Source organism: Coptis chinensis, chromosome 4, assembly GCF_015680905.1.
Source record: "Coptis chinensis isolate HL-2020 chromosome 4, ASM1568090v1, whole genome shotgun sequence".
Classification (NCBI taxonomy): Eukaryota; Viridiplantae; Streptophyta; class Magnoliopsida; order Ranunculales; family Ranunculaceae; genus Coptis; species Coptis chinensis.
In genome coordinates, this window is record NC_141459.1 from 54,257,260 (window position 1) to 54,329,348 (window position 72,089).

Genomic DNA, 72,089 nt, shown 5'->3' on the forward strand with positions numbered 1-72,089 from the left:
GGGGGCTCATTATTAACTTCTATTTGTTTTTCCTCACAAAGTATGGTTTGTGGGCCTAAAACAACATTTACATTACTACTATTTCATGTACATGGCTCCACCACTGCTCGCCGGTAGTTATGATCCTATGTTCTTTAGAACCCCATTCAAACCCCTACCTCGTAGTTACTTCATACATAGTGCGTGATATCACTCGTAAAATCTTCATTTGCTGAGTTACATTAGCAATAGTTAAGTTGAGATCAAATGTGTTTTGGGGTGTTTCCTTTGCACGCTCTTTTGATATTTGAAGAAATCATTTCTCATTCATATGACTTAGAAGTGCTTCACTATGTGTAGTAGCCATATGTATGACTAGTGACATCACATATATAAGAGCCCCAAAGCATAACACTTGCATGAGATAGAAGCATAAGAGCTTAACTCAAAAGGGGTAGAGAGAGACAAGTGGGTAATTTTGGACCATGAGATGGGAAAGAAAGATCAAGGACTAAGAGAAGACTTAAAGAAAAGTATAAAACCTATAAGAAATAGGGTTTTAGTGAGAAAAAATGAGGTTTCTCTAGAAAGAGGCAGCTCATAAGAGAGCGAGGAAAAGGGAGAGGGGTGAGGAGAAAATAGTGAACTACGGCGGCTTGATCCCGAAATGGGTACGCAGGCAACCTAAAATATTAGTACAACCGATAAAAAAAATAGCTCTAATGTAGATTAGGTTGTTTGATGGATAAAATATGAGAGGGGCAAACTTGTACATCTCTACACATATATAAGTATAGAGATGCCCACGAAATAAGGGGTATAGTTAATTAATAGCTAGACTCTAGTAGGAGTAGGAGATCATAATTAGTTAATTGTTTTCATTTAGTTTTATTATTATTGTTTTCCATTTTCATTGTTTTAAAGCTTCAAACTTTATTAAATCAAGTTAGTTTTCTTATATTCAAAGTGTTTAATCTTGTTTTTCATCAAAATAATTCTTCAAAACATCTTCTTATTCATTCATTCAACACACCAGAGTTAGTTATACTTATTTTAATCAATCAAATAAGTATAACTTAGATTCAAATAAATATAACTTACTAGCCAAGCTATCTTACATATCAAGATCTACATGTTTTGCTCTTAACCAAACAAAGTCTTCATGTTTTAATCCTCAAAACCCTTAATAGGTAGTTGTTGTCTACATCTTCATACACCAAAAGTTCACTAAGAACAAATGAAAAGTTAAGAAAATGTGAAGTTTTTTTCCATCATACTTCATCTCTTCAAAGATCTAAGATGAAAAACTTCAAAACCCAATACACAACCACTATAAACACTTCAAATGGCGCCGCCGTCATGGATCTGATGATATGAGAAGAAAGGTGAATCAAAAGGGTAGTACCTTCCTCTTTTCTTAATACTTTTCAACTTGTTTTTCTTATTTTCAAGTTTATTTCTATTTGAATCTTACTGATCCAGTTTCGTGATGATTTTAGGTATCACTCTGGGTTAAAGACAACTTCGTGAAACCACATAAGGAAGCTGGTCAAAAGCTGCTGGAACCAGGAGGGCGATCGCCCCTTGCTCGACCCGCTCGAGTTGCGCCACCTGGAAAACCCTTGGCTCAGATTGAAGCTCTTGTTCAATAGATCACTTTCTTTAGCCCCTTTTTATTAAATTGTTAGTGTTTTGAAACTAGTTAGCTTTTCAATTTTTAGTGTTCTTCAAAATTTTGAAAAAAGATATATATATATATATATATATATATATATCAGTTTGTCTAGGGTGCCACTCTTATAGTGACACCCTTATCTCACTCTTCTCTAGAGCCGTCAGATCCGCCCTCAAGATCTAAAGATCTCAATGAGGGTAAAAGTGTATTTTCCTCATCATCTTCTCAAAAAAAGAAAAAAAAAAAACCGATCTAACAAAAAAAAAAAAACCGAAATTGGGTTCTCTCTCTCTACGGCTCTCTCGGCTTCTTCTTCTCATCATTTGGCAATTCGGTTTCTTCATTTGGTTTCTTCTTCTCTGACAGGTATCATTTGGCACTTCAACTATAGTGCACTTTTGGTTATGGTGCTTGCCTATTGGAACGTTTTAATTGACACTTGGATTGTCATTATACCATAAAAACTTGAATTTTGATTTAATTTAGGTTGTTATGATTATAGTTATGATTAATACCCTCGTTTAAAGACGGCGACAATTTCGGTGAACTCTGTCGTATTCTTCATGCCGTATTCTGTCAGAGTTTTGAACTCTGTCAGAGTTCGGTGAACTAGCATATTCGGTGAACTCTGTCGTATTCTTCATGCCGTATTCTGTCAGAGTTCGGTGAACTCTGTCGTATATTGTACAAACAAATGACAAAATTACTGAGATATGCAATGTACTTTTCCACATCTAAACTTTAGTACATTGTACTTTTTTAGTGACAAGAACATGCAACTTACTTTTACAAATTGTATAATGACTACAACAAGTACTATTCCATCCAAAATTTTTCACCGGATTCAGGCGAAGTGTGACATGGCATACGATGTGGACTGCAACTAATTGCAACGTGTGAAATAATAACTAATTAAAACAAAAACTCGTACACATCAGCTAATTAAAAACACGCAACTCTCTTTCCCTCTCTTTTTTCCTCACGTGACCTATTTTCCCTCCCCCCAAATTGTTTATCAAATTGTTTATCTCCAATTAGTTTACCCTAGTTTTTTTTCCCGCTAACCTATCAAAAATTTGAAAATTGAAGTGGAATTTAGTGTTAATTTGAAGATCTAACTGGAATTTGGTGTTTGCTTCGTGACTCAAGTATGTTTACAATTAAAATATCATTTTGTTTTTCTTGTCTTCTTTCAAAATTTAAAGTTGTTTATTGACATGTCTTGTTTAATTATTAACAATGGTAGATGAAAACATTTCTTTTGAGGTGCATCATGGGGAGAGTTTAAGAATACGCCTTTATTACATTACAATGGGAAGTTTGATTATGTTTATGATGTGGATCGTGACAAAATATCTTACTTTGAAATAGTTGGTATTGTTAAGTCATTTGGATATGAGAGTTTCAATAAATTGTATTACTGCTACCCTTGGAAGTCATTAAACTCGGGGCTTACATTACTTTCAAATGATGAAGCAAGACACTAATAAAACGGTGACTGAACTGGAAAGATTGAGAAGAGGTTATACACAAATAGCAATTTATGTTGATTGGTGTGTTGAGGAAAATGCAGTTGACAGTGGTCATGATAGTAGAGAAGGTAGATAAGGTGGTGATGATTCTTCTAGTGAATTGTCTGAGTCTGAAGATGATGATGTGTCTGAATGTGCTAGCTTGGACCATGTTACTGATGAGGATGAAGAGTTGATTGAAGCTAAGACCCAAACACATAGGCATGATTCACGAGTTGATGATTTTATAGTAATAAATGATCCTAGGGTTGTAGAAGAAAGGATCCCAGTACCAAAGGGTCCTCCACTCAATCCTTTAAATATGTTTGTGGAAGTAGAGGGGGATAATAGTGATAATGAGAGTGAAATGCCCCGTCTGATGGGTATGACAGTCCTGAGGAGAGTAGTCAGGAAGAGGAAGAGGATTTTGTGGTTAGAAAGCCTAAGTTTCCCTTTTAACCCTAACACTGATACTTCTAAGGTTCAACCTATCCTTGGCATGAGGTTTGCAGATTGTCATCAGCTCAAGGATTTTCTGGTAGATTATGTTGTTGCTGGTGGATTCAATCTAAAATTTGAAAGGAATGCAAGTACCTATTTAGAAGCTATATGTGTGGAAGGATGCGAATGGATGTTATGGGCCACTTATATGCAAAATGAGAGAAGCTTCCAAATCAAGACTTAAAGGGCTGAGCGCCAATGTAATAGATCTTATGTGATTAAACTTGCAAATTCTAAATAGTTATGTAGGAAGTATATGAACAGGATATGATACTAGGAAATCCTTGTTGGAAAAACATTGACTTTAAAGAAGAGGTGATGAATACTTTCAAATTTTATGTTACTGAAGAGCAATGTAGAAGGACAAAATAGAGAGCATTTAATCAGGTTGAAAATTCTTTGGTTGCACACTATAATAAATTGAAGGATTATGCACACTTCTTAACAAGAGTCCTTGAAGCACAGTGGTAATTGACACAGAAAGGCTAGGAGGTAGCAATGACCCAACACAACCATTATTTTTTAAAAGAATGTATGTGTGCTTGGATGCTTTGAAAAAGGGTTGGAAAGAATCATGCAGGCCTGTCATTGGGTTAGATGGGGCTTTCTTGAAAGGTTTTTGCAAGGGTCAGTTGTTATCTACAATTGGGAGAGATGCAAACAACCATATGTACCCAATAGCCTGGGCTGTTATTACAGTGGAAGACACAAAGAATTGGGTGTGGTTCTTAGAGTTTTTAGTAAAAGACATTGGGATGAATAACACCACTGTCTTCACTATGATATCTGATATGCAAAAGGGATTGTTGGCAACAGTTTGTGATTTGTTTCCTAATTATGAGAAAAGGTATTGTGCTAGGCATATATATATGCAAACTTTAGGAAGAAGTTTACTGGTACACAGCTGAAGAATCTGTTTTGGGAAGCTAGTAGAAGTTCTACTCTAGCTAGCACAGTTTGAAGAGGTGATGAATCAAGTTAAAGTTGTGTGTTCTGAAGCTGCTGAGGAAATGAATAGGCATCATCCAAGCTTATGGTGTAAGGCTTTCTTCTCTTTGGAAACCTGTTGTGATAATGTGGAGAATAATATGTCTGAGGGCATCAATAGGACAATCAGATCAGCTAGAGCAAAGCCAATTTTTTTTTTTTTTTTTTTTTTGACTGGGAAAAAAAAATAAAAACAATTATTTACATGTTATAGGAAATAAATAAGAAAGAAGTGCATTAAAAGAAACAACAAGAAAGTATATGAAATGAAGAAATGGAATGACATGATTTGTCCTATAGTTAGACAGAAGCTAGAAAAGAATAGAGAATCACACAGATACTGGGAAGCAGAATACTGTGGTCAAGACAAGTATGAAGTCTCACATGGGAAATAACAATATGCAGTTTATTTGAAAGATGGTTTTTGTGCATGTAGGTAGTGGTCTTTAAGTGGGATACCATGTTGTCATGCAATTGCTGTAATGTTCTATGCCAAAGTGAACCCTGATGATTATGTTACACATTGGTTGAAGAAAGATATGAACATGAAAGCTTACTCATATTTCCTACAACCAATTAATGGAGATAAGGAGTGGCCTAAGACAAAGAATGAAAAGTTTTTAGTTCCCCCTAATAGAAGAATGCCTGGGAAGCCAAAGAAGAACTGAATACAAGAGGTGAATGAGGAACCAAAGACAAGTACAACTGAAATTAGAAAGAGAGGAAGGGTGATGACATGTTTAATATGCAAGCAACTGAACTCTAAAGTAACTGAACTTGCTCCAGTCTCTCAAGTTGAACTTACTGAAGTCTCTCGCCTTAAACCTGGTGATCCAGCTAAAATACATGAGCCAGAAAGGAAGGCCTGGCATTAGTCAGTCACACTGGAACCGATTTTGGTCTTATTTTGTGGTACATTGTTCATTTTTGGCTTTATGTTGTGTGGTCAGACACATTGTGCATTGTTCATTTTTGGGGTATAGTGTGTCAGTTTGTGGCCACTTACATTGTTCATTTTTTGGTGTCTTCTGGTATGTAATCTTTAGGTCAGACATTGTAATCTTTACTTCATGATTAGACAATGGTTTAATGTATTGGTGGGAATGGTTCAATGTACTGGAATGAATTATGTTTGTCTTATATGAATTTATCTATGAATTATGAATGTATTAGAACAAGACAATTCAATGAATTTGAATGAATGTAGTGGTGGGAATGGTTGCTCACATTGTAAATTGGTGTAAACCGGTTCCAAAACATATTACAGATTCCAACAATTAACCACTAACCCAGTCTAACCCCAAGCAGCTATATAAACACCCAAGATGTAGCTTATTTCTTCATACTTCAACAATTATCTTCTTCCATTACAATCCTCATTGATCACCATGTCCTCAATCTTCAACAATACCGATGTCAAGGCCTTACTAAGGCATGGGAATAGCAATTTCAACAACTATGAGAAGCATATCCTCAAGCAGTATTTGGACAACAAGGATGGAGAACATGTGATAATTGGAATGGCATTACACCATCTCAAGGAAACAAAAAAAGCATATAATAGCAAGGAAAATGCAGATAATAACAAAAGGGGAGGTTCTAAGACTAAAGAGTAGTAACACTATCTTGTTTAGGACTATGTTCTTGTCTTCTGTTTATTTTCTGCAAGCTGTGCTCTATGTTTTTTCTTCTTTTCTGCAAGTTGTGTCCTCTTGTGTTTTGTGTCAGTGTTTAATATAATATATAATCAATTAGACATTATCTAAAAAATGCATCAATCAAAACAACTTCATTCATTCAGACAAACAACTTCATTCATTCATGAAGGACAATATCCAACTTCTACATAACTACATAGAAACGTAACCAAGTCGATACATCAAGTAACAAAAAATAAAAAACAAAAGCCATTTCTTTTGCTTTAGAACACTGTCTAACTTCATCTTCATAACTAACACCTTCTCTTCTTCTATTTTAAGCTTATTCTACAACTTATCGTTGTCTTTAATAGCTTTTCAACCATTTGCACGAGTTGGGTGTTCTCCTCAACCAACTCATTTGAAGGTGGATCGATCCAACGGAAAAAATGACAATAACAACTATTTCTATAATTAACACACCCAAAAAACCTTCTACCTTGATTTTTTTATGTTCCAGACACTACGATAGGTGTTAGAACACGACAACCACCCAAAGGTTTCGCATTGATAGACAAAAGTTGTGAATTGTTTGAGTTTCGTGACATATTGACCGAGTTTGATGACATATTTCTTTGGGGGTCGTTGTTTCACTCAAAAACGCTAACCCATAGGCGAGTTATCACGTGAGGAAAAAAGAGGGGGAAAATAGGTCACGTGAGGAAAAAAAGAGAGGGAAAAAAAGTTGCATGCTTTTAATTAGCTGATGTGTATGAGTTTTTTGTTTTAATTGGTTATTATTTCACACGTTGCAATTAGTTGCAATCCACATCGTATGCCATGTCACCCTTCGCCTAAATCCGGTGAAAAACATTGGACATAATAGTACTCAGTGTACAAATTGTAAAAGTATGTTGCATGTTATTGTCACTAAAAAGGTACAATGTACTCAAGTTTAGATGTAGAAAAGTACATTGCATAATCCCGATAATTTTACAAAAAAAACAAAATAAAAAGAAAAACAACTTAGTTTATTATCATTATTAAATAAATGTTAGTTTTTTTTTATATATAATATCATATTTTGCTTTTATCATTATTAATTATGGTTAATTCGAAAAGTTAGGATAATAGGCCAACTTGCTTAAAGATAAGGTTTAGGATAATATCAAGCTTATGCTTAAAATATGAAACAATTGTCTTTTGGTTAAAGTTTGACAAACTTACCAAGTGTTGCATATTTGATCACCTTGGGACATTTGAATGCGCGAGGTGAGTAGTATAACAAAATGCTCGCGCATTACAAATCAACTTGAGGATTAAAGATTCAATCTTTGACAATTCTTGTTATCCTTTCATAATCACATAGTTAATAGTTTCATCATCATTAGTTAAGAAGTTTAACTTAGTTACTTTTTACTTTACATTTTTGTTAATTGAGCTCTCGAAGACAAATTTATAAACCTATTGGTTTTGCCACCATTCCAACCCAAAATGTGGGTTTAGTTTAGAAATTTTGTAACCGAAAAAACGTAAAACTCGAATGGTGGGTTTGATGTATGAAGACACCAATAAACACTTGGTCAAACCCCACCACGCCATCTCCATCCCCATGTACGCACACTTGGGAGGTAAGCTTTTAACCTCCTCGCAATTCCCATTCAGAGGATACTTGGTTGTTTACAAACGCATGCTTGCGTGACTCCGTGTTAAACTTTCATATTATATTTACTTTATGCGCTTATAAGGCTAAACCCGAGCCATAACAAAACAACAAGTGGGATTAAACCCCACTTTAGTTAACGGACGTTGCGTGATTCAAATGCTATATTGACTAAACAAAAAACTATAAATCAACTAAGCAGAGCTAATCTAGTCACGTCCACATGACAAACACTTAGCACGAAGATTGAGAGTGGAAAACTACCAAATTCCAGTGGACCAACTACCTTCCTTACTCTCCTTCCTCATTTTATTGCAAGTGAGATTCTTGGTAGCACCCCACGCGGTGAAGTAGTGATCTTCCCTTTTGAAGCGTGTAGAGCCCCAAAACCTAGTTTTCCAAAATTCCAAAGCGCACGAACGTATTTTGATTGATTGAATATCCAACTCATTGATTGCGCATATAGTTAGATTTTACTAGTCTTGCAAACGTGCATGAGACTACGCTTAGGCAATCAAAAACTTAGCGCAACTAAAACAAATTCACGTAGGAGAGCACGTCGGTCTCGACAAACTCCTATCTCTCGTCCCCCACTTTCTAAGATGGCGAACGAAGTTGAAGAGCCTCTCTCTAACTTCTACACACTGTTACAAGATGGTCCTCCATCTTGTATATGACTCACACTGCTCACAAGCGATTTCCGTATCCCACCAAACGTGTTCAATCTCTTACCCGTCTTCCACAGTTTTGAACACGAGTTACCATACGAACACCTACGTCAGATATATGAGGTATGCAATACTTTCAATCATCCGGGCGTTTCTAATGATCAAGTTAAACTATGAGTGTTTCCTTTCACTCTAGCTGGCAAGAGCCACGCATGACTTCTGACTCAGAAGCCCGATTCTTTCGATATACATGGGAAAATGTAGTGTTTTCCTTCATGGTGAAGAAGTACTTTCCACTAAAGAAAACATAAGAGATAGTAAGCAAGATACAATTCTTCAGATATAGTCCGAGTGAGACATTCCACGAAGCATGGGATAGATTCTCTGACCTGCTCCATTCATGTCCTCAGCATAAACTATAAAAATCCACTATCGTCCAATGTTTTTTCAAAGGTCTTATCCAAGAACATAAGATAACACTCAATATTATGAGTAATGACAATTTTTTGGATAGAGGTGCAACTGAAGCTTTAACATTTCTTGAAAACCAAGCATAAAAGAGTACTCATTGGGTGACAATAACAACTCTAGAACATCCTAGCCCAGTACATCTAAAGTCAATAGTATTTTTGAAGTAAAATCCAATTCGGAGATCAAGACATTAATTGAATCCCTCACAAGAAAGAAAGATGTCCTCAAAACCAAACATAATAACAATTCTCCTAATCCGATCATGAACGTAAATACCTCACCATGCAATTTTTGTCTCAACTTAAATCTACATAGATACCAATTGTCCCTTGCTCAACAACATCTCATCACTTCAACCAGAAGAAGTCTGTGCTTTCAATGTACCAAATGCACCATGGAGGCAACACCCAAATTATACATGGAGTACTAATCCACAAACCCAACCACCTCCAGGGTTCACTGATCATGTCAAACCACCAAATACATTCAATCAGTTCAGACAAGGATAAGGTACCTACAACAATCAGAACAGAGCAATGGTTCCATCCCATTTTAATCAGAACTACCAAAATCTACCAATCAACAACCAAATAGACCTAGTTCCAGTTACACTACTTACTAGTCACCTAAAGGAATAGGGAAAATCTATAAATGTAAAAGTAGGGGTATATAAACAAAAAATGTAGAGAGAAATCATTATACAGTGCTTGGCTTGACAAACTAAGGATTGAGATCATTTACTCATGCTTTTTTAGATAGATTTATTTTATTTCAAGTATTTTTATTTCTTGTTTTGTTATTTTTCATTGTTCAAACTCATTGATTTCTTTACTTTAAAGTCTTTCCTTGCATTTAAATACTTGTCTTTCAATTTTGTTATCAATCAACTTGTTTTCTACATTTTCATCTTGTCATTTCAATCAATAGAAGCAAGTTACACACATTTGAATCAATCAAATGTGTGTGGCTTGTTAACCAATTTTCTTCTATTTTCATTTCAAGTTTTTTAATCCAAAACAACAAACTTTCAATGTTTTCATCTACCTAGCATTTTAGACAACTTGTTTTCAACCATTTTAGAATAATAAACATGAATAGGAAAAGTTAGAGAAGTTCTTGTTTGTAGCCATCAAACCATCCATTCCAACATAAGATTTAGAACGAACTTCAACCCACTATTTATTCAAACCACAAACTATCAAACTTCAGCCATTAATTGACTTTGACAAACCAAAAACACCACCAAGTTTGAGTCACACATTTGGACCTGAGGCACATGAGTACATGGTCAACTTGCGTGACCAAATTGCAAAACAATTGTGTGGAGTGGAAACATTTGATCAGGTTTAAAATAATTGCATTTTGAAGTTATTTGTAATGTAATTTAAATTGGAATTGAAATGGGATATGGATATGATGAACTTTTGGTTGTAAAACTATTTATGTTTGTCAGTACCCTCCACTCTCAACCACTCGTGGCAGACCACGTGTCCAGACTACGAATAAGTCGTGCATACGACCTAAGGTCAAGTCGTCCAAATGACCTAGGAAACGTAACCACTGCAAGTTGGTTAACAACATTATTAATGACAGATCATTACTTCGTAACGGAAGGAGTAAAACCAATCATCAAGACAGCACAAAAGGGGGATATACGCCTATAAAAGGAAGCGTCTTCTCCATTCTCAGAGGGAGGCTGACATTGTCTCCATCTCCCACTCAATTACTCAACATGAACTACGTCTGACTTGATTCCAGTTCATCAAAGAACTGGATACGTAGGCAACTCAGAGCACCGACCTGAGTTCAGTCAAACATCTTATACAAACCCTATTCTCCGAGATTGTAAGGTCATGCCTAAACTGTACCTCCACAATGTTTGTCATTTTAGTCATCTTTTTATCCTATATTATTATATGCAATGTTTGAGGTGTCATACAAATGCCTCAAAATGTTGATCAATAAACAAATGAAATATGTCAAAATTTTCAAGAGATCCTTCGTTTTAATAAACAATCAACTACTATTTATATATTTTTTATTGAGTAAAGCTAGTGTGCGTAGGAGAGAGAGTGATGTATTGAATCTAAGCCACTCATCAGGCAGGAGTGAGGGTGTATTGCACCAACAAGTATTGTAATCCATGTCTCTCATGCCTGCGTACAAGTGCACCCTGCGCATACTAGACGTCTGCTTTTTTATTATGTTGTAATGTGATATTGAATTAGTTTATGCAATGCATTATGAAATGTATGCAATGATTATGAATGTTTTTGTTATATCACTACAAGAAAATGGACTTTTTCCCACAGTTACCCGGTATTTTTTCCCACGGCCATAAACCTTTGCATATTCTCCCACAAATTTTGACCATAGCATACTTTTACCCACGGTTTAAATGTTTACTAGGACCGTGGTGCAGCCACGAAGAGAAACCGTTGGTACCCTTTTTAAGATCATGGATGGACGTTCGATGCATTTTGACCGTAGGGATAGGGGCTACAAAATAATTCCAGTAGTACACAGAAATTAAGTTCCCCCACTTAGCTTCTCCCCACCACCACTTACCTTTTCGCCTTACTTTGATGGCTTTCTTTTCTTCTTTGTTCTTTTTCTCTAATTGTGTTGTTGACGTGCAGATTTGAAAAGGATATTTGGGCTGATTTGAAATTCGTTTTGCAAGCCTTAACAGGTAACTGTATACCTATTAAACTAATCCACTTGCACTTTTTTTTTTCTTCTCTTTCTCCTTTTCTCATCTCAATAGATTTTACATGAATCTTATGAACTTAAAATGGTTTTCAGAAATTTGTGAAGGCATATATTTCAAATGGTGTTCAGAACATCAAATTTTTATTTCAAGCACCGATTTTTATTTATATATTTTTTCTATGGGTTTATTTTAAAATTTGTAGAACTAATTTTAATCTAACATTTGATGTTGTCCTCATGGGTAGTCATCAAAACCTAATTTCTCTCTCGACTTAGTGTAAAAGAAATGGTGGGTTTTCATGTTATTGTTTTTTTTTTAGGAAGACAACAAAATATTATCACGGAAATTTTCTTTCGCTTAAACTTAGTTTGAGAACGAACAAAAGAGATGCGCTGCAGAACCAACTAAAATTAGGCAGTGACCGCCCCAAGTCTACGACAACATCCATCAAAATCTAACGACAAACTAAAAATTCAGTGCTCACGTCAAGCCACCTGAAGAGGACACGTCTCAATTGGAAACCATATACAAACAACTTTTTCCAAAAGATTTGCAGATCCCCAAACAAAAAACACAGACAACATTTACACCAATCCCCAACAACATTGAACTGCTAACGTTCTCATGAAGTTTGGGGAGTTCAAACACAAGAATAGTCCCCGCAGATGTCAAGCCACCACGACCTGAAGATGTTTCAGACATCTCATCAAACTTCATAAACTGTGAAACCTGAGCAGCAGCCAGATGAGCGTAGCAAACTGGGGCAACAATTGAAATAGCAGTAGTGCTCCGTTGGTAAACATAGGGCAGAGAATGCACAAGTTCCTGAAGATCATCAGGTGAAAAGCCAATTTCATCATACAAGACATGATAGTGTGTGGGTCTAGTTGTCCCAATCATCCCAGCGTGCGAGCACATATAGAAATCATTATTTCGAGGATGATAGATTTTGTTATCTATAACAGTTCCAGGTGGAACATTATCCGGCAATCCTGTCTAATTTTTTTTTTATGATGATTTTTTTGGGCAACAATCAACGTGAACTTGGGACACCACTTCTCATCAAGGAACTTACAGGCCTCATTGATTCATGTTATTGTGGTTTTTTGTAGAACTTTATAAAAATGGGGTGTTTTGTTTTTCTATTATATACATGGGTTTCTAATGTTGTTATGTATGATTGTTTGATAGGTGTGCATGTTTGTGGAAGAAGAAGAACTATTTGATTCTGGTGTGAAAACTCAAATTATTCAGCTGTTCTAAAAGTGCAACCTTTATTCAAGGTAAAAAATTGTTAACACTGTTCATTGTTCTCTATTCCAAGCTGTTATAAATTATTCTTTGTGCTTTATTGTTGACCATAGGGAAACACTAATTTAGAAGACTCACAATGATTTACAATGGGAAACTCTTACTAGGGTACTGAACTAGTGATGCACTACATCTTAAGGGTTGTGCATATTTCTCATTGTAATCGAAAAATGTTGCTTTAGTAAATAAGTTCTCACTTGGATAAATGCGCCAATGTACAAATTTGTGTATTTGTCTTCCTTATAAATTGGTTTGCAAATTTGCATATTAATGTTGTGTAAAGACTCAAATTCGTGTTAAGGGTATTTTCATAAATTTCATATTTAACCTAGGGACATTTAGGTAATTAGTCAGTCGGTTTTACATTTCAAACTTACGTAACTTAATGAAACTTAACTCAAACTCATAAGCCACGTTAGGTAAGCAACTCATATGCGAAAATTAGACAAAATGTCGGTTAATGACTTTTCTGCGTTAGATGCTGGCACGAGTTAACAGCTTACATGCATGAGTGGGTTATCGTTATAGCCTGCGGTGGGATAGAATGTAAGAGATTAAATTAAGCTAGATGGACCAAAAAATAATTTTGACGCTAAGTCAAATTAGTTAGTGGTTAGGAGTGAATTATGCTTTAGGCCTAATTTAGACAATTGGGCTTGGGCCTTAATAACTAAAACATGTGAAGACAAAAAACAAAACAAAATCGCACCAATTTCTCCTTCTCCATTTCGCAACTACTGAAAACCTAGGAGAGAGAAAACTCCATTCGTCCATTTTCATCGATTCAATCCAAATATTTTCGCAACCCATCTCTTGTAAACACTAAAGTCAAGTATGGAGTTTAGAAATTGTGAACGTGCTGGAGTGGCTATCGGGTTTTCTTCTCGCGACAACGCGAGATTCGAATTTCCTCGAATTCCGTCGTACCAAAGTGAAAGGTGAGTTAGTTTTATTCTCAATTAGATAGTTTAAACCCAATTTCGATGGAATTGGATATATTGATGAAAATAATTGATTGGGGGTTTTAAATTTCGGCAGTAGCAGTTTGGAGACGCTAGAGTGGAGCGATATTGGTGGAGCAGAAAGCTAAGGAGCTATTCTTACTGACTTGGTAAGGATTTTGATATATTTAATCTATTTAGAGAAGTTATGTTAGTTATATACTTGTTTAGGATTAGGTCGATTAATGAATGATTAGGAAAGAGCACAACCGTAATTGTTGCTAGATTTAATAGGGATCGAAGGGTGTGGAATTTGTTATAGTTGAGAATTTGGAATGGATATGATTGGTGTTGGCATAAGGTCCTACAGTGGCTGTAAATGGACTACCGAGCCCTGTCAGAGTAGCAGTGCTAGAAATGGCCTGTAGCGCTATTGACATTAGTTATAGAGGAAAGTTACTAGAAACTAAATTCATAGCGTCGAGATTTCTTCTCGGCTTGCGTTAGATAAAAATTTCTCGTTAGTTATAAATTCTAATAACCTACGTGTATATGCTGTTATAGGAGTTAAATAAGAGTGGATTCGGTTAAGCGGGCTTGATTCGGTTAAGTGGGCTTGAGGGGAACGGAGCTTGCTAAGGTAGGAATCTACATACCAATATATAGTCCGTTTATTTTCATGCATGATTTGAGTTGTTTAAAATGATAAGAGATAGTTTGCATATCAACCATGCATGTATATGTGATATTCATGTTTTACATTGTATTTCCTCGATATAAACTAAATATATGAATAGCTTTCGTGTGAAATGGTTTTGCAAAATCTGGGTAGCGGGGATTTATTTTCTTTGTTAAAAGAGCAAAACTGGTTTTGGGAAGGGTTCTCATCTCTTGTTTCAGTAAGGAGACAGAGAGATGGATTTTGTAATGTGGGTAAGGATTACCCGGTTGTTTGTAACTATGTGTGAGGTTCTAGATTGTTCCACCGATGGTTCGTTGTTATTTACGATGATTCGCCGTTTGGGAATCATTGGTTGTCATTTACTATGACTTGCCCGTTTGGGAGTCATAGGCTGCATTACTCGATTGTTGGAAATCCAGGAACTCACTCATACAAAACCAACATTTTTAAAAGAAAAACTAAATATGTATCTATAGTATTTGGAAATAACCGTAATATCTGAATATATATATATATATATATATATATATATATATATATATATATATATATATATATATATATATATATATATTACTATGTTTATCAATTTAGGGGATTTAGAAAAGGAATTGTGAATTCCTATAAAAAGAACTGTTGTCGCGATTTCCGAGACGCGTGGTTAATTCTAGATTCTAACTATGGTGTACACCTTTCGAGGTGGTGGGCCACCTTTAAAGGGATGCATCACTAAATGTAGTCCGGGAATTCCTTTTCTACTTTTCTAGATAACCATGTTTGTATGTGTCACGCTGTATGGTGCTTAGCTTGTGTGAGGTTACATGTTATCTCGATGAGGTTTAGACACGAGGAGTGAGAGTTTAGTCCACTCCTGGATGTGTGTCAGGATCCTGAGCAGTCTGCAGTCATCGAACGGTTGACCACCGTAAGTTAGATGACATCCCGTATGGGGGTCATGGTTACAGGGCCCATCTGAGCCCTAAAAGTTTTGGGGATTTTGTGTGTACGAACACAACAACGGCATTTCAGCTCCCTGCCGGTAAAATCAGGAAAACAACGGTGCATGGTTCACACTGGAAAGTACTGAACCGAGATTGCCTGTGACTGGGGCTGAGTACCAGTCGTACCCTCACCATTCTAATAGGATGCATCGGCCACAATAGTTGTATGATGTTTGTGAAAACTATATTTTGAATATTAACGAAGCATGTCGAAATGATTTCTGCTAGTTAGTGATGTACTATATAGTCACGATATTTGGATATTATTATGGAAACCTGCATGTTTTAAATGTTTTACTATAAGTAGTCTATTTATTGGTTATGTGCGTTTCTACTGGGCATAGTTGTTTTGCTCATCCTACATTAACCTTTCAGTCGAGTCCGTTGCGGAGGAGACTTTCCCTACCACTGGGGATGATGGTTATGGAGATTTGAGGGGTTTCCCTTATCCTTGACGAGGGACAGAGTCGAGTGATTTTGGTTGTATAGAGAGAGACTAGTTTCTTTTGTTGTATATATAGAGAGCTAAGTCATTTTGATGTACTAAACGATGTATTGGAGTAATAGTTACACTCAATCATTTTGTGGATATGTATATATATCTTTCTGTTGTTTAGAAAGTAGGTTTTATATGGAAATGGTTGTTGGAAGATTTTTTTTATGCGATGTCCAAGTTATGACAGGTTTTTCGTATACGAAATGTCGATTAAACAACGGAGGTTCTGCTGAAATTTCGATAGAATCATGATAGCGACCGCCTCAAGATTCATCTTCACGTCCTCGGGATGTGTGTTGGGTCTCGGGGCGTGATAGAACGTGGTATCAAAGCGTCCACTATTAGATCCGTCTGGGAGCTGTAGTGGGGGACTCGGTCGCGATGCGTTTCGGAAATTTTAGTCGGAACCCGATAAAACCCTAAGTAGTGTTTACGCTACGTTAAGCGTTAATACTAGCTTAGCAATGTCGAGACGTCGCACGGGTAGTTGTCTTGTCACAGCGGAGAGCGCGGACACGTGTCGGAAATTTTTTGACGAATCGGACACTATAAGGTCGGAGTGAATTTTCATTTTGAGGTGGAGGGCGCGACCTGCCTTCTGCAGGAACGCACTTGCGCTCGTCTCCTGGAATTGGAGCGCGACTTGCCCTCTGCAGGAACGCACCTGCGCTCATCTCCCAAATCTTAGCGCAACCTCGCACTACTACCAGGGCGCGACCTGCACTCTCCCAAGCCTTACCTGAGCGCGACCTGCGCCTCATGTATAATTTTGAAGTTTTTCTTTCTCATTTATCAAACACTGAGTTGGCTCTTTGTATATGTGCATAATAGTTATCATGGATCCGGAAAGCACTAGTGGTGAGAATACCTCAGATCGCGGTCGGGAGGACCGAATGGATAGGCTTCTCGCTATGATGAACCAAATGGCTCAAGCACAAAATGAGATGAGAGCTGAGATCGAAAGTTTAAGGGCTAGTCGTAATGAGCCCCTACCTCTTCAAACATCCGTTGTTATTCTGTCTAGTGTAACACCCGAAGTAGCATCCCCAACCGTAGTGAGAGTTGAGGAGTTCAGGCCACCAGTGCAAAGTCAATCAGGGTTTCTGCTTGCTAGACATGTCGAGTATGCTAGACTCTATGATGTGTACTGATGTGGAACGGGTTACTTTGGCTACCTTTATGCTTAGAGGTGAAGCCAAACACTGGTGGATCAGTGTTAAGGATATGGAGACGTTTCCGATGAGTTGGGCTAAATTTGAGGAACTCTTCCTTTTGAGGTATGTTACCGAGGCGGTGAGAGCTAAGAAGCGAATGGAATTCCTCAAATTGGAACAAGGAAACATGACCGTGGGACAGTACAAAGAGAAATTCACTGTTCTTTCATGATACGGGAAGGAGTTGATTTCCACAGGAAAAGCTAAGGCTAGGAAATTCATTGACGGGCTGAAATCGTATATGCAGAGCAAGATGTCGGTCCTTCAGATCGATTCTTATGCTGAGGCTGTGAGAAGGGCTCAAGGCATTGAAAGAGTTGATGAGCAATTATTGCTCAATAAGCAAGAGGCGGGAAGAGTGAGGCAGCCGACATTTTAGGGTAGGCAGGATACGGGAAAGAGGCAGGTTTATCAAGGCAGTGGTTCCGGGTCGCAACAGATGTATAGGCCGGTCATCCAACAGGCACAACAGTGGAGGGCACCAGCTGTACATCGGGGTTTGAATGTGGTTAGGCCAGCACAGAGTCTACCAGTTGTGAGACCGACGAGTGGATCACAGATGGCACCGAGGGTACCTGCTCCTTCTCAGAACAGATCACCAGCACCGAATGTTAGGCCTCCGGGTCAGAGAGCTAGATTGCAAGCGGTAATACCGCAAGGTACACGGTCAGGACGAGAGGGTGTGGTTTGTTATAACTGCGGTGAAGCTGGGCATATCAGGCGGTTTTGTCCCAAGTCCAATTCGGGGGTGGAACAGAGACCACATGGCAAGGTGTATTATCTAGTGCCGAGGAAGAAGTTGTGGATCTTGATCCACCCAAGAGAAAATCCACGGTGTATAATGCGATGGGGCCGATATCGCTTATCGATCAAGTGGTTGAAGGTATGATATGTTTGTTTACACATAAGGTGCATGTCTTGTTTGATACGGGTGCTACTCATTCCTTCATTTCTAAAAATATGGTGGAGATTCTTGGTTTGGATGTATTTAATACCGGGAGGAAGCTTATTTTATCTACTCCTCTAGGAAAGAAAACTATGTTCTTTGAAGTTTGTCACCATTGTGTGATAAAGATAGGTGATAAGGAGATGATAGTTGATCTAACGGTGATGGACCTAAAAGATTTCGATATCATAGTAGGGATGGATTTGTTAGGAAAGTATCATGCCCATGTAGATTGTTTTGCAAAAACGGTGACTTTTAGAATACTAGGGTAGCCTGAGGTTGTGTTTAAGGGGATTAGAAATACGGTATCTCGGGTTGTGAAGGCCAAGTCTGACTTCAAGTATGATAGATACGGATTGTTAGCTGGTCTTATTCTCCAAGGGCCGAAGTTGAATCTTCCGAAGCTTGTTCCCTGGTTCGTGAGTTTTGTGCGTTGTTCCCGTGATGCATTCTTTGGGATTGCCTCCCTGGCGTGAGATAGATTTTGTAATAGATCTAATGCCGGGAACATCGCCTATTTCGATGATTCCTCATCGAATGGCTCCTTTTGAAATGAGAGAGCTAAAGTCCCAATTAGTTGAATTGAAAAGATTGGGGTTTATAAGGGAAAGTCAGTCACCTTGGGGAGTACCGGTGCTATTTGTGAAGAAGAAAGATGGGTCATTTAGGCTATGTGTGGATTATCGGAAGTTGAATAATGTGACTATCAAGAACAAATATCCGTTGCCTAGGATCAATGACCTATTCGATCAGTTAAGGGGTGTCAAGTATTTCTCGAAGATAGATCTCATAACAGGCTACCATTAGATGAGAATTCGAGAAGAAGATATAAAGAAGACAGTTTTCCGAACACGGCTAGGGCATTTTGAGTTTTTGGTGTTACCATTTGGATTAACCAATGCTCCAGCTGCATTTATGGATCTCATGAACCGAGTGATGTGGAAATACTTAGATCAATTTGTTATCGTATTCATAGATGACATATTGATTTATTCCAAGACTAGAAATCGAACACAAGGAACACTTGAGGATTGTCTTCCAAACATTAGTTGATCATTAGCTTTATGCCAAGTTTAGTAAATGTGAGTTCTGGTTGAATGAAATGAAGTTCTTAGGGCATGTTGTATCGGAGAATGGAATAAAAGTTGATCGTTCAAAGATAGAGGCAGTGAATAATTGGCCGAAACCGATGCCAGCGACGGAAATCAGAAGCTTCTTGGGATTGGCAGGTTATTACCGTCGTTTTGTAGAAGGATTCTCTAGCATAGCGTCGTCCTTAACTAAATTGACGCAAAAGGATGCGAAGTTTGAATGGTTGGAGGCATGCGAAAAAGCCTTCCAAGAACTGAAAACTCGATTGATAACGGTGCCAGTTTTGACCATTCCAGATCTGGAGAAGAGCTATGTGATTTATACTGATGCCTCTAACACCGGGTTAGGATGTGTCTTAATGCAAGAAAGTCAAGTGATAGCGTATGCGTCAAGACAATTGAATGCCCATGAGAAGAATTATCCTACTCATGACTTGTAGTTAGCTGCGATTATTCATGCTCTAAAGATATGGAGGCATTATGTGTATGGTGAGAAGTTTGAAATATTCTCTGATCACAAGAGTCTCAAATACTTGTTTTCGCAGAAAGAATTGAATATGAGGCAGAGGAGATGGGTCGAGTATATGGAGGACTATACGTTCTCATTGCAATACCATCCGGGTAAAGCAAATGTAGTTGTCGATGCATTGAGTAGAAAGCGATAACATGTTTGTGCTCAGATGATGATGAAGGAGTGGCAATTGCTGGAGTCTGCTGCTTCTTATGGTTTTGAAATCATGGGAAATGGAAGTAGAGATCCTCAGAAGTGCTGTTATTTAGCAAAGATGACCGTGACGGCAGAAAACACCTTAGTTCAGGAGATTGTGAATGGCCAGAATACATCGAAGGATGGACCTAGGTACTGAGGTTATGTGGATAATGCCGAGGATGTCGATTGGGAAAAATACAGAGACGAAAGTATCAGATTCAGAAGAATTTGGGTATCGTTTGATCACTCTTTGAGGAATGATATCTTGAGTGAAGCACATAAATCGAAGTATACAATTCATCCTGGCGGTACCAAAATGTACAGAGATCTACGTCGTCAGTTTTGGTGGCCGGGTATGAAGCGACACATTGCGGAATATGTGAATAAGTGTGCCACATGCCAACAGGTGAAAGTTGAACACCATAGACCACCTGGTCTTCTTAAACCTCTTGAGATTCTGGAATGGAAGTGAGAGCATATAACCATGGATTTTGTATCCGGGTTACCGAGGACCAGTGAAGGGATGGATTCTATATGGGTCATTGTTGATAGGCTGACCAAGTCTCCCCATTTCATACCTGTTAAGACTACTTACTCTGCTGAAAAGCTAAGTAGAATCTACATGTCAGAGATACTGAGGTTGCATGGGGCACCATTATCGATAATTTCAGATAGAGGTACTCAATTTACCGGTTCATTTTGGAGAAGTCTTCAAAGGGAATTGGGGACCAAACTGAAATTCAGCACAACATTTCATCCGCAAACCGATGGGCAATCGGAAAGAGTCATTCAAATCATAGAAGATATGCTTCGTGCTTGCGTGCTTGATTTTGGGGGTAGTTGGAAGACTCAGTTGGCGTTGGCTGAGTTTGCTTACAATAACAGTTATCAATCTAGTATTGGTATGGCACCGTTTGAAGCGTTGTATGGCGGACCTTGCGTAACACACCTCTGGCCGGACTGAAACCGGAGATAGTATTATGTTGGGGCGAGAGATGGTTAGTGACACCACCGAAGATTAGAGTGATATGGAATCGGTTGCTCACAGCCCGCCAGTCGTCGGAAAAGCTATATGCGGATAGGCGTAGACGCCCCTTGGAATTTTATGAAGGTGACCGAGGGGTATTTTTGAAAGTATCTCCGAAGAAGGGAATTCAGAGGTTCGGGATGAAAGGGAAACTTGCACCTAGATATGTGGGACCTTTTCCGATTATTCAGAAGATCTCGGAGTTAGCGTATAGGCTTGAGTTACCGGAAAGGCTATCACGTGTCCATAACGTGTTCCATATTTCGATGCTACGTAAGTATGAGCCTGATCCCCTACATGTGGTCGATTTGGAATCGTTGGAATTAGAAGAAGACATTACCTATCCGGAAGGGCCAGTTCAAATTCTAGATACGAGAGAGAAAAGAGATTGCGGTCAAAGGTCATTCCGTTGGTAAAGGTCTTGTGGAGAAATCACAATGTAGAGGAAGCAACATGGGAGAAGGAATCGGATATACGGCAACAATATCCAGAATTGTTCGAGAACTAAGGTATGATTTAATTTCGAGGACAAAATTTTCTTTTAAGGAGGGTAGGATGTAAAGACTCAAATTCGTGTTAAGGGTATTTTTGTAAATTTCATATTTAACCTAGGGACATTTAGGTAATTAGTCGGTCGGGTTTACATTTCAAACTTACGTAACTTAATGAAACTTAACTCAAACTCATAAGCCACGTTAGGTAAGCAACTCATATGCGAAAATTAGACAAAATGTCGGTTAACAGCTTTTCTACGTTAGATGCTGGCACGAGTTAACAACTTACATGCATAAGTGGGTTATCGTTATAGCCTGCGGTGGGATAGAATGTAGGAGATTAAATTAAGCTGGATGGGCTGAAAAATAATTTCGACGCTAAGTCAAATTAGTTAGTGGTTAGGAGTGAATTATGCTTTAGGCCTAATTTGGACAATTGGGCTTGGGCCTTAATAACTAAAACATGTGAAGACAAAAAACAAAACAAAATCGCACCAATTTCTCCTTCTTCTCCATTTTGCAACTACTGAAAACCTAGGAGAGAGAAAACTCCATTCGTCCATTTTCATCGATTCAATCCAAAGATTTTCGCAACCCATCTCTTGTGAACACTAAAGTCAAGTGTGGAGTTTAGAAATTGTGAACGTGCCGGAGTGGCTATCGGGTTTTCTTCTCGCGACAACATGAGATTCGAATTTCCTCGAATTCCGTCGTACCAAAGTGAAAGGTGAGTTAGTTTTATTCTCAATTAGATAGTTTAAACCCAATTTCGATGGAATTGGATATATTGATGAAAATAATTGATTGGGGGTTTTAAATTTTGGCAATAGCAGTTTGGAGACGCTAGAGTGGAGCGATATTGGTGGAGCAGAAAGCTAAGGAGCTATTCTTACTGACTTGGTAAGGATTTTGATATTTTTAATCTATTTAGAGAAGTTATGTTAGTTATATACTTGTTTAGGATTAGGTCGATTAATGAATGATTAGGAAAGAGCACAACCGTAATTGTTGCTAGATTTAATAGGAATCGAAGGGTGTGGAATTTGTTGTAGTTGAGAATTTGGAATGGATAGGATTGGTGTTGGCATAAGGTCCTACAGTGGCTGTAAATAGACTATCGAGCCTTGTCAGAGTAGCAGTGCTAGAAATGGCATGTAGCACTGTTGACATTAGTTATAGAGGAAAGTTACCGGAAACCAAATTCGTAGCGTCAAGATTTCTTCTCGGCTTGCGTTAGATAAAAATTTCTCGTTAGTTATAAATTCTAATAACCTACGTGTATATGTTGTTATAGGAGTTAAATAAGAGTGGATTCGGTTAAGCGGGCTTGATTCGGTTAAGTGGGCTTGAGGGGAACGGAGCTTGCTAAGGTAGGAATCTACATACCAATATATAGTCCGCTTATTTTCATGCATGATTTGAGTTGTTTAAAATGATAAGAGATAGTTTGCGTATCAACCATGCATGTATATGTGATATTCATGTTTTACATTGTATTTCCTCGATATAAACTAAATATATGAATAGCTTTCGTGTGAAATGGTTTTGCGAAATCTGGGTAGCAGGGATTTATTTTCTTTGTTAAAAGAGCAAAATTGGTTTTGGGAAGGGTTCTCGTCTCTTGTCTCAGTAAGGAGACAAAGAGATAGATTTTGTAATACGGGTAAGGATTACCCGGTTGTTTGTAACTATGTGTGAGGTTCTGGATTGTTCCACGGATGGTTCGTTGTTATTTACGATAATTCGCCGTTTAGGAATCATCGGTTGTCATTTACTATGACTTGCCCGTTTGGGAGTCATAGGTTGCATTACTCGATTGTTGGAAATCCAAGAACTCACACATACAGAACCAACAGTTTTAAAAGAAAAACTAAATATATATCTATAGTATTTGGAAATAACCGGTAATACGAGTATATATATATATATATATATACTTATCACGAGGGATTTAGAAAATGAATTGTGAATTTCTATAAAAAAAAGGAACTGTTGTCGCATTTTCGGAGGGGGCAGTTCGCTCTAGGATTCTAACTGTGGTGTACACCTTTCGAGGTGGTGGGCCACCTTTAAAAGGATGCATCACTAGATGTAGTCTGGGAATTCCTTTTCTACTTTTCTAGATAACCATGTTTTGTGTCACGTATTTGTATGGTGCATCGCTTGTGAGGTTACATGTTACCTCGATGAGGTTTAAACGCGAGGGGTGAGAGAGTTTAGTCCACTTGTGAATGTGTGTCAGGATCCTGAGCAGTCTGCAGTCGTCAAACTGTTAACCACCGTAAGTTAGGTGACAGCCCGTATAGGGGTCGTGGTTACAGGGCCCACCTGAGCCCTAAAAGTTTTGGAGATTTTGTGTGTACGAACACAACAACGGCATTTCAGCTCCCTGCCGGTAAAATCAGGAAAACAACGGTGCATGGTTCACACTGGAAAATACTGAACCGAGATTGCATGTGACTGAGGCTGAGTATCAGTCGTACCCTCACCATCCTAATAGGATGCAGCGACCACAATAGTTGTATGATGTTTGTGAAAACTATATTTTGAATATTAACGAAGCATGTCGAAATAATTTCTGCTAGTTAGTGATGTACTATATAGTCACGATATTTGGATATTATAATGGAAACCTGCATGTTTTAAATATTTTACTATAAGTAGTCTATTTATTGGTTATGTGCGTTTCTACTGGGCATAGTTGTTTTGCTCATCCTACATTAACCTTTCAGCCGAGTCCGTTACGGAGGAGACTTTCCCTACCACTCGGGATGATGGTTATGGAGATTTGGGGGGTTTCCCTTATGCTTGACGAGGGACAGAGTCGAGTGATTTTGGTTTTATAGAGAGAGACTAGTTTCTTTTGTTGTATATATAGAGAGCTAGGTCATTTTGATGTACTAAACGATGTATTGGAGTAATAGTTACACTCAATCATTTTGTGGATATGTATATATATCTTTCTGTTGTTTAGAAAGTAGGTTTTATATGGAAATGGTTGTTGGAAGATTTTTTTTATGCGATGTCCAGGTTATGACAGGTTTTTCGTTTACGAAATGTCGATTAAACAAAGAAGATTTTGCCGAAATTTCGATAAAATCAGGATAGCGACCGCCACGAGATTCATCTTCGCGTCCTCGGGATGTGTGTTGGGTCTCGAGGCGTGACATGTTGGTGGACAACTTTACCAAACAACCAAACAAACTCTAATCTTAGCTAGTTCAAATTCACTTCTATACACAATTTCATCATCATCCTCGAATATTATTCCTTTTATTGATAGAGACCCAAAAATATTTTCAATTCTATTATATTTATTAAGAACTAGTAATCTCCCATCTAAAGCTAAAACTATTGATCTTCAAGATTTAATCTATGAAGCTGAGTTTTATGGTTTAGGTGAATTATTCGTGTTGTTGTTATCAAACCCGTCGCAATTCGAAGTGTTTAATCTAGAAAGATCATTGGTTTTGCCATTAAATGGTGGAGATTCACCATCTGTTATCTCTACTACTGATTCTGGTTCACTTCATGTTACACATGGTAGTAAGATTACTTCTTTTGATTGGTCATTAAAGAAGAAATCTACTATTTTGACTCATTTTACAGCTGTCAATTCGCTTTTAGTGATTTCGCCTTGTTTAGATGTTGCTGGTGCTACTGATTTTACGGGTTTGCAGATACTTGATTTGAAAAGATGGTTTGTTAGACAAACTTTGAATTGGGAAAATCAGACTAAGTCTGATTCTACTATTCAGGCCATTGGCTCATCTGGGAATCATTTGTTTACTAGTTTTGAATCGGGTAGACGGAATTCCAATACTATTATGGTGTTTGATATGCAGGATAGTTTTAGCCCGGTGTCAGAGATTGCCCATGGTGAAATATTTGGGGCTGAACTTGATTATGCGATACCCGCGATGAAATTGCAATAGGTGCCTGGTTATAATCTGCTTATGGCTGCAGGTTCTCATGGTGCTTGGGTTTTGGAGGAAATAGGATGGTTGTTACAAGAAAAGATCAGCAATCTGTTGAGGTGTGGAAGAGTGCATCCAAGGCGTACTGTAACTTGTAAGTTGTAACTTTGTGTTGCATTCTTCTTGAAATTGTATTCACAAGATGCTATAAGTTTGTTCTTGCAAGTGATTGATAACTAACATTCGACTGTCGTGTTGTATGCTATTTATGTTATAATCCCTAACTATCTTCAATCGTCATAGCATCTGACAGGAAAATAGATTGGTTGAGATTTTCAGTTAGATTGAAGAGCACTAGGTCCCACTGTCCCAGTTTACTTGATTGAATATAGGGGATTGTCAGTCAAGAACTCCAGCAGTGAATTAATTCACTGCGGGGTGAGCTCTAGCAACTAGTGAATGGAATTTAAAGGGGAGCGCTTCAATATTTAAATATTGAATTAGGTGAACCTTAAGACATAGGAAAAGAGATGATACTTCAGACGCGATGTTGAGGTTCATCTGATTTATTTGGAAGTTCTCCACCTTCTGTTTATTAAACTTCTTGTTGGAATCAGCCCAGTTAATGTTTTAAGAACTAAAGGTTGAAACTGGGTAATATTCCAGATTGTTCATTCGTAATATTGTTTTGACTAAGTGCACACATTTTAGAAACATAAAGATATGCTTACCTATTAGTAAATTCTGTTCTGAGTTTGTGTTGGTCTGTGCTTATGCTATTATTCAGTTGGTTAGAGCAAGTTCTCTTGGTTAGAATTGCCTAAGCTTATTTTACTTCTCTTGCCTTGGTTAGATTTGACATGAAGGCACTACAAGAAAAATGACTTTTGGCCATGAAGAACAAAACTTGCTCACATAAGACTAAAAACTTGGCAGATTGATATTGTTTAGTAATAAGTTTTGTATATATATGTTGGCTGGTTTGTGTGGTAGCTCATGAATATTTGGATGTGGACAAATGGGTCATGATGCAATGGACACTATGGTGACATAAATTATTGTTTACTTGTTCTATTTTTAGTGACCAGTTTACTTTATTTTGTTTGAACGTTGGGTTGGTTTGTTTTTCGGGTGTCTCAAGTTCAAATCACCAGATCATACTCTTTAAGTTGTTAGGTGTTAGATAACCTACATCATAAAAGTTAGTTTATATACTAGACCTATTGCATGCCATAGTTCCTACCCAAAGACTATGATTTTGCTGAAAGCTTATAACTACTAATATTAAGGAGGCTTTGGGAAAGAATATCATTTTGGGTCTATTTTCTTACTAAGTTAAGCCAAATGGTTAGTGGATCATCTACCAAATGCTATAGTTTGCACAATATGGAAAAGAAAAAGAAACATGAGAATTTCTAAACAAAATGATAATGAGGTGCATAAGTTCATAGGGAAAGTAAAGAATCTTCTATTTGATTGAGTGTGTGCTACTCTAATGTTTAGGGTTGTAAAGTGCAATTGGATGGGTTAGTGAGATGAGTGATTTCTTACAATTGGAGAATTGGTGGAATTTGAGTGTGGTCGAGTAGGTCCTTGGCCCTTGCTACTTTGGAACCTATATAAAAGAAAAAAGGTAACACACGGTGTTACGCTCTGGGATAACAGGTCCAATTAGTTTTATTATTTTATTCGGACACAACCAATTTGATAATCGATTGAAGTAGTTATGTTCTTTTAAAAATGACTTTATTCGAGAGGTACATTGAAATATCTCTTACATCAAATTCATTCTACTCTAGCCACTAGCTAGTTTGTATACCTCCTCAGGCTATTTTTACATTCAGCTTATCTTGATTTGCCTTGCGGAAGTTAGTTTTTGGGCTCGGACATGGCCTCTAGGGATGTATGCATGCTCAACTAGTATTGTATAGAGAATAGGCTGAAGTTTGGTACCGTCTGAACATAATTTATATAGGTCATTGCTATTCTTCAATGTTTTTTGTCCCCTCAAACACCCAAGTAAAGCCAAGTAAAGCTATAACTCAAGCAGTATATTTGGTCCCATATTCCATTGGTTTTTTTTAATTGGTAGATGTCAGGACTGATTACTGATTTGTTGATTGTTCTTTCACTAGAAATTGCCCATGACTTTCTCACGAAGCTTTTAAAAATAATTGTTCTCCTAATTGCACTTAATTGTTACGGTATATGAGATTATAGATGAAGAACATTTTTTTTTTGGATAAGTATACATCTTTATTTTACTTTACCCAAACATTGAAGGTCAACTAACCACGGTCAATAGAATTAGGCAAAGAGCTAATTTCCAACTTATGTTCTTTTAAGTATTAAAAATTGAATAGTGCTCCTTGTCACCCTAACGTTATTATACTTACATGTTCTTATATTATCTTAACATTAACGTTCACATGACTCAATGTTTATGCTCCTTGTCACCCTATATGCCTAGTATACGTGCATATATATTTAGTTGTTGTTTGTGACTATGCTTCATGTCATTTGAATCCATTTCATACCCTGCTTGGTTGAGATACATTTGACTACCGTAATATCAAATATGTTTGTAGTTCAACTTTAAAATTAAAATTTTCACTTGGTAGTAATAGAAATAAAATAACATATATATATATATATATATATATATATATATATATATATATATATATATAAGAGTGCCACTCTTATAGTGACACTCTTATCTCACACTCCTCTTGGTCCGGCCGACTGTTCTTTAGATTATCGATCTAATTCACTAAAAATCGCTAAATTTCAAAATTTCACACTATTTTAAAACAAAAACTGAAACCTAAACCCAATTTTCTCTCCTATTTCAAGGTTTTCTCTCCTATTCCTATCTCCAATTTTCCCAAATCCAACTCCAACAATTTTCGTAAATCAAAAATGGAAAATTGAAACCCGAAAAATTGAAATCAACAATGTGCTCAAGCCGTGCATCACCAATCAAACGCTCATAAATCAATTCCAACTTCCTCAAAGACCAAAATCATTCCTCTCTCCAAAGACCTAAACTTATCCCTTTAAATGTTTCTTACGCTAGATATGGCCTCCTCATGGTTTTGGATCTTTGAGACAAGGAGTATGGGAGTGATTATGTAAAAGGTACATCTTCGCTACCATTGTTTTTGCAGAATACTATACTTTTTATATGTATACTTGTTGTGGACTTACTGATGTTGCGAAAAGGTTTTTTGATAAAATGGGTGAAAAAGATGTTGTGACTTGGAATATTATGATTACCCATTTGAGTAAGCAGGATGATGATATGGAGTTGGCTAGAAAATTGTTTGATGAAAACCGAGAGAAGTGTGAGGTCTTAGATCGCAAATGATGATAGCTAAAGATGTTCAGCAGGGGAACTGAAAAGAGGCGATTCAGATATGTTTATCGACATGGAAGCAAATTTCCGGGGAACACCTAATGAGGTCACTGTTGTGGCGGTATTAGCGGCTTCCATGTCTGTCTTTGTGGATAGAATTGATAGATATGTAATTACTATAGTGCACTTTTGGTTATGGTGCTTGCCTATTGGAATGTTTTAATTGACACTTGGATTGTCATTATACCATAAAAACTTGAATTTTGATAAATCTTCATCAATTCGTTTGGGTTTAAAGACAAGATTGAAGTTTGAATGGTATTTAATTAGTTTGAAGATTCGTTTGGCCATCATTTCGTTTGGGTTTGTCAACCGCACCCCTCGGCTGGAATTCGCATGGAGACATCCGGCCCGCAGAAGTGATCCATGTTAGTTCCGGTGTGAGGCATCCTTATTATGTTCTTATTGGTCGGGGCATGCCATTTTAGAAGAGAGGGATCGCCTAATCATGAATCTTCATTTCTCTTCAACTTATGCTACCTCCAGAAGGCGGTGCTATGCTCCGCTTCGTGATGCAGAGAGCCCGGTCTACTTGCTTTTCTTTACAACTAGTGGGGCTGTTCCAGATTTGATTCGGCCGAGGGGCACTGCGAATGGAGGGAAGCCCGTGGTCAAGAAGATTGATTCAAAGAACGCCGGGGACATTTCACCTCTCGCTTAAAGCTTTTGCCGATTATGTTGATAGCCTCGTGGTACACCATATCCTATGGATTATGAGATATGGTTGAAAAGAATGAGAAGAAGATTCCATGAAGAAGATCATGGGAAGGAAGTGGAAGTTTCTCGGTTAGGATTAGTCCATAAGCCAAAATCGAATGTTCGATGGTTATGGAATAAACTGGACCATTTTCACTTCCCGTGATCGAAGTTTCCGGAAGTCTTGGGGTGCTTGAATGGAATCATGTTATTTGGTGTTTATTTTCCTACGATTTGAGCACCGGCCCTCCATTACTTTCGGATGCAATGGTTTGACAATCAGGTGTCGACAAAACCGAAGCTCCTAGATGGTTGATCTTGTTAATTGAGCAACAACCATCGGTCGAGCTTGGTTCTCATTGAGAAGACGAGCCACACATCCTACGAGCTTTGGTGTTTCGTGGAGTCTAATCCATCACAATCATCCCTTATATATCGAAGTCTCGCTGTCGTCCACTCGTCCGGCCCTCACAAAGAAATTGAAGGATATCATTTTTCTGCAATTCAGGCCGACTCTGTTCATTTCAAACTGTATGTATTGCTATTTTTCTTTGTAAAGATATGAGCTCTTCCTGTTGTCGGGCGCCAATCAGAAATCGACTTTCACGATATATTTTGTTTTTCTTTTGTAATATTAGAAAAGTTGCATAGCTTAACTTCTTCCATTGTGTTCATTAGACGACTCGAGGACCGGCAACTAGGCAATGGTACCGCTTTTAGTGCAAGCGATGATGACACTAAAGGATCTAACTTTGCAGCCTTAGGAAATAGTAGTCTGAACTTACATTGGAGTTGTCCATTAGTACTCAATAGGCTGCCTTCCACTAAAACAAATTCAAAATTTGCATTCACTGGAGTATTTGAAATTGAGTCCGAATTTCCACAAACTTATTCTGTTTCAAATTTTGTGTAATTTTGCAGTCAAACTGTTTCTCCAACAGTAGGAAAAGTTGTTTTTTTCCCACTACACGCTTAATCCTACTCACGTCAAATTGTCAATAACGTACTGCATTATTCAATGATTTAAGAACTTCGGAAATGCAAAGGATCAAGCCGAGCTAAATCTCAGGCCGCTTCGAAAAGCACATTATGAAACCATACCACCAAAGCCATCGCTGAAAATGGTTTAACCAACAGCAAAAAATTTAATTGATAATTTAACTTAATATGCTCAACCAAACCTGTACACTCAACAAGATCACAGACAAGAAGACCATGAGGAGATAAACAGATTCAAATTATCCATTCTTTTAGCTGCGTATAAATAGTATAATCGATACTCTATTCCACTTGAAGTGGTCAATAGAAGAAGAAGAAGAAACGAGTTTAAACAGAACAGAGATGCCAAATTCACATAAGTTCTCGTGAACGGTCAACAACACTCAAAAACATACAATGAGAGATGGATTGATGTCATTTCTAATATTTCCCTTAGCAGATCACATTCCGAATCTCAGTTCTAAAACAAATGTATTTCAAACACTACTGACACTCTTAATCAGCATCCATGTCTTCCAAGTCACGCTTACGGCCGCTTTGGCACTCTCTAAAAGCTTATCTGGAACCTGTAGTAGACATATTTAGAATGGATATGTAAGTATTGATACATTAATAACTAAAGTTAAACCAACTCCACATAGCTAAACCGTAGAAACATTTGCATGCTTGAATATACGTGATATTTTTTAAGGGAAGACCTGATTTTGTTTCGGTGCTAGAGAGAGGAATGATTTTGGTGCTGAGGAAGTTGGAATTGATTTATGAACGTTTGATTGGTGATGCAGCTTGAGCACATTGTTGATTTCAATTTTCGGTTTCAATTTTCCATTTTTGATTTACCGAAAATTGTTGGGTTTGGATTTGGGAAAATTGGAGATAGGAATAGGAGAGAGAAAACCTTCGAAATAGGAGAGAGAAAATTGGGTTTCGGTTTCAGTTTTTTTGTTTTTGAAATAGTGTGAAATTTTGAAATTTCGCGATTTTTTAGTGAATTAGATCTGATAATCTAAAGAACAGATCTGACGGACCAAGAGGAGTGTGAGATAAGAGTGTCACTATAAGAGTGGCACTCTAGACAAACCGATATATATATATATATATATATGCCATTTTTTTTTAATGGAAAAATAAGGTAGATGAAGTTTCTTTTTGGTACTGAATGATTTTAGTTAATATATAATTATAGTGTATGGTATTAAATGACATGAATTGGCTCAAGTTATTGCTGTGTACGGTTGCATAAACAAAAGGCAAGGTTTTAACACGTTATTTGAGGAGTTTTGTTTTTTTTTTGTTTTTTGCATAAAAAAGAGGCAAGGTTTTAACATATTTGAGGAGTTTTTATTATTATTATTATTATTATTTCAGGTTTTCAGTCCTAATTAAATGTACTCCTATTTTGTAGGACATCAATTCCTAATTAAACAAACTCTTATTAAATTCTTTTTTAAGTGTTTAATTCCTTATTAAATTTCTTTAAAACAATACAAATCTTGAGGCAACGTAGGAAATCTCAGCTGAATCTATTACCATTTCTGTAGGACTTTGTCACGAAGCTTTTGAAAATAATCGATCTCCTAATTGTTTCTTGTTTGTACATTTAACCATTGTACTTAATTGTTATGGTATATGAGATTATAGATGAGGAACATTTTTTTTTTTTGGATAAGTATACATATTTATTTTACTTTATCAAAACATTGATGCTCAACTAACCACGGTCAATAGAATTAGACAAAGAGTTAATTTCCAACTTTTTTTTTTCTTTACCAGGCCACATGCAAGCAATGAAAGGTCATATATATATACCTACATATTCTTATGTTCTTTTAAGTATTAAAAATTGAATAATGCTCCTTGTCACCCTAACGTTATTATACCTACATGTTCTTATATTATCCTAACGTTAGCGTTCACATGACTCGATGTTTATGTTCCTTGTCACCCTTTATGCCTAGTATACATGCATATAGTAGTTGTTGTTTGTGACTATGCTTCATGCCATTTGAATCCATTTCATACCCTGTTCGGCTAAGATACATTTGAATACCGTAATATCAATGAAGTTCAACTTTAAAATTAAAATTTTCACTTGGTAGTAATAGAAATAAAAGAACATATTTTTCTTTTTTTTAATGAAACCATAAGGTAGATAAAGTTTCTTTTTGGTACCGAATGATTTTAATTAATATATAATTATAGTGTATGGTATTAAATGGCATGAATTGGCTCAAGTTATTGCTATGTATGGTTGCATAAAAAAATGCAAGGTTTTAACACGTTATTTGAGGAGTTTTTTTTTTTTTTTGCATAAAAAAAAGGCAAGATTTTAACATATTTGAGGATTTTTTTTTTATTTTAGGTTTTCAGTCCTAATTAAATGTACTCCTATTTTGTAGGACATCACTTCCTAATTAAACAAACTCTTATTAAATTCTTTTTTAAGTGTTTAATTCCTTATTAAATTTCTTTAAAATAATACAAATCTTGAGGCAACGTAGAAAATCTCAGCCACCACATTGCTTTTGCAAGATTTAATCCAGACCACCACTTAGCACCAGTCCTATTATGTTATACTGATACTATTGTTTTTCGTTTCCATTATTTTTATTTCTTACCATTTTGCGTTGAAATTTTTTATGTTAATATTAATTGGAAATAATACTTATCTGGCTCTGAGTGTGGACATGATTTCAAATTTTGTATTTGCAGTTCTCTCCTACATCACAGCACATACTGCTGGCCTATGGTCGACGCCATAGTTCACTTCTCAGAAGCATACCAATATACACGATTTTGGAGGTGAAGTTACAATTTTCATTGTTTTATCTTTCGTTTGTCCTGGAATGGTGTGGTTCTTCATATCAGAATACAAATATTGTTAGGCATACATCAAAATTTGATATGAATAATCAACCTCATGTTTAGCTGTACTTGTTGCCATTAGTATATCGAATATTTTCTTACTATGGTGATCCATCTAATTCAACATCTGTCCTGCATGTAGGTTTATGGAGTTTCCGATATGGAGCTTGTGAAAGTGTTTCCCAGTGCGGAAGACGAGGCTAATGTAGCGTACGTGTTTCCATCCTTTGGTTGGAGGAGGTTTTGTATATGGGACTAAGGCAAAGATGAAGGTCATTTATAATCATATATACTTATATATACATAAAAACTACACAATTGTTGTATCGTGGTTTCGGAATGGCTATTTTCTGTATGTGTAGGTAGGGCTGTCAATGGGTTTCGATAACCCGATAACCGATCCGAACCAAACTGATAAAAAACGGTTTGGGTTGGGATAATTTGATTTATTTTCTACCGAACCGAACCGATAAGATATTGGTTTGGTTTTGGGTTTGCCCTCCACCGAACCGATATGAACCCGAACCGATAAGATGACATTTTAGTAATATTTATGATTAATTTTGTATATGTTCATCAATTATGTGGTTGAAATTAATTGATTTAATTTAAGATTTAATTGATTTTATAGTTTTCGGTTCGGGTTCGGTTTGTAATATTTCTTATCGGTTCGGTTCGGTTTAGGATTCTCAATTTTTTTATTGGTTCGGTTTGGTTTCGGGTTCCTAACTTTCTTATCGGTTTGGGTTCGGATTTTCCAGAACCCGACCCAAACCGATCCATTGACAGCCCTATATGTAGGAAGGCAAACTTAGGATTCTACAGTATGATGGTTCGTATGGCACAAATTGTGCAGGACCAACTTTTCTCGAGGAAAACATGTTTGAGGTAGAAGGAAAGTATAAGATATTAATTTTTGTTTTTTGTTTTTTGTTTTTCTGAACATCGAGTAGAAGTAATTGGGTTCTCTAGACATACAAGTAGTTTAAGAGTCTCTTTGTTTATTAGTGGGGTTATTTTTCTTATTTTCTGAGAGTTGAATTGTTATCCTGGTACATTTTGGGAGGTCTTACTCATCTGAGCGGCTTTATTAATGTTGTTACTCTTATGATCATAATAATTATTAGTGTTATTCTCTTTTTGTACATCATAAAGGTTAGTATATATACTAGACCTACTGCATGCCCATAGTTCCTACCCAAAGACCATGCATGATTTTGCTGGAAGCTTATAACTACTTCAATCACTTGAGTATTTAACCTATAGCTGATTGGTTGTAGTATATTAGTCCTTGTTTTATGGTGGTATTGCTATTTTAGTTTTTGTTGTACCAAGGAGATATTCATTTTTTTTTCCCGTGTATTCATTTTGCAGCACTTCCTCAATTGCAAGTGCCTTCACAAGTGGTTTTCCACGAGTCTTTATCAGAATGTTACCCATCATCATATTTGACAAGTGTTGTTTCATTATTAGTTTTCTTCTTTTGTCTTGCATATATGCTATTGCTAAAGTAGCATACTATAAGGACATGCATTGAAGGTAAGGGTATAGTCAATTGGACTGACCTAAGATGTGTGTGATACTGTGATCTGATATGTTCTTATTGTTACAAATGAATTGGCTTCCATGAAGATCCACTCGAAATATATTATATGAACTGAGAAATAACATTGTTCATACTTGTTATTTTGTTAAGTTCTTATGCAGTTATTCCTAATTTTTTCAAGCTCTGCGAGGTGATTGGTTTTGTTGATTGCAGGAGAAACGACCCAAGAATTAAAATATAATTTTTTTTTAGAAAAAAAAAATACTTTGCCACGGTCTATAGCCGTAGCAAAAACATCAAATCCCACGGAGACAAGCCGTAGCAAAAACTAACAGTTTCCCACGGACTAAAAACGTAGGAAAAACTGACTTTTTCCCACAGATTATCCAACGGTTTCTGTCGTGGCCATACCGACGACAATAACTGACGCAAAGATTGTAACGCCCGTATTTAAAATATTTATTTATTTAAAATTTGTTAGATTGGATTTGAGATACGTGGGCCTGATTTCTGGGCCCGAATCTGTGTTGGGCTTAGGTTTCAAACCTATGTATATATTCATATTTTTCGAGAGAATAAGATTTTTTGGGTTAAAATAAAATAAAATGGAGGCGGCTCGCTTGCTAGAGAATTGGAGTGCAACGATTCGGACTATGAGGGATTCGTGGAGCTTTTAATACAAGTGAGTATTTTAGTTTTGATTTCACGTCGATACACGGAGATAACTTTAACAGTAGTACAGTGTTTCCGTTCATTTTCTGCTCATTCTCTTCAGTTAGTATTTAAAACTGGTTAGATTGTAGGACTGTCGAAACTCTTACAGGGTTGTTAATGGAGGCGCGATCCCCAAACATCCTCCTCTGTCCTATACTTTTGAACCGTGATACTGTGGGGGTGTTAATATTTTATTTTGAACTGTTAATTTGTGTTATTTTTGTTGGTTGGTGTTGGGGATTAAGTATTTGATGTTGGTTTGGTTGATTGAGTGTTGAAGATGGGTGTTGTCGAAGCTTGGAGGTCGTTAATGGTGGATGACCCAGTGTGGAGGAAGGGTGATCGATATTAATTATGTTGTAGTTGTTTTGGTTGATTGTTAGATGGTAGTGTGTGTGAGTACTGTGGAAGTTTGAAGGAGGCGCGATCCAGTTTGAAGGAGGGGATGTGATGTGAGGAATTGAGTTGGAGCTTTCATTAAAGTAATAGGGTTTTTAGCAAGGGGCAAAACCACTGGAATGAGGAAGTGAGATGGTGGTGGCCGGAATTCGAGCCGGTGGTGGCTGGTGGGGTGAGGAAGACAACCTGTTGGTGTGCTTGGGTCGAAGCCAATGGGTTTTGTTTCGCTTGGGCTTGGGTTGGAACTAAGTGGGTTGGTTTGCTTGGGCCAAAAACTAATTAGTTTTCTTGGGCCGGTTTCTGAGTTTTGTTGTGGGCTTAAGTAATTTTTGTGGACCTGTGGGTCGGAACTAAGTTTTGTTTCTTTGGGCCAGTTTCATTAATTGTTTGGGGCTAGTTTCTAATATTGTTTGGGGCCAGTCTATATGACTTAATATAGATCCAAATGGGGTCTTTAAATATTTAGACTTTTGGGTTTTGGTTTTGAGCTTTGATTGTGGACTTTTGATTGTTTAATTGTGCTACGTTTTATGTTGTAAATTTTATGGACAAATATAATAATAAAAATGTTGTCGAAAATTTCATAACTTTGTTTGTCATTATCTAATTAAGATTGACGTGAGTAGTGTGTAAAACATATAAATATTGGCACGTAACAAGAGGGGAATTCTTATAATAAGACTTAGATATATATGTTTTTATGAGAGTTAAACTACATATGGACTCAGATTCATGGACTTTAGTATTGGGCTTTTGACGGTTTATCAATTTGACTTGACTTGTGATTTGGACTCGAATAATTATGCGTGATATTTGGACCTGAGTTGTTATTTCTTTTTAAAGTCATTTCATTTTGACATTGATAGAATGGACATATATTTTGATTATTTATATACTATTTATATTATGTACAAATGGAAATAATGCGTGTCTTTGATGGTGAATTGAGTTCACATAAATCTATTGAAAGAATACATTACATGATTGATTACTATTATGAGTTGCTACTTAAATGAACTGTAGTATTTATGAAGGCTTGAGATATTCCATATGGTGCAGTGCAATATATGATTGGCACGGGAAATAATAAGTTTCGAGATTTGATATAGAGATACTTGGATATCGTGCAATGAATAGTATTGGCACATGATAATGTGGATTGTATTATAACGAGAAACGTTAAGCTTCAGTAGAATTAAGTATACTGGCATGAGATAGAACAAGAATTATAATGAGATATAAATGTATGACACCTGAATAAATTACGTAACAAAAATCCTAGAACCTAGCTACCACAACTCATGTGATTTGGCCCTTGTGATGGACGTATGTGATTTGATTGGCCCTTCTGGCGTAGCCGAATAGTGGCTTGATTATTCCGTTCTCAAAATTAGAACGAGACGCGCGATATTTTATGTTGAATAGTGGCAGTACTCATATAATGACTTTCGTGTGAGGGTTACCTAGTATGCGATATCCCGCTTAGGGTAACTACGCATGGAGTGGTTCATTATATGAGGGGAGACATGTGAATGTACATGTTCGGCGTTGGGTAGCGATTGTGGTAGCCAGAGAAACTAGGTAAAACATAGAGACGACGTGATTCTAGAGGCACTTGAATAAACTATAAACAATAATTGTGACGATATAACAAAGTGTACGTTAAATCGATAATAAATTATTTATGGTGGTTGTGAAATTGGTCTTTGAGATGGTTCTTGTTGGTTCAAATGAGATATTTGGAATTAGGGATATGATATGCTTGTTCTATTGTAACTTAGGTTGCATTCACAAGGTTTTGCAGAAGGGTGGGTTAAATTGATTAGTTATGCAGGTGTGACCCACTCTGTGATTTGGCATATACCAGTGTAAGTAAAGAGTAAGTTTATATTTATTATTTGATTATTAGATATAGTTGATATAGACGGGTTTGAAGCTAAAGCCTTGGTGGAGGAACTAAATGGCTTACTATTAATGAATTGGAAGCTAAAGCGCCTCAGTGGAGGAACTACTACCTACCTTAATTAGTGTATATAAGAATGTTGTATTAGTCGTTGGAAGTTAAGGCGCCTCGGGGGAGGAACTAACTGCTTTATGGATTGTGTATATATATGTATAAGTATAATTTGTATTTTAGGGCTACTCACACCAGCATTGTTTATAATGCTGACCCGATTTGCATGTTTGTTTATCTGGTGTGTTCATTAAATGAACATAGTTGATAACTCTTGATAGGTTTAGTGTTGAAGAAGGTTGGTTGCTGCTTGTGGTTTGCGTTAGCGTCACATTTTAGGATATGTTTTTGTTTTCCCTTGAGGTGAAATATATTTTTCAGTTGAGATGTTGTTTTGTATTTTCAATTGTAATTATAATTAAAGAGGGTTGAAAAGAGATTTGTAATTTAATCATAGTTGTGAGTTTTTAATAATGAAAATGACTTTTCTTTATTTGAAAATTTTTATTGGTTTTTAATTATCCGCGTATTTAAACTGATTATAGTTTTTTGGGAGTTGAGAGTGCATCATACTTCGAAAATCGAAGAGTCGGGAACAAATATTGTTTTTTCGAATTCTGTCGAAATTCGGGGTGTGACAAAAACCGTCGCTATTGATAGGCTTTACCGACGGTCATGTCTGTGGGCATACCATTTCCGATGCACAAAAAGCCCACGATCCTGCGACGGTCCAAAACTGTGGGAAAATCCTTTTTCCACGGTTTTGACCGTGGCTAAAACCTATTTTCTTGTAGTGTATGTATTGTCATTTCATGGATTTTTTTTTTTTAGATCATGGCTAGGGTTCAAGTTATGTTTTACACTATGCCTGAATTGGCTCAAGCTTTTCTTGACATATGTAATATAATATTATATTTATATATCGAAATCATAATAATCGGTTTCGGTTCGGGTACCCACGGGTTTTTTACTATTCGGTTCAACGGTTTCAATTCTTTATCGGTTCGGTTTTTAATGACCCATTTTAAATGGGTCTAACTTTTTAAGACCCAAAACCGAAACATTCGATTTCGATTTCGGTTCGGTTTCGGGTAATCGGGTACCCAACAAAACAAAGTCTTTTGATCTATATGCTTAATTGCTAACTTCTTCCAAACTAGGGGTACCCATTGACACCCCTAGTTTGGAAGAAGTATGGGTACCCCTAGTTTGGAAAAAGTTAGCAATTAAGCATATAGATCAAAAGACTTTGTTTTGTTAAAACGGAGGAATTAGAAACGTCACGAGTGTTGAGTAAAAGATATGCTTTCTACTAGGCCCACTCCAATAAGCCTAAACAAAAGAGTCCACACAACCCAAAACACTTATAAACACTTCTCATTTGAATTAATCATATTCTATACTGCATTTCTAGTAATATGCCATATACAAAAATGATGATGCATACCTTGCAACTCTTTTGCAATAGCTCCCCCAATTGTTGATTCTTCATCTGTCATAATCACTTTTGGTTGTTTACCGTTCATTGCCCTCACCCATGTCCTGATGATCCATTCAAAAGACTCCATGCATTAATTGAAAAGCAACGCACCACCAAATATTGTTGTTTGGTAATGATAGTTGACACCTACAATTGGGATGAATGGCATGCCATACCGATTCATCATGTACGTAGGGTCAAAGCAAACAACATATCCAAAATAGTGACAATCCATCCTTGACCGTGCATCAACACAAAAGAAGTTCTTCGTTTGGCCTTCTATATCCATTTGGATTGAGTAGAAAAATGAGGGGTTGTCCATTTGTTGTTGCTCAAAGAATTCAAGAACGCATAGATTCTGAGATCTCCAACTCAAGCTCGTGTTGTCGAATTTTACCAAAAACATTTCAAGCATCTCTTTCGGTGAAACTAATGTTAATTCCAGCAGCCTTCAACACCCATAAAACGTAACATAAGATTGGTTTTAATCCGGCTAATTTTGCATTCACCAATATATTTTCTTGTGCTTCCGATACCTTCCTCAAGACGAGAAGCTTGTGCCTCTTGCTTGAGTTGCAAGTTTGTGATTGTGCTCCTCTCTAACTCGAAAGTAACAACCCAAATTTTCTCATTCTTTTTCCGATTCGTCATGTACATAGGGTCAAAGTAAACAACATATCCAAAATAGTGATAATCCATCCTTGACCGTGCATCAACCCAAAAGTAGTTCTTCGTTTGGCCTTCTATATCCATTTGGATTGAGTAGAAGAATGAGGGGTTGTCTATTTGTTGTTGCTCAAAGAATTCAAGAATGTACAGATTCTGCATCTCCAACTCGAAGCTCGTGTTGTCGAATTTTACCAAAAATATTTCGAGCATCTCTTTCAGTGAAACTAATGTTGCGAATTCCTGCAGCTTCAACACCCATAAAACATAACATAAGATTGGTTTTAATCCCGGCTAATTTTGCATTCACCAATATATTTTCTTGTGCTTCTGGTACCTTCCTCGAAGACCGAAGCTTGTGCCTCTTGCTTGGAGTTGCAAGTTTGTGATTGTGCTCCTCTTTAACTCGAAAGTAACAACCCAAATTTTCTCATTCTTTTTCCGATTCGTCATGTAATGTAGTGGTAGGGTCAAAGCAAACAACATATCCAAAATAGTGATAATCCATCCTTGACCGTGCATCAACCCAAAAGAAGTTCTTCATTTGGCCTTCTATATCCATTTGGATTGAGTAGAAGAATGAGGGGTTGTCCATTTGTTTTGCTCAAAGAATTCAAGAACGCATGATTCTCGAGATCTCCAACTCAAGCTCGTGGTTGTCAAATTTTACCAAAAATATTTCGAGCATCTCTTTCAGTGAAACTAATGTTTAATTCCAGCAGCTTCAACACCCATAAAACATAACATAAGATTGGTTTTAATCCCGGCTAATTTTGCATTCACCAATATATTTTTTCTTGTGCCACGGTACCTTCCTCAAGACCGAAGCTTGTGCCTCTTGCTTGGAGTTGCAAGTTTGTGATTGTGCTCCTCTCTAACTCGAAAGTAACAACCCAAATTTTCTCATTCTTTTTCCGATTCGGTCATGTGCGTAGGGTCAAAGCAAACAACATATCCAAAATAGTGATAATCCATCCTTGACCGTGCATCAACCCAAAAGAAGTTCTTCATTTGGCCTTCTATATCCATTTGGATTGAGTAGAAGAATGAGGGGTTGTCCATTTGTTTTTGCTCAAAGAATTCAATAACGTACAGATTCTGCATCTCCAACTCGAAGCTCGTGTTGTCGAATTTTACCTAAAACATTTCGAGCATCTTTTTCAGTGAAACTAATGTTGCGAATTCCAGCAGCTTCAACACCCATAAAACGTAACATAAGATTGGTTTTAATCCCGGCTAATTTTGCATTCACCAATATATTTTCTTGTGCTTCTGGTACCTTCCTCGAAGACCGAAGCTTGTGCCTCTTGCTTGGAGTTGCAAGTTTGTGATTGTGCTCCTCTCGAACTCGAGTAACAACCCAAATTTTCTCGTTCTTTTTTCTTCTAATAAATATGACTGCCTTTCAACCAATTCTCGTATAAGATCTATTCCTTTGTCTCCCCCAACAAGTATTGATTTAGCAGTGTTGCGAAAACCTTCGAGGGAACAACAAAACGACCGAGCTATGATTTCATTGATGCACTGAGATTTAGCTGTAGAGTTTCTTCTGATACTGAATCCCATCCTTCGTGCATAATAATTGTAAAAATTATAGGCCTCAATAGGAGAATTGAACTACATGCCAACACAAGGTCGTACTCCATTCATCATATCTTCATTGCCCTCATCCATTTCAACTCCTCCACAACTATTTTCATTGTTTTCAGCATTACCGTCATCACCTTCAATTTTTTTTCCAAAATCAGGATCCACATCTCCTTCATATAGACCATGGTCTTCTTCCTTGTCACTAGCACATTTGATAATGTCTTCCTCATAACAACAATCTATGAAATCGCTACATATTTCGCTAATTATTTGATCTGGTTGCTCCATTAAATAAATCTGTTATAGTATACAAAAACAATTTGTTACGACACAACAGATAACAACAAAATTGGGTTGTAGAAATAAGAAAAAATTAACAATGCAAACTTTAGAAGTGGATTAAAAATTTAATTGTAAGGGGAAAAGGAAAAGGAAAAAAATTATTGAAAATACTAGAAATCAATTTTAGAAAATCACCTCTCTATAATAACAACAACGAACATCAAAAGCAGCAACGTGGCAACAACACAATTCCAAAAGAGATCTTAAGAGAAAAGGGCAAAGAGAAGTGAGGGAGAGTTTTGGTTCATCTTCGTCAGACTTTTTGGAGAAGGAACAATTTGTTTGTTTTTTAAGTTTTTTAAGTTTTTTTTTTTTTTTTTTTTTTTTTTTTATGGCTATTTTGTGTTTTGTTTAGTTTTTATTAGAGGCACTCTTTTTTATTATGGGATAGTCAAAGAAATGACGATAGCATCTCTGGCGCATGTTTGTTTTTCTAATTGAGAAAAAGTGGTGGGCTCTTGGAATGGATATCTCAAAAATATCTTACGGTATTGTTTTAGACTGTGCTGTATTTCCAACAGATCGATCTTTTTATATCACTCTAATGGAAAGTGTATATATACACCTCCGTATAGGTGCCACTAGGATTTTATGACCCCTCTTACATACTAATAGTTTTCACACCCAAAATGGTATCTAATGCAACAAAGCTTAAGAGTTTGTTAAATTAAAAAGCGGGAAAAACGACGGTCAAAGTCCGTCGCGAAGTGGTTTAACTAAAAAGAAATAAAACGCGACGTCACTTTGAGTAACATCCGTGGTTTACTTAAAACCGCCCAACCAATAAATCAATAAATGACAGTCTTTGCTCGTCGCAAACATTACAATTCTCAAAAAAAATAAAACAGACGTGAGTTTAAGTGATGTCCGAATTTCTTTTTAGTTGGAACGTTACTTCAAGTGACGTCCGAGATGTTTATTAACTAATAGCCGGATGGGGAATTCTCCATCCCCTCTATTAATTATTAGTTTACTAGGGTATGCCCGTGCCTACGACCCGTGAGACCTCAACGCGCTGGCCCGCTATCCCCGACAACTCGCCAGGTTTCTGGCCGGGCGCATTAGGCGCGTCTTTAAATGCGTGTCTTCGGCACGAAACAACACGTCGCGCTTTCGGCGCAAGGCCAGCCGCGCCTTCGGCACAAAACAACTCGTCATGCCTTCGGCGCAAGGTGTATGTCGCGTCGCCGGTAGTAAACAACTCGTCGCGGCATGAAGGCGACCCAAATTGCCCATTATCCATAAGCCCAATAACATCAATTGGGCCAAACCAAGTAGCAATACTACGCCAAATTTGGGCCCAACAGTTTATAAGCCCAAGCCTTTTGGCTGATTTTTAGATGCCTACCCCTACTATTACATTTTTTTTAATTGAGCTCATGCTCATGGTTCCAAGCCCATAAAAAGATTCAACCCATAAAAAATTTTGTCCAATGTTGACTTTTTTGTGGGGGGGTGGGGAGGAGAAAAACCGTTTAACTCACCCCATAAAAGCTTTTAATTCACCCTCCATGAGTTTTGAGTGGCTATGGTTAGGGGGTGTGTCGACCACGTCTCACCTTATGATGTGGAATCTGTCCTCCCACTCCTCCCTGTTTTGTTAGATAGATTACCTGGGATTTACACCCCCCATTGGAAATATGTTTTTGGCATTTAGGGCATCTCCAATGGGGGGTGTAAACCGTATAGAGTGGAAATTTTACACCCTAAATATAAAAAAACTCTCTCCAATGGAGGTGCTAAACCGTAGGTAATAGTGTATTAGCTAATAGAAAGGGTGGAAAATTCCCCCTCTCGCTATTAGTTAATAAAAAGCCCGGACGTCACTTAAAATAACGCCCGTTTAACTTAAAAACTTCGGACGCCACTTCAACACACGTTTGAAGTTTTATTTTTAACTTCGGACGTCACTCCAAGTGACGCCCCGGTTTAAATTAAAGAGGGACGTCCGGAGTTTAAAATCTATTTTTTTACACTCTTCCATTTGGAAGATAGAGGGTGGATATTTATGAAATATACAATACTATACAATTAGAGGTGTAAAATCCTAATGGCACCTACGTGGAGCCTAAAGTGGAGGTGTAATTTTACACCCCCATTGGAGATGCCCTTAGAGTGTAAATTTTTACACTTTAAACAATTTACACCCTATTGGATTGGAGATGGCCTAATAGTTTGACTTGTTTGGTTAAAACGGAGGAATTAGAAACGTCACGAGTGTGGAGTAACAGATATACTTTCTACTAGGCCCATCCCAATAAGCCCACACAACCCAAAACACTTATAAACGCACTTTTTCAGCCTTCGTCTCCATTTTTGCCCTCTGCAACTCCACCAAAACAGCAATCATGGCAATACGAAATCTACTCACCCTAGTTCGAAAATCTAAAAACCGTTTTTTACCCTCACCTCGCTCTATCATCCAACCCTATTTTTTCTCCTCCTCATCATCTCTAACCCAAACAGAAACAAAACCACCATTGGCCCCACCACATCCTCATGAAATGATCTATGACCGTTTAGCAGAACAAGTGAAATCCAAATTAAAAAAACTCGACAACCCAGATTCTAGATTCCTCCAACACGCTTCCCCACATCCTGTTTTAACTGACCATACTCAAATCTTGTCTGCACCCGAAACCCGTGTAACGACTTTACCCAATGGGTTACGTGTCGCTACGGAGTCTAATCTAGCTGTTAAGACAGCTACTGTTGGGGTGTGGATTGATGCCGGGAGTAGATTTGAGACTGATGAGACTAGTGGGACTGCTCATTTTTTGGAACATATGATATTTAAGGGGACGGGGAAGAGATCGGCTCGGGCTTTGGAGGAAGAGATTGAGAATATGGGTGGGCATTTGAATGCGTATACGTCTAGGGAACAGACCACTTATTATGCTAATGTTTTAGGGGAAAATGTTCCCATTGCACTTGATATTTTGGCTGATATTTTACAGAATTCAGAGTTTGATTCCGATAGGGTTGATCGTGAGCGGGGGTGTTATTCTCCGTGAGAAGGAAGAAGTAAGGAATTTATAATCAGATTTTTTTATTATTGCATTTACTGCGTGTAGTTAAAGGTTCCATTGTTATGTGTATTAACATTGAATTCGAATTAACAAAAAGCTACTATTGTATTCAAATTATGCCTGTAGCTGTTGAGATGTTTTGCGTAAGTTAGTGCTAAGGGCCAAAGGATGAGTATGCTAAGGGGGTCAGCCTGGTTTGGGTGTTTTAGTTTCAATATGGATTCCTGTTGACCCCCCTTTTTCAGAAGTTTTCTAACATGCTCATTCTTTAATGGAATATTATTTATTGATTAAGAGGCACTGCAGTTCTGTAAGTTGATTTTATATATACAATGATTGGATTTCCTTGCCCTTGGCATTTACTTGCATATTGTAGTTTGATTAAGATGTGTTGAGGAGCATAATATCGCTAAGAATTGAGTTGGACACTCTTATTAAGAAGCCAATGCAACTATCAGCTCATAAAAATTCATCTAATGGCATTTGATGTAGCCATTAGATGAAATGCGATTCGCATTATTCTTATTCCATTACCTAGTGGGTATATTCCAAATTGCGATATCTGCATCTTAAATAATTACAAGGTAGGGACGGCAGCCGTTCTCTATATGAGAATATTTATTGGCGTTTGACTCTACAGGATAATCTATGGACCTTTGTTGTTTGTTAAACACTCTGTGCCACAATACCCTATATGTAACTGATTCCATGCATAGGTCTGTAGCTTATAATTTTGCCTTCCTGTGCATAATGTTTTTATATGTTCTGTTGCAGGTGGAAACCCAACCCAGGAAGTAGTTTTTGATCATTTACATGCAACTGCATTTCAATACCTCCTTTGGGCAGAACCATTTTGGGCCCTACTGAGAATATCCAGAAAAATCACCAGAGCTGATATTGGGAAATATATTTCAACTCACTATGCATTTCCCAGAATGGTACTGTAACTACATATAAATGCTTGGGATTAGTTCAGTTCCTCTATTGCATTGTGGTTACCCGTCAATGCTTTGGATATTCTTGACATGTGTCTGTTCTGGAATATTAACTTTCAGGTAATTTCTGCTGCTGGGGCTGTCAAACACTTAAGATGTTGTTGAAGAAGTAAAGAAATTATTTACAAATTTACCATATGAATCTGCTACAACATCTGAATTGATTGCAAAAGAGCCAGCAATATTTACAGGTTCTGAGGTATATTGTAATTATCGGAATTCCTTTTTATATTTTGTTCGAGTCCTTGTACCACATTTATAATCTGTGCACGATGTTGAAGGTCCTTGGATAGATTAAGTTGGTGCTGAGACTGGTATTATCAGTTAACACGAACATACTTCTCATAAGTCCTATATAGTGAATCTGGTGGATTCATGTAATTGTTGTTAATAGCTTTGTGATTTTTCAGGTTCGAATCATTGATGATGATGTTCCTCTTGCACAATTCGCTGTTGCATTCGAAGGAGCATCGTGGACCGATCCCGATTCCATTGCATTGATGGTCATGCAATCCATGCTGGGCTCTTGGAATAAAAGTACAGGTGGGGGAAAGCACATGGGGTGAGTCTTTTACTTTTACTTGACCAATTTAGAAATGAAACTTGTAACTTAGTTGAGGATTGATTTTGATGTGTATCATCTTCACATAAATTTGTGTGAACAGTTCAGAGCTGGCGCAGAGGGTTGGAATCAATGAAATAGCAGAGAGCATGATGGCTTTTAACACTAACTACAAAGACACTGGGTTATTTGGCGTTTATGCTGTTGCCAAGGTAAGGAATTTAACATTTTCACCTAATTTATTTTAACAAACTAGTTTTGTCTTTTTAATTTTATAAGTATTTCGCACTGCTATATGCATTAGACAATATGCTATGAAGCAGTGACTTCTGATTTCTCAATTATCTAGCATACACACAATTTATACATCAATAAATTGACCTTTCCAAATGTGATCCATTGTCATACAAATTTGGAAATAGTGCAAGCAATATCATGGTTGACTAGGTAACATTCCAGAAGCAGTTAAAAAAATTAGTGGGACCACAATTAGAGTAAATTTTTTATGTAATCTATGTACACAACAAAAGGTTTTCCTATGCCTCATCTGGAAGAAAAATAGGTGCAATAGGTTTTTCTTACCTTTAACACCGAGTCTTTGTCCTTCGAGGGAGGTAGGGTAGGAGACAGCTGTGTGCTTCCCAGTGTCATGACATGACTTTATCTTGTTCCATTACCTGGACATTATTCCACAATATTTTTCTTTCTATGTCGCAGACGTTATGGCTTTTCGCAACTCCCAGTATAGCCTTATAATTTGGAGCTTGCACAGTTTCATTTGTAATGAATGTGCTCTACATCTCCTACTTGTGTTCCCATATGGAAATACTGAAGATGAAAGCATTACATGCTGGGGTTTCCCCTTTCAGGAGAAGGTTTCTATCCCACATCATGTTGTGCTCTCCTGTTCCCTTCCCCCTATTATAAGGAGCAAAAGGGTAGGATCAACCAGTGGCGGAGCCAGAAATTCTATCTCCGTGGGGCACTTTGCGTTTTGATAATTTGAACAATTCATCTTTTCCAAATCATGGGTTTCCACGTTAGCTAACATAACTTCATAATCATTGAAATGGTAAATTATATGTTAATGCATAAAGAATTACAATTTTTTTGAAGAGCTACAGATTCCTTTTAGAAATATAAGTATATTTCCTGGACATAAAAAATGAAAATGACACATTGAACTTTTGAGTCCCAAGTTGGGACAATTTAAAGTCTTCAATAGCAAAAAGTAAAATATATAATAAATGTATATCCACTGAGGTGATTGTGGGTTAAGCCAATGTGCTCTTTCTTTGATGTGGTATTCAATGAGCTTTAGTGGCTGGACTGTGGGCACAAAATGGAAATCAGGCCTTTATGCCCATACTTACCTGAAGAGAATTTACAGTAGTAGAGTGAGTTGCATTGGGTTGGGGAGGTGGCTAGGTGAGATTTTCTTTGGTCTTCTTTGACTTAGGTGCTGAGTTGGCACTAAACACGGTGAGGGAGTCACAAACTCACAAAGGAGTTTAAAGATGGAGTAGAAATAGGTATTTTTGGAACTTATTTAGGTGTGGACGGAAAATGTGAACCATGGGCTTTTGCCTTTTGGCTGTTTTGCCTCCTGCTCAAGTGACAGAAATCAGCAAAACATTGGAGTAATTCATGTGAATTCAAGAGTCAATTTGTGTGTGTGTGTCGGGGTTCAGTTCTGATTTTGAGTTAAAAAGGGTGGTCGTAGGTTTCTTTAGATAGTTACTTTTTGTGATAACTGTTAGTCACCTCAGAATTTCTCTATTTTAATGTAAAATAATATATGAAAGAGAATCTTTGCCAATCTACCATAAATGAGAACAGTAGCCTACCATTCTACCCTATATCTCTTTCTCTTTTCCCAAATCAAAATCAGTGCATTGATAAAAAAGGTTCCATTTTTTTTTTTCTTTAATTATTTTTCTATTTATTTATGAAGATAAGTTAGATTAGTTAATTAAATTAATTGCTTGTGAGACCACTTGACCGTTAGACTTGAAAAGTGGAACTCGATTGTTAATAGTATTTGTTTGTTTTTTATTCAGTTTAAAGTAAAAACTGGGACAATCTTATATGTAATGATAGACATGTAACTTTTGTTTATTATTGCTGCATACAGTTTTCTTAAAGTAATACTACCGGTTTTGAAGTATTCCTGAAAAAATTCTGAACTTCCCGAATTGACCCCTTCACGATTTATTGCCGAACCCGAACTTTGTCACTATGTCCTGCTCCTGCTCAACAACAACTATAGTACATAGAAAGACTACTAATTTTTGTAAATGGCAACAAACTTCCACAGGTAATTAATGTTCCAGGTGCCCCAGGTAGTTACCATGTGACTCTGCCACTGGAATCAACGTGTTAATCGTGTTGGTATTAGTTGTGGCACTTAATAAACACATTTTTCTGGTGCAACTATCCAACTCTGCCTGATGGGGTTCAATTCCATTGTATATAGTAATAATGTTAAACTGAACACTTAAAGCAGTTTGTAGATTGGAGCCATTTTATGTAACGAGCTGTTAGAGATGAACTTCCTTCCAAGCCCTTTGTTTCTTTTCCTTTGATGGGGAATAAGACATTAATTGGAAGGAACTCTCAGAACAGGGATGATGTTACTTAATGTGACCAATACAGAGGCACATTAGTTGAAAGGAAAGAAAAAGGAATCCTTTTAACTTATGCAAAGGTAACAGCCACTTCTAGGTATGGTGCTTTTTGCATTTGGCTTTCTCATTTCTTCACCAACGTCGTAGTAGGAAAATTGTTGATCATTTTTGCTCAAGGATCTGTGCAGTTAAAGCATGCCTAGGAAATGTGTTTAGGGCTCTATACCAACTCCATGCTTGTTGAGAAAATCTTTGCTTCTCATGATCCGTTACACCTGGCACTGCATGGCTCACTGCTTTCCTGCACAAGGAGAAATTTCTTCAAGATCTACACTCAATTTTTGGAGATCTCTTCTCATCAACTCCTTCAATCTATATCTTTATTTTTTACCCTATTTTCAATTGGGTCGCTGGTATTGACACCCCACTTTGATCAATTCAAAGGTATTGGCACCCTCCATTAATCACATAAAAACACTCACGGTAAGAAGTTGCGAGATCCCATATCCCACGAAGGTGGTTGCCGTGGATCTTTTTTTTTTTAAATTTTTTAATAGCCACCGTAAAAAAGTTAGTTGCCTTAAGATGGTTTGTGTTCACTAAAATAGAGTCTTTGCTTGTGTTAATTATCAAAACTCTTCTTCATTAATTTGATCACAAGTTTTTCTTATAACATATGAAAATATTTGTGTGAGATAGCAAAATTATGCCTCGATTGTACATTTTTTGTCATGGTTTTGGTGTTGTTTTTTGGAGTGTATAAAGAAGTTTTAAAGAAGAAAATGAGGTATTCATATATCGTGTGTGTTCAATCCAGAAAATTTGAAGTGAAAAAAACAAAAAACAAAAAATGTTCCGCGCAACCGCTGTTGTGGGATATGGGATCTGTGGCAATCCAATGCCAGAGAACTATCGGGCATGTGGGGTGTAAAAGGACATATAAAAAGAATAAGTATTATTGTTTTACTTTTGCCAAAAGGGTGCCAATAGCCCCTCTTTTCAATTATCATTGGCTGTAGATACTTTTATTTCTCGACATTTTGTCTTTGTAAACTGCATATCTGCACAGAAATGCCATGTATAAAAACTAGGGACTACAGTTATACTGGCTCCATTTTCAGCAACATATTCCAACTGTATTTTTGTCTAGAATATTTTTATGGAAGGAACAGGGGTAGAGTGAACTTTATCCTTGGTTTTGAATGCATATGATACTCTTAGGTTTTATTATTGTTGGTTAACAAGATCCATTTTCTACTGCTAGTATTGGATTTTAATCATTTATTATTGTTACTCTTTTATCATTCTGATTGGATATTTTCGTTTCTTTGTATTCAGCCCTGATTGCTTAGATGATTTAGCCTATGCAATAATGTATGAAGTGAGCAAATTATCCTACCGAAGTTTCTGAAGCTGATGTCACTTTCATACCGAATCAGGTATTCATAGATTTCTTTGTCTCCATGATTTTTTTTTTTCTTTGTTTAGAAAATGCTGCAATCTTCAGTATGGTGCTTGTCACTAAATTTGAGCTATTTAATGATCATTGTGAAATAGCAGTTCTATACAGTCCTATCTTAGGAGTTAGGACTTGTCAACAAATTGTCATTTAGTTTTATCTGGTCTTTTTGTAGCCATTTTCTCTGGCTGATTTGCTCTTATGCAGTTGATAGCATGAATTAGTGGTTTTGGATATTGTTGTTTCTCGCTTTTTGGTGGTTCCCATATCTAATTTGACGCTTTGCCAGTTGAAATCTTCTCTACTACTTCACATTGATGGAACCAGTCCTGTTGCTGAAGATATTGGCCGACAGGTTACTTTTTTCTATTTTTTTTTTTTTTTTGATAGTAACTTTTTCATTATTGATATGGATAACAGTGATGTAATACAGTAAGTACAGTATTTTTGAGTGGAACATGGATCTAAGTATCTAACTTCTACTTTTGAGTCTGATTTTTCGAAGTCTTGGGTGTAGAAACCAGTCAACCATAAGGTCCTCCTCCTGAGTAATGATGCCTGGGTAAAATGACCTTACTGGTTGCATAGTTTGAGAAGATGCCATGTAGAAATCTCTCTGGTTTCGCCCATGTGCCTAAAATTAACTTGCATGTGAAAGAAACTCATAACCACTGTATATATGGTTAATTGAGTGCTCCTCTAAGCTTGGTTTGTTCATCCTTTTAGCTACTTACATATGGAAGACGATGCCATTCACTGAACTGTTTGTAAAGAGTTGATGCTGTGGATGCCAGCACTGTCAAAAGCTTGTAGCCAACCCGTTTTATATTTGATCGGGTAAGAATAGAAATATACTGTGAAGATCTACTTCATATTTGTAAGATAAAATATCGAGGGAGGAAAAAGATGAACTGGTTTTAGTAACTTAACATTGAAAGAAACTCGTTTCCTTTTTTTTTTTTCCAGGATGTGGGCAATTGCTGCCATGGGACCAATCCAGAGCCTCCCAGATTACAACTGGTTCAGACGCAGGACATACTTGCTCTTCGTTATTAGATTGTTTAATGCTTGCTGTAATCATCCTTCCATTTCCATATAGATAAGTCTGATAAACCGGTCTGCATTGTGTTGGACAATGGCACATCCTTTCAGCATGATAAATGTAGGGTGGACAAATTTTGTTTTTTGGTTTTGTAACATTATCCATCTTTACAAAAATAATTATTGATTCTTGAGAACAATGAGGTTTGTTCGCAAGAATACACTGCTCTAAATCCTCGTCCAAGTTGTCCTTTTCATTTTTCGTAAAAGCTGCTCAATTTCTCATGTCTTTGTTTTTGGATTTTATCATCTGTCTTTTCTGTTCCACCCAGTTGGCAATTCAATAAAAAATCACAAATTCGTTGTGTTCCATGCATATCTGCACAACAAATTTATGATTAAATCGGCTTTAGTTGTATTGTTTACTTTCTTTCCGTCTTACCCGAGAGTGGCTAAATGAATGTAACGCACGTTCGACTTTCGGAATAAATCACCACATTTTAGCAATCCCTAGTAATTTGATAGCCGTTGTCACCTATTCAGGTTAATCAGTTGGTCATACGAAAAAAGAAATGGAGAGGCTGTAATGATACCCTCGATGAGCATTTCTCAAAAGCCAAACTAATTTGTTAGCAATCTCGATACAGAATCAACACTGTGCATTTGTTAGTGATAGTGGCCCCACGTCTCTAGCCAGACCATTGGCTCAAATACGAAAAAAATAAAGTTGTTTCTATGTAGCCACGACAAAATTTTTGACGTATGACTTTAACTAATTGTACACACGACAGTAATTATTGAACTTTAAATGAAAACTCTTTTCTATCGGTTTAATTTTGGATTTTGATTTTCTATTTGTAGTTGTACACCACTTAATCTACGTTGGACATAAATTTGGCCTTTAAACCAACCAAACTACACATCACTGTAGCAGTTAAGTTTTTACAGTAGGAAGAGAAGAGGCTACTTGTGGAATTATTATACAAACAATGCCTATTTATGGAAAGTTTGCAGTAGAAGACTTGCAAGTCAAAAACTCTGCTTTAGTTTTGTAATAAGAAAAAAAGAAGAAGATTCACAGCTCCATGGAAGTTGCAGAGAAAAGCTTCAAACCTTTCAAGAAACTTCAACTTCTTTCTTTTCACCCAATAACACGCATAACCCTCTTATTTCCACTTGTAAGTTATATTTCCTCTGCTGCCTTTGTTTCTAATTATAGTTTACTTCTTAAAGTTGCTTTTGTATTGTTTTGATTCTCTTTGTTATTGTTCATTGATTTGTGAATATTTGTTTCTTCTTTCTTTTTAAAATTATTCTTTTAGGACTTTGAAACCTAAAATGCATAAAAACACGAATCAGTATTAACTCTTACTTATTATTCACATAATCGTCTAACAAGATGATTATTAAGGGGTTAAAACTATGAGTTTTGGGCTCTTATCAAACCACCCTTAAACAAAGCATTTTGCTTGTCCCTCGCTAAAATATGAGAAATTAGAATAAGTGACCAAAAATGGAGTTCTAACTACTCTCGTTTCTCATTGAATGCGCATTGATTGACCATATGCAACAAGGCCTTAAACCACTAGGAATTCCCTAGTGGATCTAGTTATAGCCCTGCGTGAGAGTTTTCCAAATGAAGGTACTCACAAACTTCATCTATACTACAACGACTAAGAAAATAAAACTATTGTTTCCTTATTCATGCCTCAACTATCTATACATCTCTCTAGCAATTACATAAGAATAACCAACCAAAACCCTAAGTTAATATATTCATAATAATCAATCATCTACAATACACATATATACAATGAGTAGTACTATCAAATGTTTAATAGGGGTTGTTTCCGAGAACTCGGAATAGCGTCCCTTAAGTAGGTTCTCACAATAATAGTCAAGAAACAACACTCGATTTTTCACTCAAGTTTCGTTACTCGATTAAGGCGAGTGGGCACACTTTACCTTACAATCTCCATGACAACAAGGGAAGCGGGGTCAATCAAACACATCCGCCAATTTACTATCACACTAACCTATTCCTAATTGAGCTAGAGGTCTTTATTAGGTGTTGCGGGATTAGGAGATGGTTTAAGAAGGAAGGAAATGGATATTCAAAGGACAAGTCCCGAGATAATAGTGGTCTTCAGATTATGTAACTTAGAGAAAACCTTGTTATTTTCTTTGTTTCCTACACTTTGTTTCCATCCTAGTCATTTTTTTTCTTTTCTTTTGGCTTTTTGACTTCTTTTTATTCTATTTTGGAGTTTTATTTTATTTCTATTTTTTTCTTTTCTTTGGATGGAAACTTCTTTTCTTTATTTTCCTGAAGCAAGTAACAATTTTGTTTATTAATGTTTTTCTTCTTCTTCTTCACTCATTCTATTCCTCGACTTATTCTAAATTGGGTAGGTTGATTTATTCTTTTTTTTTTATTTTGTTTTGTTTTGTAACAGTGGTAAAGGAATTGTGGTGTCACGGAAGGCTAAAGAAAAGGCTTCGAGTGGTGACTAGCGGAAAATAATTCATAGGTTTGAATTTCTGGCTATATCGATCCAAAGAGCGGCCTAAATTCTCACTTAGGATATGGTTTAGTGATCAAGCAAGTGGACGTGTGATTTTCTATCCGGATTTTACTTCTCCCTTGTGTCATTTCTCAAATGTTTCGCATTTCATATAAGGCTTTAGGCTATATTCTCACAGGATTTGTAGAATAAGTATTCTAGCCTAGATTTCAAAAAACTTTACCGCTAACAATCATAGATACTCATGTAATATATTTATAGATAAATGCAAAGATTATTACCTACGATTAACCTAAGTTTCTAGCAATTATTCCGATGCAACAACTATGTGAGACTTCTAGATTGTTAAGAGCATGGAGAAAGAAAACAATACCAATATTCCTAAGTGTATAGCATAAACTTATTTATTTATATTTTAAATTTTGAAATTTTAACTAGAAAACAAATGCATATTATATATATCTATATCCTAACAGATGTCTTAATTACACGTGATTCTATGCCCCCAAACAAGAAGCATGCTTTGTCCTCAAAGCATTGTAAAATAAAGAGGGTAGGAAAAATACCATTGAAGCGTGAAATTGAGAAACATCTATAAAACAATGTTAGAGCGCATACTAATATAGGAAATAAAACGACGCGAATCCTATAAGAGTTCCACCCATTATGGGGTTAACTTAATTAAATTGCTTGGGACATAAGCAGACACTAACAGAAACTAAAACTTACCTCCACTCCCGTTGTTATTCGTCATCTTCGTCATCATCTACTTCTATAAAGAAGTGAGGTTCCTTCGCGTCCTGCCATGCTATGATAATTTTTGCGGGCTTCACGCCATTTATCATCTATGGTTGCTAACCTATTAAGTGCCACTTTGGTCCGATGGGGTGTAGGGTGCAACCTGGTGAGGTTGTATCCGCCACCCATGCCAAGTCATTGCTGCGGAAAGATCGGATAATACTATTGGTGGGTCGTGACCGTCTACCTTAATCCAATCCGTGAAACGTGTACAAAAAACAGGAAAGAAACATAGCATAATATTGGAATTAAAACAGGCATAAGAAGGTACTTATGCCTCATGGTATAGGCTCGTGCTAAACTAGACATCAAAGTCTGGGAAGGTCATAGAACCCGGCGTCCATTGGCTAAAGCAAGGAAAATTTGCAAGTGGCGCCATTCCGTAAGAAAACGCCATTCCCCTAAAATGTTTAGCATAATCCAAAACATAACGGTTCCTATGTTCATGGACGGGGCTACCAAAGTATAACGTTATAGTCCCCTTGGTCCTCAATACGGAAAATGCCCGCCCCATAAGCCTCGTGCAAAGACTCATAGGTGTAGACATGCATATTATCGATCTAATAGCACCATGGGTCTTGTATCTCAGCCGGGCATAGCAAGTCCAAGAACAAAGGCTAGTAAGAACCCGGTAATCTTCATTGGTTCATCGTTAATGTTGATGGAGAACACTTGTTCTCCATCCGGTCTCTCAAAGAAAATGCAGTTATTATAAAAATAAGATGCAAGTCTTTGTCGAATAAAGTTCACCGGTCTTTACCATAAGAGGTTCCAGCCAACATATGTGATCACCTCGACAAAACCAAGCACCGTAAGTAGTGCTTTGGAACAAATCTTGAAAGATCGTTCCGGTATCAATATTGGAGATGTCATCTCAAAATTACGCTTTGGAATAGCTGCGAATGATTCGGATACTACATCACTAAAAAACCGGAAAATTTCTAGTCCGTATTCAGTGGCGTGGCGCAGCTTCAACTTAGTTTTATATTTTGGAATTATTTTTGAATTTTGAATTCCAGAACTTAGCGCTGGTCGCGACTAGAGGCAGGCGCTCGACCAAATTTTTCGACGACAATTTTAGGGCTATGGCTCGCCAACTAAAGGCTGGGGCCTCCGAAGGTGCAATTGCGCGTAAAATGAAGTCGAAAACGGGAATCGCGGGTTTGAAGGGTGAGTGATGGAGTTTAGGTGTAGTGTGAGTTGTGAGGATAGATTGTATCAAGTTTATATAGGCTTAAAGTTGCTAGAATGGATCAGAAAGTTGCCAAAACTAATTTCGGCAGTTTCCGGAAATCCTAAAATCTCCAAACTCGAAAACGGAAACAACTCATATCCTGGATTCTAATTCAAACCCAGTATCTCTTATTTGGATTTTATGAGTGAATGTACCTATTTAATCTAGATTTCATCCTACAATGATTCTCAATCACAGATATGCCTAAACTACCATATTTTCACCTTACTCCGCAGTAAATTCTAACACTAGGGTTTTTTATTAAGAATACAGCTTGAAATAATCAAACCACCCCCAAACAAGTTTGGAAGGTGTGGTCAATATGAAATAAGCACACAATATGAAAATAAACCCTTGTATTAAAATTTCATTCGGAGTATTACTACAAAATTCAAATTACTGAAATAAAAGTTACATTACAATAAAGACAACAAAAGTAAATAACACAACAACTACTAAACATAAATAACTACCACTATCACTCCTCATCCTCTCTAAACACCCGCCATTGGGTGGCGAGGGCCTGAACTTTCAGTGGTGGCTCACGGGCTCGGAAGGTCAAAGATGATCGCCCTCTCCGTCGACGACGCTCATGCCTAGCAGCTGTGTCCTCAGAGGCAGAGTCTGTATGAGGTGGGAATCGTGCTAGCATCTCTACTCTAAACCCGACTGGGCTTCCATCTCAGCCCTGCTCGCTGCTCCCATCTCTCATCCTCCTCGGGTGCGGATCTCGAAGTTGTGGTGAATGGTGGCCTGTCGAGTCCGGAGGTCTGCAGAGTAGAGTGTTGAGTGAACGATGCCCCTATGTAGCATAGTCATGCGCCAAAGATCAGACCAACACCTCCGGGAAGGCATCCGATCAAAGCGGGTGCCATCCTCCTCATCCTCCTCCGACTCATCCTCATCTACCCTCCGCTCCTCCTCTCTCCGCTTTTCCCCTATCCTCGGGCAATTTCCGGACTTGTTGGACACTCCTATAGATACGCGGGTTCTAAAGTGCAGGGTAATGTAAAATCCTCCTCGAGCCGGGAGTTGCCTTCATCTTCAACATGATCTTAGTGATAAGCACGGGAAGAGGTGCCAACGACCGTCCGAACCTCCCGATCATGTTCGGCAAAAACTCCGGGGATACGTAAATCGTACTTCCGCTCCCCGAGTATCCATAGGGCGATGGAGCAGGTCGGACCGATGTCGGTGACCTTGTCCTTGCCTAGGACATTCCGACCAATCCATTTGGTCAGCCGGTTGGTGGTCCTCGAAGTTTTGGCGCACACAATGGGAGTTTGGATTGTAGCTCCCATTGATGACGATAACGCCCATCAACGGCTCAACCCCGTCAAACCGGGGATCCGTAAAACGGCATCAGATTGATTCTAGGCGAATGCCAAGAATCGACCAACAACGGAGTCAACTCCCTCCTCTTCTTCTTCAAAACAAAAATCCGACTCCTCCAACTCCGGGTGTTATAGAACCGTCGACCAAGTCTTCATGGTAGAAGTCTTCGGTCGAAAGTACCGTAGACTATTCCGATCTCTACTAGCCATTTCGCCACCGTCAGAAAACGGCCAAATGGTCGGCGTGAAAATCTGCTCCGGTATAATCTGGCCGTTGAGCCATTTAGAGTTTGATTACGGTTTGGGGTTTGTAGAGGGTGTGGTAGTGGTGGTTTTACTTGACCTAATTTTGAAGAACAGTGGAGGTGGTGGAGTGGTGGCGGCAGCACCAATTGGTTTGATTTTTTCGTGGTTTTCGAGTTTTAAATTGGTGGAGTTTGTTTTGATTGGTGTTTGCAACAAAAATGGGGTTTGGATTTGCTTTTTTGGCGTGGGTTTTTAGTTTCTTTTTTTTTTTGCTTTTCTAGGTTTGGAGGTTGTTAATGGCGATTGGAAGATGAAGAAACGCGATGAACTCATGTAGCTGAAAAGGTAAGATTGGCGCTTCTCCATGGGTGGTGGTGAAGTTGGGCCCAAGCCCAAAATCAAAATTTTCGATTTTTTCGATTTTTTCGCGAATTTCAAATCAAAATTCCCGCCGTTACCGGTCCGATATTTTATAAATGAGATATGGAAATGATCGGGGAGAGAATTTCCTATCCAATGATCCATAAAACACTCTATTCCGACTTCGGATGACATACGTGATAGTGGAAAACGCCCGAAGTGTGTGCATGGCGTAAGTTATCGAACGAATGAACTCTAAATTAATAGATCATGTCAATCCGAATCGTAATACAATAAAAACGCCTAAGCAACTCTAGTGGGACATAAAACATTTTGAAATGCGGAACACACGAACACCCCCCAAACAAATTTTTACAAGACTTTTAGAAAATTTGTTTTTAGCGATAAGGTCTTTTAAAGTCGATTCGAGACTTCCTAGATTACTATGTTTATTTTTTTTTTTTATTTTTTTTATTTTAGTTTTAGGCGGAAAAACAATAAGCAATAAAGACATAATTCACACCATAGAGAAACATGACTAAAAAATCAGAAAACATGCAAGAGTGGAAAACGTGAACTATGTGAACCGTGGACTTAGGATCCGTACTTACGTACCACACACTCCATCGGGAGGGCCGGTTACCTTAATGGTGCACTCACCAATATATTGGAATGAAAGGAAATGCACCAACACAGAAATTTGAGTCGTTTATAGTCAGATACTCAAGACTTTATCTAAAACATATGTATGAACATGCAGTTGATCATATATCAACAACCGAAATAGTTGTGGATCATTTCATAAATAAATATCAGAGGAAACATATCCAAACACAATGAAACACCAAGATTTCCTACGACACAGCCTAGTGGAATCCAAACAAAGTTGGGTAATCTTATTGTGTAACCTATCATGCACCTTCTTTTTCATTTTTGAATGAGTGGGTGTTCTAGTAAATAAGTGTGGAAAAATGAATGGTTGTGGAGAATATGGTAGATATGGATAAGTTTTAGAAAGACAGCTTGTACACAATGAGGATGTGGTTTTAGCATCGAACTCATTCATTGTGTGTGTAGGGACTGTCTGGTCACGAAAATGAAGGTGTCACAAAGTTTGTCCTTCCCAAGTATCGTTTTTGCTAGGAGGATTTAAAAATTATAGAGCACGTGAAGAAACAACGAGGATCGAGTGCAAACTCGGGTTCCTTTGAAAGGGTGGAAGGAGGGGAATCGAGGTGGATGTTGTGCTAGTTAGTTCTTGATAGGGTGAATTGTCACCTACTCGAAGAAACTCATCAAATTCCTCATCTAGATTGGTCATATCCACATTACTATGGTAGTCCTCTACATCTTTGAGAAAGTCATCTATCCCGGTCCTCATCAATAACATGTGTATCGACTCAGTGTAGGAATGAAAATGTTGAGTCCGACTTTCCAAAGGGAAAGAATTTTGGGCATATGACTATCGAGGGAACGTGTTGTTGAAATAATATCGAGCAAAGCTCTCGATCATGCTAACCTCTCCATCCATAGACGAATCGGGTAATCGCGTCCTTGTTTTAAAACATTGACTTCAACGGCAAGATGGCCAAAAAGACATGGACATTGAACCATCACGGCAATTAATGGCGCATTGGCGGTTGCCAAGAAAGGGCGCCTCTAAAATGATCTGGGACAGAGTCGATTAGCTTACTTTCAGATCGAGGACTACAAAATCGGTCGGATAGTAGAAATCTCGCGACTTTTACAAGCACATTTTCGACTACACCTTTAGGATACTTAATAGGCCGATCGACTAATTTCAACGTCATTTTAGTGGGTTGCATTTTGTCTAGACCTATTTGTCTATACAAATAAAATGGGAGTAAGTTAACACTAGCCCCCGTGTCTAATAACGATGTCGTCAGATAGGAATCTCCTAAGGTGCATTATACGATGGGGCGACCGGGGGTCCTTGTACTTAACAATTCCATTATGTTGGATAAGGTTGGGAATTGTTACGTTAAAAAGCGTCTTTTGGTATATTTGTCTTTCGCCTAGTAGTACACAATTCCTTAAGAAACTTAGCATGATGTGGTAGCTTTTAATAGCTCTCGAGGAAGGGAAGGTTTATAGTTAGATTCTTTAAAACATCCCTAATCTCCTCATAATTTGTATCCTTAGTTAACATGGCTAATTTTGTGGAAACGGTGGTTTTCGGCTCTATATTTAGCAATGGTATCTCCCCGGATGTTAATCGCGAGTTTTGTTTCTTTGGTTGTGTTCAGAACCGGTACTTCTACGCTGGTAGGCTCTTCGGTTTCTATTTCAAGTATCTAGTAATATAGCAGGTGTAGGTATTATCTTGGTGGGGGTAACTATAGGCATAGTTACTTTGTTATCAACCACTCGCCGTAATCCAGAGTGGTGATGGCATTTATCTCACCTACATTTTCAAATTCATTACTAGTATTATCCGTTACCTCAAAGGTCGTGTTTGTTGTTTTAGGATTAGGTATTGCGTTCGAAACACACCTTTGGTTTGGGCTTTATCTTGAGCCAACTGTTGGGTTAAATTAGTTACGGATTGTAGAAGCCGTTGGTTGGATTGAGCCATGGTTTGAAAAAGTTTTGGCTCACTTGTATAAAGGTGTCAAGACGATCCGGTTGTGTGTGGGTGTAGTAGTCACGGGTGGTGTTACCGAACTATTTCCCGTGAATTATTTATGGTGGATTTTGATAGTTATTATTTACCGAACGATACCTCTATTAGCATTATAATTATTATAATTACCTTGACCTTGTGCTTGACCTTGTCGGGGTTGCACTTGGTTGTTATAATTATTAAAATTACCACGACCTCGCCCTGTCGTCGTGGAGCTTTGTTTAAAGCTCGCGTGGCCTAACATATTGATGATTGTACCGAGGTGTGACGTTTTGGTTATTTCTCCAACCGAAATTGGGATTTTTGTCTCCGCGGGCGTTAGGTTCACTATTAATGGAACAAGCCTGTTCATAGGCTATAGGACGATGGGATTAGGGATGCTCGGGACTCAAAGAAACTACATGGATTTGAATTTACATTCATAACGGGATTGGCTTTTGTTGTACATGAAATGGCATCTACCTTTTTGTGAGGGATTCAATTAGAGTTTTAAGCTCAGGATCTGATTTAACCTCAAACATACTGGTAGCCTTAACTGTGGAAGAAGAACTAGCGGAACGGGAGTAATCGTCACTACCCCCCCAATTATTATTACGCTTAGTTTGGTCCTCAAAAATTTATAAGCCTCCGAGGCTCCTTTGTTTAAGAAACTACCCCCGTTCATTATGTCAAGGACTTCTTTATGGTGATGTTGAAGTCCTTTGAAAAGGCACGAACTAACGTGTCTTTCGCTAAGTTATGATGTGGACACTCTATAAGCAGATCGGTGAAACGATTCCAAGCCTCACGAAAATGTTTCATGAGGATTTTGTCGAAAAGAAATGAATCTTGGAAAGCATCTCATCCGTCTTTAGGGGTGGTAAAAATGTTCCATAAACAATTTGAACAAGTTTAGCCCACGAGTCCACGCAATTTAAGCTTTGGGCAGTTAACCAAAGACGCCGCTTTATCGGCTAAGGTGAAAGGGAATAATTTTAATTTAATTTGTTCAGAACCAACCGTAGGATGGTGGAATGTTGTTAGGACTTGTTCAATCCTACGCGTGTCTTTGGTAAGGTTTTTCATGGTCTAAAACCATGAAAAATGGGTAACAAATTAAAAATATTTGGAGGGATTTCAAATCCTCACGGGTTTGCTAGAACGATGCAAGATTTGGGGCTATCGCCAAGGCTTTGTAGAAGTCGAGAGAGGAGTCTCTCTTTCTTCCCCATTATATCGGTGGTGTGTGTGGAATAGTAGCTAGAGGTGTAGTGTGTGGTATACTAGATAGACTTGATTGTTGATGTTGTTGTGTATTTACGTTCGTGTTTTTGTACGCACTGGACCTTTAATCTCATGCAAGACTAAGTCGAGCTTAACTACACATGCAACACTCCAACCAATTCGATATACTAGTATAAACCTCTAACAGAGACGCGAGGTGTGGAAGAAAGGAATACCGATTCGTCCTTGCTTCGCTTTTATGAATAGCGTCTTGTTTACGCGTGTTCGGTGTATATAAGAGATTAGAACACGAAAAACTTGACAACTCGAAGTTGAAACAAGCTGTGGAAATCCTCAGATTTTCGAGAGAAGGGGCGCTGGGCTTCTATCTTGGCGCTGGGCTATCAAGGCAAAGTCGAAGCTCGCGAAGAATGGGCGGGTCGGGTCTCTTTGAAGCGAAGCTTCAAGGCAAAGTCGAGCTCGAAAGAAGATGGCGGGTCGCGCTCTCTTTGAAGCGGTATAAACGAAGTAAGCGAAGATAAGATGGTCGCTGGCTTCTTTTGAAATGGCCTTCAGTCGGCGTTTCTCGCGAATTTTTCCAAAAGAAAACGGCAACCCAAAGATGAATCAAACAAGGGTGGGTGGGTGAAATGGGACTTAAAAATAACTAATTATATTATGAATACAATGCTAAAGTGCAACTAAGATGGTGGCGGCCTTATTTGATAAACGTAAAATGAATAGTCTACCTACGAAATGAACGATGAATTCTCAACGTAAGTAAACTAAACTATTTGACTGATGCTATATTGTTTATCAAAGATTATTTCTACTCTCAACCAATTGAGGTATAGTGGAGTAGATAGAGTTCGTTCCACTCCTAGTGCTCTAGCATGGATGTTTTCTAATCTAACTAGTCGTTTTTAAGTCTATGAGAGTTTTACGAAGGGAATTTATACTCACGCAATGCAACTACCCACAAGATGCAACTAGTCGGTTATCGAATACTAAGGGAATGCTACGTTGATTCTATGATAAGGAGTTAGAGGGGATTGATTCCACCATAACTTCAACTTAATCCACTAACGATTTAATCGTCAGTAATCGAATGAATTGAATCGCAGAACAATTGGTTATTCCTAATCCCTAATTATACATGACATTTCTACCAATTCATAACTAGCATGTGAACAATTAAACCCATTCTCATGGTGAACTAATCATTTCTAGAGTGGAATAGAAAATACGACGATTCTAACGATAATCGAATCAAGCTTTCATCAAGGCTTCACAACCCCTCTAATGGAGGTTTAGCCTTGAATCATTCCGCATAATCATTTCCATTTATATTAAAACTAAACATAATATAAAGCATTGAAATTTATTTAATTAAACAATAATGAAATCTAATTTAATGACTAAATTGAACTAAGGACATGAATTGAAATTAGATCTAGAATTGGAATTGGCAAAATCGAAATTGATAAAGAATACTACTTTATTGATCTAATCAAATGAAGAACAAGATTCAAGGTTTAATCTAATGAAATGAATTAGATATTGAAACTATACTTAATCAAAACAATTAAATAAAACTAGATCTAGAAGCTATTTTAATGGCTACTTTCTATTCTAAGCTAACTATTATTTTCTAACCACTGGCTACCATTAATGAAGAGCTAAGCTTTTTGTTTTATACATTCAGATCCAAAAACGTGCATGGGCTTGGAGCCATGTTTTGGGCCGAGAATCGGCCCAAAACCCAATTCTTTCAAATTCAAAAAGGCCTCTTCAGCTGCAGTTGACTTCCACAGACTTTTCGTCCACTTCTGCTCCTCTGATTGGGTCAAGGCTTGGACCATTGCAAAGCTCTTTTCCGCCGGTCGTTTTGACATAAGGTAGGCCTCATTCCAAGGTCTGAGTCCAAAGATATGGCATTCGGAAGTTCCGCTGACTTTTGCTCCTTTATTTCGCTAAAGTGGCACATTTTTGCACATAATGGACTTTGAAACCTAAAATGCATAAAAACACGTAATCAGTATTAACTCTTACTTATTATTCACATAATTGGTCTAACAGTATGATTATTAAGGGGTTAAAACTACAGTTTTGGGCTCTTATCAGGTAGCGATTGTGGTAGCCAGAGAAACTAGGTAAAACATAGAGACGACGTGATTCTAGAGGCACTTGAATAAACTATAAACAATAATTGTGACGATATAACAAAGCGTACGTTAAATCGATAATAAATTATTTATGGTGGTTGTGAAATTGGTCTTTGAGATGGTTCTTGTTGGTTCAAATGAGATATTTGGAATTAGGGATATGATATGCTTGTTCTATTGTAACTTAGGTTGCATTCACAAGGTTTTGCAGAAGGGTGGGTTAAATTGATTAGTTATGCAGGTGTGACCCACTCTGTGATTTGGCATATACCAGTGTAAGTAAAGAGTAAGTTTATATTTATTATTTGATTATTAGATATAGTTGATATAGTACGGTTTGAAGCTAAGGCGCCTTGGTGGAGGAACTAAATGGCTTACTATTAATGAATTGGAAGCTAAAGCGCCTCAGTGGAGGAACTACTACCTACCTTAATTAGTGTATATAAGAATGTTGTATTAGTCGTTGGAAGTTAAGGCGCCTCGGGGGAGGAACTAACTGCTTTATGGATTGTGTATATATATGTATAAGTATAATTTGTATTTTTAGGGCTACTCACTGGCATTGTTTATAATGCTGACCCGATTTGCATGTTTGTTTATCTGGTGTGTTCATTAAATGAACATAGTTGATAACTCTTGATAGGTTTAGTGTTGAAGAAGGTTGGTTGCTGCTTGTGGTTTGCGTTAGCGTCACATTTTAGGATATGTTTTTGTTTTCCCTTGAGGTGAAATATATTTTTCAGTTGAGATGTTGTTTTGTATTTTCAATTGTAATTATAATTAAAGAGGGTTGAAAAGAGATTTGTAATTTAATCATAGTTGTGAGTTTTTAATAATGAAAATGACTTTTCTTTATTTGAAAATTTTTATTGGTTTTTAATTATCCGCGTATTTAAACTGATTATAGTTTTTTGGGAGTTGAGAGTGCATCATACTTCGAAAATCGAAGAGTCGGGAACAAATATTGTTTTTTCGAATTCTGTCGAAATTCGGGGTGTGACAAAAACCGTCGCTATTGATAGGCTTTACCGACGGTCATGTCTGTGGGCATACCATTTCCGATGCACAAAAAGCCCACGATCTTGCGACGGTCCAAAACTGTGGGAAAATCCTTTTTCCCACGGTTTTGGACTGTGGCTAAAAACCTATTTTCTTGTAGTGTATGTATTGTCATTTCATGGATTTTTTTTTTTTAGATCATGGCTAGGGTTCAAGTTATGTTTTACACTATGCCTGAATTGGCTCAAGCTTTTCTTGACATATGTAATATAATATTATATTTATATATCGAAATCATAATAATCGGTTTCGGTTCGGGTACCCACGGGTTTTTTACTATTCGGTTCAACGGTTTCAATTCTTTATCGGTTCGGTTTTTAATGACCCATTTTAAATGGGTCTAACTTTTTAAGACCCAAAACCGAAACATTCGATTTCGATTTCGGTTCGGTTTCGGGTAATCGGGTACCCAACAAAACAAAGTCTTTTGATCTATATGCTTAATTGCTAACTTCTTCCAAACTAGGGGTACCCATTGACACCCCTAGTTTGGAAGAATATGGGTACCCCTAGTTTGGAAAAAGTTAGCAATTAAGCATATAGATCAAAAGACTTTGTTTTGTTAAAACGGAGGAATTAGAAACGCCACGAAAGTGTTGAGTAAAAGATATGCTTTCTACTAGGCCCACTCCAATAAGCCTAAACAAAAGAGTCCACACAACCCAAAAAACACTTATAAACACTTCTCATTTGAATTAATCATATTCTATATCTGCATTTCTAGTAATATGCCATATACAAAAACGATGATGCATACCTTGCAACTCTTTTGCAATAGCTCCCCAATTGTTGATTCTTCAATGCATCATAATCACTTTTGGTTGTTTACCGTTCATTGCCCTCACCCATGTCCTGATGATCCATTCAAAAGACTCCATGCATTAATTGAAAAGCAACGCACCACCAAATATTGTTGTTTGGTAATGATAGTTGACACCTACAATTGGGATGAATGGCATGCCATACCGATTCATCATGTACGTAGGGTCAAAGCAAACAACATATCCAAAATAGTGACAATCCATCCTTGACCGTGCATCAACACAAAAGAAGTTCTTCGTTTGGCCTTCTATATCCATTTGGATTGAGTAGAAAAATGAGGGGTTGTCCATTTGTTGTTGCTCAAAGAATTCAAGAACGTACAGATTCTGCATCTCCAACTCGAAGCTCGTGTTGTCGAATTTTACCAAAAACATTTCAAGCATCTCTTTCAGTGAAACTAATGTTGCGAATTCCAGCAGCTTCAACACCCATAAAACGTAACATAAGATTGGTTTTAATCCCGGCTAATTTTGCATTCACCAATATATTTTCTTGTGCTTCCGATACCTTCCTCGAAGACCGAAGCTTGTGCCTCTTGCTTGGAGTTGCAAGTTTGTGATTGTGCTCCTCTCTAACTCGAGTAACAACCCAAATTTTCTCATTCTTTTTTCCGATTCGTCATGTACGTAGGGTCAAAGTAAACAACATATCCAAAATAGTGATAATCCATCCTTGACCGTGCATCAACCCAAAAGTAGTTCTTCGTTTGGCCTTCTATATCCATTTGGATTGAGTAGAAGAATGAGGGGTTGTCTATTTGTTGTTGCTCAAAGAATTCAAGAACGTACAGATTCTGCATCTCCAACTCGAAGCTCGTGTTGTCGAATTTTACCAAAAATATTTCGAGCATCTCTTTCAGTGAAACTAATGTTGCGAATTCCTGCAGCTTCAACACCCATAAAACATAACATAAGATTGGTTTTAATCCCGCTAATTTTGCATTCACCAATATATTTTCTTGTGCTTCCGTACCTTCCTCAAGACGAAGCTTGTGCCTCTTGCTTGGAGTTGCAAGTTTGTGATTGTGCTCCTCTTTAACTCGAGTAACAACCCAAATTTTCTCATTCTTTTTTCCGATTCGTCATGTACGTAGGGTCAAAGCAAACAACATATCCAAAATAGTGATAATCCATCCTTGACCGTGCATCAACCCAAAAGAAGTTCTTCATTTGGCCTTCTATATCCATTTGGATTAAGTAGAAGAATGAGGGGTTGTCCATTTGTTTTTGCTCAAAGAATTCAAGAACGTACAGATTCTGCATCTCCAACTCGAAGCTCGTGTTGTCAAATTTTACCAAAAATATTTCGAGCATCTCTTTCAGTGAAACTAATGTTGCGAATTCCAGCAGCTTCAACACCCATAAAACGTAACATAAGATTGGTTTTAATCCCGGCTAATTTTGCATTCACCAATATATTTTCTTGTGCTTCTGGTACCTTCCTCGAAGACCGAAGCTTGTGCCTCTTGCTTGGAGTTGCAAGTTTGTGATTGTGCTCCTCTCTAACTCGAGTAACAACCCAAATTTTCTCATTCTTTTTTCCGATTCGTCATGTACGTAGGGTCAAAGCAAACAACATATCCAAAATAGTGATAATCCATCCTTGACCGTGCATCAACCCAAAAGAAGTTCTTCATTTGGCCTTCTATATCCATTTGGATTGAGTAGAAGAATGAGGGGTTGTCCATTTGTTTTTGCTCAAAGAATTCAATAACGTACAGATTCTGCATCTCCAACTCGAAGCTCGTGTTGTCGAATTTTACCTAAAACATTTCGAGCATCTTTTTCAGTGAAACTAATGTTGCGAATTCCAAAGAACTTCAACACCCATAAAACGTAACATAAGATTGGTTTTAATCCCGCTAATTTTGCATTCACCAATATATTTTCTTGTGCTTCTGGTACCTTCCTCGAAGACCGAAGCTTGTGCCTCTTGCTTGGAGTTGCAAGTTTGTGATTGTGCTCCTCTCGAACTCGAGTAACAACCCAAATTTTCTCGTTCTTTTTCTTCTAATAAATATGACGCCTTTCAACCAATTCTCTCGATAAGATCTATTCCTTTGTCTCCCCAACAAGTATTGATTTAGCGGTGTTGTTAAAACCTTCGAGGGAACAACAAAACGACCGAGCTATGATTTCATTGATGCACTGAGATTTAGCTGTAGAGTTTCTTCTGATACTGAATCCCATCCTTCGTGCATAATAATTGTAAAAATTATAGGCCTCAATAGGAGAATTGAACTACATGCCAACACAAGGTCGTACTCCATTCATCATATCTTCATTGCCCTCATCCATTTCAACTCCTCCACAACTATTTTCATTGTTTTCAGCATTACCGTCATCACCTTCAATTTTTTTTCCAAAATCAGGATCCACATCTCCTTCATATAGACCATGGTCTTCTTCCTTGTCACTAGCACATTTGATAATGTCTTCCTCATAACAACAATCTATGAAATCGCTACATATTTTCGCTAATTATTTGATCCGTTGCTCCATTAAATAAATCTGTTATAGTATACAAAAACAATTTGTTACGACCACAATGATAACAACAAAATTGGGTTGTAGAAATAAGAAAAAATTAACAATGCAAACTTTAGAAGTGGATTAAAAATTTAATTGTAAGGGGAAAAGGAAAAGGAAAAAAATTATTGAAAATACTAGAAATCAATTTTAGAAAATCACCTCTCTATAATAACAACAACGAACATCAAAAGCAGCAACGTGGCAACAACACAATTCCAAAAGAGATCTTAAGAGAAAAGGGCAAAGAGAAGTGAGGGAGAGTTTTGGTTCATCTTCGTCAGACTTTTTGGAGAAGGAACAATTTGTTTGTTTTTAAGTTTTTTTAAGTTTTTTTTTTTTTTTTTTTTTTTTTTTTTTATGGCTATTTTGTGTTTGTTTAGTTTTTGTTTAGTTTTTATTAGAGGCACTCTTTTTTATTATGGGATAGTCAAAGAGATGACGATAGCATCTCTGGCGCATGTTTGTTTTTCTAATTGAGAAAAAGTGGTGGGCTCTTGGAATGGATATCTCAAAAATATCTTACGGTATTGTTTTAGACTGTGCTGTATTTCCAACAGATCGATCTTTTTATATCACTCTAATGGAAAGTGTATATATACACCTCCGTATAGGTGCCACTAGGATTTTATGACCCCTCTTACATACTAATAGTTTTCACACCCAAAATGGTATCTAATGCAACAAAGCTTAAGAGTTTGTTAAATTAAAAAACTGGGAAAAAACGACGGTCAAAGTCCGTCGCAAGTGGTTTAACTAAAAAAGAAATAAAACGCACGTCACTTTGAGTAACATCCGTGGTTTACTTAAAACTGGCCCAACCAATAAATCAATAAATGACAGTCTTTGCCCGTCGCAAACATTACAATTCTCAAAAAAAATAAAACAGACGTGAGTTTAAGTGATGTCCGAATTTCTTTTTAGTTGGAACGTTACTTCAAGTGACGTCCGAGATGTTTATTAACTAATAGCCGGATGGGGAATTCTCCATCCCCTCTATTAATTATTAGTTTACTAGGGTATGCCCGTGCCTACGACCCGTGAGACCTCAACGCTACCGGCCGCTTATCCCGACAACTTCGTTGGCCTTGGCGCAAGCGCGATATCGCGTTTAAATGCGTGTCTTCGACGCGAAACAACACGTCGCTTTCGGGGTATGAGGCAGGCACCGCCTTCGCACAAAACAACTTCGTCATGCCTTCGGCGCAAAGGTGTATGTCGCGTCTTATTGCTAAACAACTCGTCGCAGTATGAAGGCCGATAATTGCCCATTATCCATAAGCCCAATAACATCAATTAGGGTCAACCAATCAAGGCAAGCACTACGTCAAATTTGGAGGCCCAACAGTTTATAAGCCCCAGCTTTTTGGCTGATTTTTTAGATGCCTACCCCTACTATTACAATTTTTTTTAATTGAGCTCATGCTCATGGTTCCAAGCCCATAAAAGATTCAACCCATAAAAATTTTGTCCAATGTTGACTTTTTTGTGGGGGGTGAAAGGAGAAAAACTGTTTAACTCACCCCATAAAAGCTTTTTAATTCACCCTCCATGAGTTTTGAGTGGCTATGGTTAGGGGGTGTGTCGACCACGTCTCACCTTATGATGTGGAATCTGTCCTCCCACTCCTCCCTGTTTTGTTAGATAGATTACCCGGGATTTACACCCCCGTTGGAAATATGTTTTGGCATTTAGGGCATCTCCATGGGGGTGTAAACCCGATATAAAGTGGAAATTTTACACCCTAAATATAAAAAACTCTCTCCAATGGAGGTGCTTAAACCGTAGGTAATAGTGTATTAGCTAATGAAAGGGTGGAAATTCCCCCTCGCCTATTAGTTAATAAAAGCCCGGACGTCACTTAAAATAACGCCCTGTTTAACTTAAAAACTCGGACGCCACTTCAACACACGTTTGAAGCTTTATTTTAAACGGGACGTCATTTCAAGCCGACGCCCCAGGTTTAAATTAAAGAGGGACGTCCGAGTTTAAAATCTATTTTTTTTACACTCTTCCATTGGAGAGTATAGAGTGTGGATATTTATGAGCTATACAATACTATACAATTAGAGGTGTAAAATCCTAATGGCACCTACGTGGAGCCTAGGTGGAGGTGTAATTTTACACCCCCCATTGGAGATGCCCTTAGAGTGTAAATTTTACACTTTAAACAATTTACACCCCTATTGGATTGGAGATGGCCTAATAGTTTGAGTTTGTTTGGTTAAAACGGAGGAATTAGAAACGTCACGAGTGTTGAGTAACAGATATACTTTCTACTAGGCCCATCCCAATAAGCCCACACAACCCAAAACACTTATAAACGCACTTTTTCAGCCTTCGTCTCCATTTTTGCCCTCTGCAACTCCACCAAAACAGCAATCATGGCAATACGAAATCTACTCACCCTAGTTCGAAAATCTAAAAACCGTTTTTTACCCTCACCTCGCTCTATCATCCAACCCTATTTTTTCTCCTCCTCATCATCTCTAACCCAAACAGAAACAAAACCACCATTGGCCCCACCACATCCTCATGAAATGATCTATGACCGTTTAGCAGAACAAGTGAAATCCAAATAAAAAACTCGACAACCCAGATTCTAGATTCCTCCAACACGCTTCCCCACATCCTGTTTTAACTGACCATACTCAAATCTTGTCTGCACCCGAAACCCGTGTAACGACTTTACCCAATGGGTTACGTGTCGCTACGGAGTCTAATCTAGCTGTTAAGACAGCTACTGTTGGGGTGTGGATTGATGCCGGGAGTAGATTTGAGACTGATGAGACTAGTGGGACTGCTCATTTTTTGGAACATATGATATTTAAGGGGACGGGGAAGAGATCGGCTCGGGCTTTGGAGGAAGAGATTGAGAATATGGGTGGGCATTTGAATGCGTATACGTCTAGGGAACAGACCACTTATTATGCTAATGTTTTAGGGGAAAATGTTCCCATTGCACTTGATATTTTGGCTGATATTTTACAGAATTCAGAGTTTGATTCCGATAGGGTTGATCGTGAGCGGGGTGTTATTCTCCGTGAGAAGGAAGAAGTAAGGAATTTATAATCGCATTTTTTTATTATTGCATTTACTTTCGTGTAGTTAAAGGTTCCATTGTTATGTGTATTAACATTGAATTCGAATTAACA

The 72,089-nt window shown here is 37.5% G+C and overlaps 1 protein-coding gene, 1 long non-coding RNA gene and 2 pseudogenes across 6 annotated transcripts in view; all 4 read left to right on the plus strand.

The window, feature by feature from the left end:
• Window positions 1–11,603: 11,603 nt before the first annotated feature.
• On the plus strand, window positions 11,604–14,698 carry LOC147504024 (uncharacterized). 2 transcript variants are annotated; one of them, XR_015220329.1, is made up of 4 exons: window positions 11,604–11,784; window positions 12,997–13,088; window positions 14,155–14,227; window positions 14,622–14,698. It is a non-coding gene; the product is annotated as an uncharacterized LOC147504024 (long non-coding RNA). The 2 variants fall into 2 exon arrangements; XR_015220330.1 differs by having other exon boundaries at window positions 14,161–14,227.
• A 10,186-nt stretch (window positions 14,699–24,884) lies between these two features.
• Window positions 24,885–33,824, plus strand: LOC147504025 (BTB/POZ domain-containing protein At5g41330 pseudogene; annotated as a pseudogene). The gene is made up of 3 exons (XR_015220984.1): window positions 24,885–25,788; window positions 33,460–33,549; window positions 33,755–33,824. The product of XR_015220984.1 is annotated as a BTB/POZ domain-containing protein At5g41330 pseudogene (transcript).
• Window positions 33,825–44,562: 10,738 nt separating this feature from the next.
• LOC147504026 (putative mitochondrial-processing peptidase subunit beta, mitochondrial) lies at window positions 44,563–50,927 on the plus strand (annotated as a pseudogene). Its single transcript, XR_015220985.1, has 6 exons — window positions 44,563–45,337; window positions 46,116–46,270; window positions 46,388–46,526; window positions 46,738–46,889; window positions 46,993–47,101; window positions 50,856–50,927. The product of XR_015220985.1 is annotated as a putative mitochondrial-processing peptidase subunit beta, mitochondrial (transcript).
• A 20,306-nt stretch (window positions 50,928–71,233) lies between these two features.
• Window positions 71,234–72,089, plus strand: part of LOC147504027 (putative mitochondrial-processing peptidase subunit beta, mitochondrial) — a 7,741-nt gene continuing 6,885 nt past the window's right edge. Inside the window, exon 1 of one of the 2 annotated variants that reach the window (XM_086557131.1) lies at window positions 71,234–71,991. In XM_086557131.1, the coding sequence (XP_086413257.1) occupies window positions 71,755–71,991 (237 nt within the window). In that variant the 5' untranslated portion in view covers window positions 71,234–71,754. The remainder of the gene's footprint in view (window positions 71,992–72,089) is intronic. The other variant, XM_086557130.1, reaches the window with a different exon arrangement.